At 41.9% G+C, this 72,089-nt stretch overlaps 1 protein-coding gene and 1 long non-coding RNA gene across 4 annotated transcripts; one reads left to right on the top strand and one right to left on the bottom strand.

The window, feature by feature from the left end:
- Positions 1–13,536: 13,536 nt before the first annotated feature.
- On the bottom strand, positions 13,537–22,102 carry LOC134520375 (uncharacterized). Its single transcript, XR_010072431.1, has 2 exons — positions 21,989–22,102; positions 13,537–21,373 (listed from the first exon to the last, which is right to left on the bottom strand). It is a non-coding gene; the product is annotated as an uncharacterized LOC134520375 (long non-coding RNA).
- A 17,534-nt stretch (positions 22,103–39,636) lies between these two features.
- On the top strand, positions 39,637–47,178 carry SLITRK2 (SLIT and NTRK like family member 2). 3 transcript variants are annotated; one of them, XM_063345618.1, is made up of 2 exons: positions 39,637–39,772; positions 42,248–47,178. In XM_063345618.1, the coding sequence occupies exon 2, from the start codon at positions 42,291–42,293 to the stop codon at positions 44,856–44,858; it is 2,568 nt and encodes an 855-aa protein (XP_063201688.1). In that variant the 5' UTR covers positions 39,637–39,772; positions 42,248–42,290; the 3' UTR covers positions 44,859–47,178. The 3 variants fall into 3 exon arrangements, with proteins under 3 accessions (XP_063201688.1, XP_063201687.1, XP_063201686.1); XM_063345617.1 differs by lacking the exon at positions 39,637–39,772 and adding an exon at positions 40,893–41,266; XM_063345616.1 differs by lacking the exon at positions 39,637–39,772 and adding an exon at positions 41,486–41,801.
- The last annotated feature ends 24,911 nt before the right edge of the window (positions 47,179–72,089 follow it).

Consider the following 72,089-nt stretch of genomic DNA (forward strand, 5'->3'; position numbering starts at 1 on the left):
ACCAGTCATACAATTAACACATCAATAGTGGATGGCTTTTCCAAGACTCATTTATCAAGGAATAAAGATAGTTGTGGGTACAAGGAGCCTCATGCACACCTTTTCCATCACATACAATTTGACTACAAGCCAACCACTTTATTCTATAAATATGACAGCCGAAGTGAGCCTTCTGTGCACTCTCCCTGCTGAACAGCCTGGCTGCACGGCAGTGATCTCCACTTGAGCTGGGACACCTCTCAAGGGAGCTCCTCGAGGCAGAGAGACCTTTCACCAACGGCAGGTCTTTGGTAAGCGACCGATATCGCGCATCACCTTGTAGTATGGTAACTTTGATTTGTGTCTTGGTAACTTTGACTCTGCCTTGTAGTTTTGACTCATTGTTCAAATGATTATGCAGTATAGTAATAGAGTGAACCTTGCCTTTGTTAAGTCAAATTTTTTCATCATATTTCAATAAACCCATTTCTGCTAATACCTTTGACAGTGGTTCTTTAAGCGTTCTAAATCACCCATTCATGACAGGGACCATTGGAACCTTATTTCATCAATTTCGGGCTGTTGAGACCTTAGTTCAACAAACTGCCTGCTGAGGGAAGCCCACCTCCTGAACCATTTGCCTCTCTTGAATCCTCTGAGCTTTTCTGCTGAGAGCATGTGCTTAAATATCTTACTGAATCATGGACTCTGGGCCATGGGTTGGGTTTTTTTTAAACAGTATTTATGGTGTTAACTTCCACTGCTTAATCACCAAGCTAATTAAGTGTTTTATGAGTAGATTAGACTTGCTCTAGAAAAGAATAGACCACAAATGCATATGCTAAGTAGCAGTAGTGATATCATACTTGATTAGATGTTAGTTTGGTGAATACTAAGTGGGAGTGAAAAGCAGCAGCTGTCTCCTGGGAGAGGACTTCTGCTTCACATGACAAATCAATATTTCTACATCAATCCTCCCCATCATCAGGGAGAAGGGTGTGACCCATCACTTCAACACAAACATCCTCCTGTTAATTTTATTTTAGAGCTGAAGTCCTGAGGGACAAAATAAATGGTGTGGTGGAAACGGTGCAAGTATTGTGACATCTTCCCTCATTACAAATTAGGTAGTGAGGTACTTCAACATGGAAAGTGGACTTTGTGCCTTCTGCAAAGTCATAATCTCACTCTTAATGCTTTGGTAGTCTAATTAATGTAAATACACAGGTCTGAATAATTGCTTTGGGGTCATCTTAATTAGAACTTCCATCTTTTAATTGGCAGAGAGATTAATTAAGATACACCCTCAACCGTCCACTAAATCCCATCCCGTATATTTTATGAAGAATTATTCCATCTCTACTCAAGTGCAGGCCAAGAATACTAATCCTACTTCTCTCTTCCACTCTGCCAGCAGTAATGCTACAAAGAAAACCTTCCTTGCTCATATATACTAAACCACATCGGAACGCTGGCATCTGTCTCCCTGCATTTCCCGTGTATGGATGAGCTATGGAAGACGCGGTTGTCAACATTATAACTCCTTCCCTGGAAGTCCAGAGGAAAAGAAAGGGCAGGGCAGAGCAGAGGGAGCGCTGCCCCAAGCTGGAAGGACGAAAACAGAGACCAGCCCTCTCAGAGGAGCACTGGACATGTCCAAGCCTTGTCAGCTGCTTGACAGCCTGACGAAAAGGAGCTGCAAGCCTGTACCCATGGTAGGATGCCTGGAAATTCCTGGGGTGGGGAAGGATGAGGAAAGACCTTAAAAAATGGGTAGTGTGAGAGTTTTTAATGCACAGCTTTCTTTTATACAGGACACATGAACTCTCGTGAATTTCACAATCTCAGCACTATAAACTAGGTTAAGTACATCTGCACTGAGTTTTCAGGGGAAATTAAGTGAGAACTGGAAAAAAATGTGAAAGGTGGCATTTCCAGCCAAGTGCCTGTGACAGGTGCAAAAATTTCTGCAGCTATTTACAGCCAAATCTTGGTGCTGCTGTTCAGTTTCTCTTCTCATCTCACCAGATGGGGGTCCAATGGACCTCTTAGGACAAACTAAAGCCAGGTTGCTTTTGAGCATGCCTGGCACTTGGTCAGTCTGAGAATAGGCACGCCTCTGCAAAAATTAAGATTCCTTGATGAAAAATGAAATCTTAACTACCAACCTATGGCAAATCAATTCCTTCTGTGCTACCAATCATGCAAAGAGCACTCAGGATCGTTTGGTGTCAGGGTGATTAAATTTAGTTGAAGTGCTTGTGGAGTAAAGAGACTAGTTAGCAGATTTATTGCCAAATCAGATACTTCTTGATTAAACACTTGAACAAAAAGTCAACATTTCCTCCTTCAAAGAGGGATTCTGTCTTGTCCATTCGATGTTAGTGAAAAGCATGCCTGGGGGTGCTCAGTTATACTTTAACAAATGGTGTCTGTTGAAATCCCATTCACACAGGAGGCGGACATGGGGTTGTGATCCCACCAGAACTCCACTGCCCTAGAGAAAGCTAGGAAAGCAGGGGAGTTGAGATTACCACTAGAAGTCATTGTTTCTTTCAGCGTTTTCCTCATAGGAGGAGAATATATAAATAGCTGTCCCATGGACTGGTACAATCTGTTGGGAGGGCAGCAGTGATATAAATATGTTCCTCCTGTTTCTGTTTCACCAAAAAGAACCCATTTCTACCACAGCTGCATATAAAAATTGAGGTAAGTTAGAAAGCAGGATTGAGGGGATTTTTGTGCAACAGACAGAGACTTCTGTGTAACAGCTCAGAAACTGTTAAGTGTGGATAGCCTTTGTTTCTAATAAAACCACCCATGCCATTCCATGAACAGAAACACCTCTTTCTAGGGCTTCCTTCAAACATAGATTTAGAAATAAAAACCATACTACACTACCAGATAAAACTTAGAAAATATGTTGCTTCAACCTGTGGTGCTTCAACCCAGGTGGCCAAGAAGGCCAACAGCATCCTGGCTTGTATCAGGAACAGCGTGGCCAGCAGGAGCAGGGAAGTGATCGTGCCTCTGTACTCGGCACTGGTGAGGCCTCACCTCGAGTGCTGTGTCCAGTTCTGGGCCCCTCTGTACAAGAGGGACATTGAAGTGCTGGAGCGTGTCCAGAGGAGAGCTACCAGGCTGGTGAGGGGTCTGGAGACCAGGTCATATGAGGAGAGACTGAGGGAGCTGGGCATGTTTAGCTTGGAGAAGAGGAGGCTGAGGGGAGACCTCATTGCCCTCTACAACTGCCTGAAAGGAGGTTGTGGAGAGGTGGGTGTTGGCCTCTTCTCCCAGGTGAATAATGACAGGACCAGAGGAAATGGTCTGAAGCTGCAGCAGGGGAGGTGTAGGTTAGATATTAGGAAGAATAACTTTACTGAAGGAGTGGTCAGGCACTGGACCAGCCTGCCCAGGGAGGGGGTTGAGTCACCATCCCTAGAGGTGTTTAAGAAACGTCTAGATGTGGCACTTCAGGGCATGCTCTAGTGACAGAGATTGCAGGTTGTTTGTTTGCGGCGGTTTGTGGGGTTTGGTTTTTTTTTTGTTTGGTGGTTTGTTTTTTTTTTGGTGTGTGTATGGTTGGACTCAATGATCTCAAAGGTCCTTTCCAACTGTGAAGATTCTATGATTCTGTGAGTCTGTGAATCCGGGCACACTGTATAATTAGCATTGTATAGCACAGAAATACTGTACAAACAAAACCCCCTATATTAATAAAAATATATTTGCCTTCAAAATTATTTCAGTGATCCAGTGAAGCCACAAGCCTTCATTACTGTACTGAAGTCAGATCAGAATGTGCAGAACTTTTATTAATTTTTCATTAAAACCAAAACAAAACATACATTATCTCACACTCTGTTAATCAAAAGTTATAAGGGGGTTCAATGCGAGGCATATGACCCAGCTGGCTTTTCCATTTTTTTCATAATGAAATGCTGCTGAATGTTTAGATGTTAGCAAATAAAAATAACTGTGGGATGAAACTGAATGTCTGTGAAGAAAATCCCGCCAGTTGAAGGAAATGGTCAGTCTGCCAAACATGCATGCATGTAATGGTCAAAAAGGCTGGACCCCCCCTCAGTTCCGCGGTTTGGGGGTCTAACTTTCAACAGATTTGCCAACAGTGGCTTAGGGCAGCTCTGTAATAACTCCAGCTTTGTGTTAAAACTGTAGAGCATAACCACCATCAGTGATGAAATGTTCTAGAATAACCCGCCAGCGCATTTCCTGCCCAAAACAAAGCCACACATAGGAGTGTCTCTAGACCATTAACAACAGAGGCAAAGGATATTGTTATTGTGGAAGCAATGTGCTTGTGTTCCTGTATGTGCATGAGAGAGAGGGAGCCCACACCTCTACTTGTCTGTAGTGCGGGCTTGAGAAAAGCTGGAGAAAGAGAAAAGGCACGTGAGAAGACTTTTCAGCCTGGCAGACCAGCACATAGAGGCAGAAGCTGTGAGCAAAGACACAGCTGCTTCTTGTTTGATTCCTCCAGCATTTCAGTGTTCTCTGAAAAAAAAAAAATAAAATCAGAGGTCTGCTTCAAAGAGCCACTGCCCTTCATCACATATTTCTTCTAAGCAGAACACCCTGCAAAATCCTGAATGTGTGGCTGAATGCTCAGGTCAAAGGAGCAATTGTTGCTTCCAAGTTGTCTTGTCATCTAAGTGACGTTACTGAGACCAAGGCCTCTGAAGGATCCTGGCATCAGGGGACCTCCCGCAGGTCCTGTGAAGAAATCAAAGTAAGTCATCTTCCAACGAGGAGTATAATCATATCTCCCTTTCTGAAATGAAGACCTCCCTCCTGAGCTCCTGGCTGCTCAGAATAATTCCAGCGTTGTTGTAACACATTCATTTGCCCTCAGGTGAAAGAAGATGCCTCCGCCGGAACATTTCCAGCCAGGGACATTAAATACAAGCGGATGGGGGTTGTGAGTGCAAACCACGCGTTAGAAACCTTCTCATCTAAAACCTTCCCACTCCTCTGGGCATAAATATCCCTTCTCCGACAGGGTCCTCAAAGCACTAAATCCTGCGGGGCTGCGTCAGAACATCACAGCGATGAGCTACAGCCAAGTGTGTGACACACACAGGGCCGATCCGGCGTGGGGCTGTGGAATTGCTCTGCTGCAACCCAGCTGTCCTGAAATGATATAACACGTAATAAAACCAAGACAGGTACTGAAGAAAAGTTACCCCTAGGAAATATATATGGGACTTTTTTTTTTTTTTGGAACTTCTTTACTTCCTTACCAAATGGAAAATATGCTGAAACTAGAAGAGAAATAAGTAGCAATTTCAAAAATTACCGTTTTTCCAATTAAAGACAGTTATTGACAATCTCTAATTTTGAATGGATCTATACTTTTATGTCGTCTTTTGTGTATCTTGCAGGACCTGGATAAATGACAGATATGTGACAATGGAATATAAAGTGGACATCTTCATATAGATTACTTTCCTTGATGTCTCATAAATCATAGACTTTGTGGTGGATGAGTCATCTCCTGCCCAGTCTTCATTAAAAATAATCCTGGCTATTATTCTGCTGTCTTGCCTGAGAGAGGAGCAGAGCAAGGCTGGAGATAGTCTGAGACTCACAGTCCGAGCCTTGCCTTTGGTACCAGGCAGGAGGCAACACAACTGGCACTTTTGTGGGTATGGCCCTGCTCAGTGATGACTTCTGAACTATTTGCCAAGGAATTTGGGAAAACCGAATGAAAGTCTCTCCGTCCATGCCAGCCAGGACAGGAGAGGAGGCTGGAGTGCCTGCTTCCCTACCCCCAGGGGCTCCAGCAATGATGTCCACCTCTCCAGGACCATACAGGAGCTGCTTAGCGCCTCGCGAGCATACACAGCCCAGCTCTAGACATCCTGTTCAGATGGTTAAGAAGCTGCAGTGAATTAACCACAAAAGTTGGTTCGTGCACGGTTTGGGGAGGTCTCCAGTTCTGAGCCCACCCACCTCTTTTATTTTTTTCAGTTTTTGCTAAGCTTATAATGGTGTTTTGAAGTAGAAATTCAGATTCTCCTTCTACCAGGACTGCATTTCTTTATTTTGGTCAAACCTGAAGCGAACTGAAAGCTGATTATTTCCTGCTTCAAGCGCAATAGAGTGTTTATTGGAATGGTCCCTATAATCCTATCAGAAGTGTTATAGGACCTCAGTAATAAATGAGCTTCCAATTAATTAAATGCAGCTCTCCATATAGACAGATCACTCCAGAAACTGTTTCTTTTTTCTTCCTCCTGCACCAACATCAGTTGTTACAAAGCAGGAAGAAGGTACTCACTAGAGGTTAACGCAAAACATCATGATCGCAGAATGTTTCACTCAAGGTGAATTAGTGAATTAATGTTAAAAGCTAAATAGAAATATGATTAGTTCCACTGTTAAAATGTAATTTATTTGGGTACAGTTTTTGCACATGCATATTTTTTTTTATTTAAGCATTCTAAAATTGGTAATGTAAAATTGGAACTTCCATCGTTTTTAATAGGATTTTTAATAGCATTTCTCTCTAATTGCGTTTAAATTACATTTTAGGGAATTAACATTCATTCTTGGTTACGACAATGTGAAATACAACAACAGTTATTTGTCTGTCATAAGGGAAAAGAGGATGATTTTTTGTTTTGCAAATGCTAGTAGTGGGATGAAAGGGCTAGTTTCAAACCGTCTAGGTATTCCAAGCCGCTTCACTGCAGGTGTTTTGGTATCAGGAGAGCTGCTCTGAAAAAAATCAAAGTGGACTCTTTGTCCACTTTGTCCAAAATGTCTCTGCTTTACTTGGCTAAATACTCTATGTATTTGCAAGGCACAAAAATTAGGCTGCAGGACACTCCAAGGAAAACGGGCCTAAGTGCATTCATTCAGCTGCAGTGCCAAGGAGCTGCTAAGGAGTGAGCTTAAAGCAAATGAGCTGCTCCGTGACGATGCCCCTTTGGTGTCTCTGTGGTACGTACACTGTGGGGAAGGTGGGAAAGAGAAATGACCTCTTTGGACCGACGCTGGGACACTGGCTGCAGAGTATGCTCTGCATATATGCTACCCCCTATACCAGGAAAGGCACTTTATTATAATATATATGCGTGGGCGATAATAGGTAGAAAGAGTGGACTCGGGCAGACGTTTCTGAATCATCTATGCTGCACGTCTCTCACTTTCTAGGAAATGGTGGCTTATGTATCTATATGCAGTGTAGAAGCTTGATAGCATCAGCTGAGTTCCTGATGATGCTCAAGCACCCTAGGAATGGTGAAAGGAAAGAAACAAATGTTCCTTTGCTACCAAAGAACGTTTGGTACAGAACACTCAAAGCCAAAAGGAAGGGGGGGGGGGGAGGGGGGCAGGTGTGTGTTTTTTAAACCTGAGCTACAAGATTGAAGAAACTGTTGGTGTTACACCCCCTGCTTCAGGCCATACCGAGCCTCAACAACAACTTGGATTCATAAGGTAGGAAAAAGTTCAAATGCTCGTTGCAAGAGATTGTGCTGGAAATAAGGAATAAAATTTATGTAAGTTTCCAGGGATTTACAAACAAGGCAGAGCAAAAAAGGCATTCCTACCACACAAACTGAAAACGTGTCTCCCCAACAGACTGACGCTAGTGAAAGCCGTCACTAGCTGATTTCTGAGGTCCCACCAGCGCACAGCCAGATCGCAAAGTTGCCTTTTAGAATAACACCCGTTCCAAGAGCGTCAAGGAAGCAACACTGCACGACCAGGGAAACAAAAATCCATTCCTTTTGTCTTCGTGCTGCAGGCTTTCCTGAGCCAGTGAAGTGCTGACGGAATTGCAGCCTGTGATCTTCGAGCTATGAAAAGGGAGGAGGGTGGACAGAAAGGCCGACAGCGTGGCAGGAGAAGAAAACACTCCCTCAGGCTGCTCTGCTCTCCCCGATGGCCGGCGGAGCCAGAGGGCTGCAAGAGGTAGGTACTTCTCATCCTCGCCCAAGGGAAGTGTGATGGCGAACAGATCCAGCGTTCTGGGTGGAACAGCTAAACCCCATGGTCTGATGCAGCAGCATCCGCCTTTTATCCTCACAGTAATCTGGGTGCGCGTGTGACTTTAAAGCTGAAGTTCCTGCATGGAAAGTCATTGTTAAAACATTTTCATCCTGGACCTGTGTCGGTGCCTGCTTTGCCATGGAAAACTACAAAGGCCGAGCGGGTCTGCTTAAAAACTTTGGTCTGTCTACCTTTGTCTCCATTCAGAGCAAACCCACCCTTGAGCTCCAGTCTCAGCAGCTGGTAGATTTTTTTGTTCTTTCCAGAAAGTGTCAGTTCCTCCACCTGGAACACTACCTTGATTTGAAGCTTATCCTTGGTAAAAAAATCACTCTTATTGAAATCTCTCACCAGGGCACCGACTTGCCTCATCAAATGTTCTTTATGAGTATTCTTTATGATTTTTCTTTCCCTATAATTTATACTGGAGGATGTAATTCAGAACAAAAATTAATAACAGCAGCCCCTGAAGACATTGTGGTCAAACCGATCCAGATTTTTGTTAATGGCCCTTGCATCTGACTTACCATTGTGCCTGAGTGGCTTCCCGTCCTTTATGTGTGCAGTCTCTGCTGCTTGTACAGCTGGGAAACCTCATATTTGTTTAGAGTGGCAGAGCTGGAAGAACAAATCTCTTGGTCAAATTTACAGAGAACAAAACTTTGTAGCGAACCTAAAAACTGGATTTAAAATGTAATCCGGGGTTTTAAGTATATATTCTGTCTACAGTTTGGTAGAAGTGGCAGTTGTTGATTGCCTGAACTTTTACTAATGTTGGAGTAACATGGGAAAAATTACTAGATTGCTTTCTGAGATGAAAACTGAGTCATTTGTGGGCATGTTCATATTCTTACTACATTTGCTTTCCGTAACCATGCCAGGTAAAAATAGGAAGGCATAAATATTTATGCAGAATAGAGCTTAGGGAGGCACAGCCAGAGCATTACACGGGCATTTGGATCTACCCGGGTTTGAGGCATTCTCATCCCATAAGGCCGATGCTCATGAGTCACAAGAGGAGATTTAGCCTCAGCAGTTTTGCCGGTCCTCATTACCCAGGTGGTTCTTCAATTCAAAAAACACGGTTAGCAGGAATGATTATACCATTGCCACAGAAGTTATTAGCCATACACAGATATAAGTCAAGCACATAAAATAGAAAGCCCTTTTTTAAAAGATGTTAGAGGGCAACTAAGTTTTGGGGATTTTGTTGGATTTTTTTTTTTTTTTTTAAATAAAGGGGCAATTGAAATGGCTGGTGCTTTTAGAGGTTATGGCTCAGTTGCGATGCAGTCGTATCAGCCAGGCCATAATGTACAATGACATTTGGGTTAGAGAAGAACTGGTACTGCAGTAATTGTTCATCCATACAGATTTTCATTGAATAAGTTCGATTTTAGTGTCTATGTATATTTGCCACAACTATTTTGATTTTAAATGTTCTGTCCAGAAGACTGCAAATGCTGATGATATTTAATACGGCATTTTAAAGACAAAAGGCACCCACGGTAGGGAGAAGTGATGGGTTAGGAGAATGACACCAGAGTGACACCAATTAGTTAAAGGTTATGAAGTAAGAGCTACTTCGTAATGGACATGTGTAGAACAACAAGGATACTTGTTACCTTCTGAATTACCAGGTTCATAGATTATACAGCTAGCTTATAAAGTCTGATGTAAAAGGCATAAATGAGAGGGGTTTGCTGAGTTGATTTTTGTTTGAATTACAGTATGTCTTCTAAGAAAAAAATCCCAACTTTATTCTCACGTTGCCCTGAAGCCCTTAAGAAATTCAGAAAAGGCTGCCAATAATATGAAATGTGAAAGATAGTATCTCTTTCCCTCTTTTTCTCTCTCCTCCCGCCCCCTCAATTTAGATATACCGAAGAGACACCATGTCAGAGGGAGTCTGCAATTCTCTCACGGGTATCAAAGTGGAGCTACCCCAGCTGAGAATTTGTAAACTAGCGGTAAGCAAGATTCAGCTGGGAAGAAAACATCCTCTGTAACATCATCAAATGGTAAAAGCTGTGGGCTCTGGATTTTACTAGCCTTTGAATCTCCTGCTTTTAATCCTGTTGAGGGAAAGGCTTCCCATATTTGTGAACCCACAGGCATGTCCTTTTGAACTGTAAAGACTGTAGAAGACTTTCATATTGTATGAGTTTTGTGTCACTTAAATTCACTACCATAAATGTGCGGGGACAGCATACTTGGGAGTAGAGATAAAACTGACTGAAAGGGACCAGCTAGGTAATAACTGTGTGGGGCTCCAAACCTCCAGAGCGGGAAGTAATGAGAAGTATATTACAATGGACTGTAATTTTTTTTTAATCACTTTCACTAAGTCCCCCGTGCAAAGTAGGTTATTATCCCTTCAAAAAGAAGTGTTAAAGAAGAGTCCAGAAAGACCCTCCTGCCAAGTTGTGAGGTCCAGCCTGGACCCCCTTGCTTTCTAAGCTCCTTCTCAGAGGCATCTGGGTGCGGCTGGATCCACTCTTAGATTCTGACTGTAAAGAAGAGTTTGGACCTGAGGTTCTGTCACAGAGTCGGTTTAATACAGCTCGAGCTGGGTGCCTCCGAGAAGAGGGACCCCCCTTGGTTATTTTCCTGTGCTTTTTTAAAAGCTTACAATCTATAAAACAAGTTGTTCATGCCCCTGTTCATGCGACAAGTGTGTGTCTTGTGTCCAATCAAATTGTTCAACAGCTTTGTGTCCTCTTTGATCACTGGAGTTTTGGTGCAGGCGCCTTTAACTTCTTACACATTTTCACGATCTCTTTGGCCCATCCACACCTGGATCCCATCTGTCTTCTGCTGAGTCCAGGTAGAATGGTCCCTTTCTTCATTTCCAAGAATTATAGTTCCCTTTCCTTTGATCATAATGATCACTCTAATTCATATTGCTCAAGCATATTATCTTCATTAATATTACTTATACAATTTCGTTATGTTAGTTAAATTACAATGTATCAAAGTCACACAAGGCTACCAGCCATTCTTTGTGGATTAAGGAGGAGTTCAGCCTAAATTCACTGATGTTGCTAGGTTACAACTTTCTGCCTAAGGAAGGCTTCACCGATTTAGTTACTTTTGCTAAGCAAAACTTCAGTTTCCAACACAGGGGTAGCAAGAAGAGATACTGTAACTTAGTAGACTGAATGGGTACAGCAGGAAAAACCAGACACGTCTCAAAGCTGCTCTTCAGGTCTTAATGAATGTGAATAGAGATTTTGGTGATTTGGCAGAGTTGAGTCCTGAAGGTCAGTATACAAACTACTAGGTAATCTTTTTGTTTCAATTCTTTTGGATATTTTGTAGATCTGATGTTGTACTGAAGCTAGAAGAAGGTGAAATTTTCAAAAACAAACAGCATACAATTTAAAGCCATGGAACAACAATTGGCTCTTTCCTAGGTCCACTCAGTTGTGTTAGCTCTAGTGCTGACTTCCTTACTTCTAAACCATTTCAATGACTCTGTGAAGATCCAACTTGTACTGCAATAAAGCTACGTTAATCGAAGTTCTTTTTCATTACTAGAAACTAACCCTGGGAATTACTAGAAATAACTATAACATTGCATTTAATTTTGTGGTGTGAAATTCACTGCATGTATTTGAATAACTAGTGTGTTGATTACCTATATTAAAGCACAGATTACTGAGAAAGCAAATATAAGAGCTACTTCATTATTTTCTTAAGCCTCGGTAATGCAAAGTCAACAGTGAGTGCAAATAAGTGCTAGTAAAAGCATAGGTGTCCTTCTTATCAAGAGACTGAAACCTCCAAGACTGGCATCAAAGCAGTCCCTGCTTGGTGGCTTCTCAATGTCAACGATTCAGCCCGTTGAACGTAAAATACAGAGTAAATGGGATCGAAAACAACTGGGCACTGAAAGTACACGACAGGCAAAGGCGAGGGTGTCCATGACCCAGATGAAGACGTATATGCAGGACAGCGTGGCCCACAGTATTTCTCTACTGGTCTTTGCAGTTGTCATGGTTCTATATGTTTCATTGATTAGAATAAAAGGACAAAAACCCCTAAGGTTTGTGATCATGAGTTTTAAAATGTTTCAGACCTGAAACACTTTCCTTTGAAGGGGCACACTGCCCAACACTTCCGTTTTTGTCATACTTCACCCAGTGTTATTTGGACATGATAAAATCACTTTATATTCTCAAAATATTTTTCAGAGAACCAGCTTGAAACTGCGAGATGATGATCAGATATTTTTTTCCTCTAGCATGTGGCAATTATGATGAATCAGAATTTATTCTGTGTTCCATCGATCACCATAGTAACCTGTACTCTCTGTATTTAATAGGCAACAAAAAGTTATTTACTTGACAGGGATGGAGTTCTGGGAAGCATTGGTTTACGAAGGTTGGCAAAACATTTTAACGGGACTGTTTGCTTCTCAGGTTGTTACGTGTACCAGTAATTTGATCTTCATCTGTCATGCGGACTCCACAAGAAGAAACTGATTGTAGTCAAAATCTATTCATTATGATCACAGCTATTTTCTGCTCTTATCGGTTGTTACACAAAGCAAGACAGTGCCCTATTCAGTCCAGATTGTTTATGTATATTGGTTTGTGTTCTCAGGGACCAAAGGGATTCCTAAACTGCAAACAAGAGATAGCAATTGCTTAGTGTTATTTAATGAAATCATTGCTGTTTAGTATTACACCTCTTAAGGCGTATTTTTTTCAAGTCCAAACTGTGAGATTGCCCATCAGATTTTAATAGTTCCTTTGGTGGTGCAAACAGATTTATTTTATTTTATGAAATGACTTACTTTCAAGTGTGTTAATTGATCTTTCTGACTGGTTACTCTTAGCAGGGATCAATCCATTGATCTGCCTCATAAAAGTGGCCCCACAAAAGGCGGGGACCGCGCAGGCGCAGTAACTGGTCTCCAGTGTGGGGCTGAGGAGGCTGCGGGGAGCCAAAGAGCCCCTTGCTCTGTGGGACTCAGACACCAAATCTACCTTCGTATTGAACTTTCCCTTCAGCAAACTTCAGCCTTAGAGGGCAAGCTGTAGGGAAACGGGGGTGACCGCCCATGCAGTTTTTCTTTATGAAGGGAGTTTTATGAACATCCCATGATATGACATACTCTCAGAAATGTTTATAAAGCAATCCATCAGGAAAAGATGTGGTCACTACATTTCTGACCTCCTCTAGCAGCAGTGAATGTTTCATTATTGAACTTCATAATTATATATCTATAAACAACTTAATTTTTTTCTACCTTTACAACTTAGCCTAAACCATAATGAGAAGCACACATTACTGAGGTAGTCTCCAGTCCCTCAAGCATTTGTGTATTCTACCTATCTTTCGTTAAACATTTTATTACGCTGCAATGAACCATATTTTACAATGCATACAAATTTAAAGCTTGAATTTCACCAGTTCTATAGGGAATGTTTTACCCAGAAGGGGGAATTTATTTCTTCTAACTCAGGAAGCATTTTGTTGTTAAACTCTGAGATGTGAAAATGTACCAAAAAATAATGGAAAACACATCTATTAACTCAGAACTTTTATTTTATTCTATTCAAAACACAGGGCTAGTATTTAACATAATTATTTTATACACTTAAATATACATCATCTTCTGTAGAAGCAGATGCAATCAATACTAAGCATCAAACAGCATGTGTTTATTGATTGTACAAAAAAAACCCTTTCACCCTCATGTTATCAAATAGGTTTTCTAACCTCTATTCTTAGGAATGTAATTTGGAGGATGTGCATATGTATGTGTAAAACAAACCATTATTATCACTTCAGCTGTGTGTGTTGGCACTGCAGGATACCGGTTTTGCTGAAGTAATAATTTGGCCATATCAAGGGATGGAAATCAGACCGTCAAAGCACTATTCACAAGGAATTGCTGAGTAAGTGCATCGTGTTTTTTCTTTCCTGCTAAGAGATTAAACATCATACCTGGATATTATCTCATAAATACCACACACAGAGTACTTATGAGATAGGTCAGGAAAGACTGGTAGCACAAGCAAAAATTAGAAGCATTAGGAGTTAGAAAATGCTACCTGTGGTAGATACATTTTCTAGCATAATGAGTTTACTGGGAATGCAGTGGTTTTGCTCTACAAAACAGTTAATCAAAATAATAGCAATGCTTTTTCATTCTAAAACCTGCAGAAGACAGGGACCTGAGGATGGAGTGCTCAATGGTTTAACTCTAGAGACCAGGTTCAGATTTTTCAGTGGCTTTATAGCAAGCTAATACTGCGTTATCTCCACCCTAAATGTTCAAAGACAGAGAAATCTCATTTCCAAATTTATTTAAAGCACATCTACATAGGCAAGTGCACAAAGAGACAGGCTTTCCCTACGCACACTCTGAAATGGCCAGCACAAACTGGTTCTGAACAGGAACCGTATAACTGTGCCTAAGGTACTAAGCCCCACTGAGCTTTCCTAACAGTCAGGATCAGTCCAAGTGCTTTGCCAAGCACAGGATCACAAGATTCATGCCTAACTCAGGGCACAGACAGGTAAAATTCGCATTTGCTCTTGCAGCTTTATCTGCAATATAGGTATACAAACATCTACCTCTCACAAAGGTGTGGTACGTTTCAATAATGTAGTATTGGATGTATTGGATACAGTAAGAAGATCTTGGGTGGGAAACTGCCTAAAGGCAAAGTATTAAATCATTAATGCCCACGGTTTATGCTTTCACATTCTGATGATCAATGTATGCTTGTACCCTTTTTCCAGAAAATAAAACAATCATTTCTGAGGTAATGGTGAACAGCTTGTAAAGAATTTATATATATAAGTTGTACATAATTTATGCATTGAAGACTTTGTATAGATATTTCATTTCCTTTGCAAATGTCATTAGTAGAGAGATATCACATACAATTCACCTTTTGTTAATTTACACATACCAAATAGAAGACTTTATCTCAAGAAAAGAAATATAATTGCAGAATGGATCTGCTTGCACAAATGCATGGAAGATTTCAAATAAAGCAAGTAGGCAATAATGATTTTTGATATAGCCACCCCTAAAAATCCAGGCTTTATAGAGTCAATACTGTCTTGATTTAGGTTCTAACCCAACCCAAAAGTCTCAGATTCAGCTCCGTCCACTTATTATTGATTTGTCTGGCATGCTGGGTTGTTGTGTTTTTTTTTTTTTTTCCAGAAATGCTTTTCTGTTCTCAAATTTTAGCTAGCTCTCCCAAAAGAATGTCTAATACAGTCACAAAGAGCAATTATATTCCTTACAACTAAGCTATTGACTATCGTAACAAAAAGGAAAGGCAGAAGTCATGTCAGCTTAGCTTCTGACGGAACCTTACAGTGCTCTTTCATTCAAAAACACTTATGTAATCAACAAGCAACGAGTTGCAAAATATCAGCAGCCCTTAATTTTCTACCAGGTATGATAAAAACTTTACAAAGCCATGCTATTTTTAAGGAATAAAACCCCTTACAACTATTGCTAAGACATTGGTTCTTTGCTATTTTACTATAATACCTCTTCTTTTTTTCTTTTCTCTCCTGCTACCTGACATCTAAATGCCTATAATTTTAGACATCAGGACCACATATCGGCAAAAAAAATCCACAGGCAGAGCGGTGAAAGATATTATTTTTGCCATTTGTAGACAGTAGTTTCACCTGATGTGCATCTTCAGCACCTCCTTCATCTTTTCATGGGGAGAGAGGCAAGATGAAGGAGCACAAAGAGACAGCACAGCTTTGCTTCTTTAATAAGCCTTTCTTTTTGTTTTGCTTTGCTTAAATTTTGCTTTGATTAACAATTTTGCTTTGATTAAATTTGTTCAGTAAAATTGAAATTCTTTGGGTAGGGGTAAAAAAGCCCTGTTGATGAATCATAGAGGAAATTAAGAGGGAATTAAAGCCATGCTTAGAGGAAATTAAGCAAGCCATAACATTTTCAATAAAAGTAGAATGTAGGAAATAGAGACATAAGTGGTTAGCTGAGGTACAAATGTACGTGTAGGTAGGAGGAAAGGAACGGGTAAATTTGTTGGGGAGTAAATCCGTTTAGGTCATTGTAGGTGTTCATTCAATGTGGCCATGAACCAGTAAAGCACTTGAGCGTATGTTTGGTTTTAACGTGTGGGGCGCTCTCAAAATCTGAGCTCTGCTCACTTGCTAAGGCTCAGGTTTAAGTGATTTCATCGTAGCCAGGATCCTCTCTTGAATTGTATCGCCCCGCTCCAAAGCTCATAAACCGACTGAAAGATCCAATGGCTTTGGAATGGGTCTCTACGTGCAGAGTCCTTGTTCCGGACGCAGGAAAGTACACGCTCTGCTTTCCATTACAGCATGTGCTTCGAAATGGAAACATTTTCCACCTGGAAATGTATGCAGAGCAGCTCTTCCTTGCAGGCTGGGAGCACAAGCAGGGCTCTCCAAAGTGTCTCTGTGAAGACACTTTGTGTTGCAGTCATTAACTGCTGATAACAAGAAATGGATTCTTTGATTGTTCTTCCTGCCCCAAGTTTTGGTGGGATTTCTGGCCAGGGCAGAGGACTGACTTTGGGAGAAGTCTGCCTAAGTCTGTGGTTCTGAACCACTAATTTGGGCTGATTAGCTTGTGAAAAGACCACAAGTTTATATCTTACATATTTTTCCCCACCTTCTCATCCCTAGGAGTCCATTCAGCTTCCTCTCTAAGTTCCAATCTTCTGTTTTCTAGGGCAGAAAGAAATATCATTTTGGCTTTTCAGAAAGGAGCAAGGTAGAAAAGATAAATAGATATATAATACGTATCAGTGTCACCAGGTAGCATAATATTTATTTTTCTTGACTATTTCCTGAGAAATGGGAATAGAAGAACCACAGCTTTCATTGAACAATAAAGTTAATTTCTAGTTCGCAAGATTTCACAAAAAAAGCATTAAAACATGATCCTTGCAATGCCACCACAAATATCACTTGGACTTCTTGAATCTTCCTTGCTTCTGAGCTTGCTCTCTGAGGATACAATTCACTCATACGAGCAATTTGCAGAATAGAGGGACCTGTTTATCTAATATGCCACAGATTTTTCTCCTAGGAAGGCATGATGATGCAGAAGAGCAAGCATCTATATTTTTATATGACCAAAATGTTCACAAGATATTTTTTTAATTGCTGCATTTTATGAATAAGCTACTAGTTAAAAGGCTTCCTTGGAACAATTCAGAAGTTGAAATGGAAAACTGTGTGTCTTTTTCAGAATCTTTATGTTTCATTTATTGTCGACCCTCAGTCAGCAAGATGAGGCGGCTGATAATTATTCAGGGTTGCCAATTAACCTACTTAGCAGGTCACATAGGTAACTGGCATAGATTGTGTCAAACCTCATTATTGGGATAATAATTCAATCATCCAGTGCATTGACTGAAAGCCAGAGAATCTGGAGAATAAATTAAACAGGAAAATAAAATCAGTACCTAGACAGACGTTATATTTAAATACGTGAAAACAGTTTGCCACACAAAATTATAAGCATACTACTCAGTAGTAGAAACCCGGTGAAGCCTGTGGCGGGGGCTGGTGGTATTGACGGTGGGGGTTTTGCAATCATAATATCCAGCACGAGTATAAAAAAAAATGTCGTACCTCACCTTGCTTTTATGAATGAAAGATAATTTTAGTCATGAAGAAGTCATGAGCGTGTGTGTTATCCTTTAGCCTTCGGACAGGCATGCAATGCAAGGGTGCTCAACGCGGCGTCACAGACCAGAACTTCCCAGACTCGCCTGCTTTGTGCTCCACCTGTAACAATCCTGGCCTCTCCTTTCCCACGCATCCCTGCCTTGTTCAATTCTTCGTGCCTGGCTTTAGAGCAAATACAAAGGAATGCCAAGCAAGAAGGTCACATAATGGATAAAATAACATTGCTGGATCTTTCAAGATGGACAGGAGAGAAGAAAAATTACAGTAAGTGCAATTGTCAAAGTCATAGAGTCAGTGAAAAAGCTGCGCTTTCTCTGTACGGTAATGCTCTACATTTACAAGGTGACTGAGGAAATAGGAGGTAGAGTCTGTCTGGAAGAAGAAAAACATTTTCTGGGCAGATGAATATGAGGAGGAACAATAACCTCTTTTAAAAAGGGGTTGAGTATGAAATACATATTTATATTTGCCTTAAAGAGAGGCACAAACGTTACCAGAAATCATCAGAGTTTTAATATTCAAAGCATAGACTGGCGAAAAAATAACACTACTAGTGACAGGACCTAGTTGGTCCTGAAGGCGTGAGGAGTTGCACAGCGCAGACAAAAGTACGTGCCCGACTCAGGAAAAGACCAAAATATGGTGAACATGTCCTTGTCTTCATAGTCTGTATCGGTGGTTTATTGTCTACAAGAACAAGAGGCCTATAAAAGAAGCCATCACTCCTCCGAGTAGTGGATCATTCAGTTTGAACATATCTCATAGGTCTTATGGGCAAGAATTACAGCGTACGGAGCCCTGCTCCAGGATTTGTAATTTACTCACTCAGTAGGAAAAAAAAGTGACTACCATATCAGCTCATGATGGGCCTGTAAAATAAAAACAGCCAGCATGTGAAAACAGACGGCATGCCAGGAATGAATGCCGAGGTCTTAATTAGCTTTGGGGTTTTTTTTGTAACAACGAGCAAGAATACATGCTTAAGTTACTAGAAGTGACCTAGACCGATCACTTCTGTTGTCAAGTGTATTATTTTGAATCATAAATTGTCTTGCTACTGAAACAGCATATGCTATAGCAGAAAGGCTGAGCTATTCCAATTCTGGAACTACGGAAACAACATGCAGCTCTTAAGTGTCTGTTTTAACTGTGCCCATGAATATAAATGCTATAGTAGTCAATAACTTCTTAATTTTTTTTTTTTTTAAAGACTAAAGCAGTATAACACTATTCGTGGATGCTACCCGCTAGTTCAGGAGTACCAGATAACAGAAACTGCTGGGGAAAAAAAAAACGCTTTTCACATAATTAGGAGAAACCTTAACATTGATAAGTTAAACTTTCTCATTAAAACTTTCCCTGATAAAAATGCAACAAGCTTAGAGGTAATAAGTTCTTTTTTTTTTTTTTTTTTTTAACATAAAGCAAGAGCTCAGAAGTACTGGATAAATTCAGCGTAAGGGCCTCTCAGGAGGGGTCAGCTCAGGTAAATGAAGTTACTCTTTGCTAGAAGATTGGAGGCTAGACTCCAGCTGCCAGCAGTTACTAATAAGGAAGGGGGGGATGTCTGGAGTTACGGAGTTTGTCTTCCCAAGTAACCATTATGTGTATGGAGCCCTGCTTTCCTGGAGGTGGCTGAACACCTGCCTGCTGATGGGAAGTGGTGAATGAATTCCTTGTTTTGCTTTGCTTGCGCACGTGGCTTTTGCTCTACCTATTAAACTGTCTTTAGCTCAACCCACATGTTTTCTCACTTTTCTGATTCTCTCCCCCATCCCACTGGGGGTGGGAGTGAGCGAGTGGCTGTGGGGTGCTTAGTTGCTGTCTGAGGTTAAACCATGACAATATATTATGTACTACAGTTATAAATGGCTAATTAAATTACATAGGCTACAGTCACAGTAGAGAGTGACAATAGATGAAATTATGAAACTCCATTAGAATACTGAATATTTCACTATCTAGCTATCTAGATAAATCTGATTTTAGAAATGCTTTGATAAGGCAAAAGCATTATCGACTCACTTCCAGGACGGTCTAGAGAGCCGTCATTTCAGAGGTTAGCTTAAGGCAACAATATAGGCGAGGCAGCATGATTTCCATACTGTGAAGTCAGGACATATTCTGAGTGGGGTTTCAAGCCTGGATGGAGATAAGCCCAAGAGCAAGCAACAATATGGATCTACAGACATATACGCTGCTGTAGCTGTGAGGGACTGTTGCACAGACTGAACATACGCTAATTGCATCTTCATCCAAGATAGGTTGTTCTGCATGAGATCTGCTCTGAGTGATCTCTGGGAAAAGGATCGGTTAGAAACTTTTTGCTCCCCTTTCATTCATTACGTTTTCCATTTTTTAAAAAACATTATATTTTCCATTTTTCTCTCATTTATTATTCAGAGTCTGTAATTGTCATGAACAGTAACCCCATTATATTGTTGTCATAGCATCATTTTACAGCTCTTCATTTTAAAAAAGTGCTTTCCGATGACACCGTTATTTCTTCAGTTGACAACAATCACCTCTGTGTTTGTTAGCTGCAAATTTAACGAGAAGTACTAGCTGATATTAAGTACCGTAATACAATGTGATAGTGTTTTGGACAGATCCGGACCAGCTAAAACTTTATTCACACACACACACCCCCAGTAGTGTCCAGGCTTGAATATTCCTGTTCAGTGCTAATATTTTTCATTCCTCTCCTAACACTGACTTAGCACCTATTCCCCTATACAGGTGATGCTAATTGCAGCTTGCATGCTTGCAGCAAATTGAACCATATCCCCCCTGGGACAGTCTGGGGTAGGGAATGCCGCCTTCTCCCTCTGCCAAAAATTTATGCCTGCTCACAGCTGTTAATTTCCACTGAAAGGAAAAAAGCACGCAGGTTTTAATCTGAAGAGGTTGAGACGTGGGAAGAAGGCAGGCTCCGAGCCTTCCCAGGGTTATAGCAACTCCCCCACAAGGAAGGCAGTGCAATGCTTTCCAGGGTCTCCCCCGCTAGCCCCCAAACAGGGCTAAACACGCTGCAGCACGGCCCCTTTGTCCTGCTCCCCCTCCCGGCTCTCGCCCTCGCCTCCCTCCTCGCAGAGTGCTGTCTCCTGGGGGAGGTTAGTTACAACCTATTGGGACCTTATCTGAGCATCCACCTAAACGCCGGAGCTGACAGAGCAAAGGGTAGACTGCATTTTTCCCCCCATCACAATCGCCAGTTTTTCTGGACTGCAGAAGTGGTTTTAAATCACTGCAAGCTGTGAAGAGCCCAGACCACTCTATCTCACTCTCTAGGCGAGCATTTTATCACTAGGTTGTATTTTTTACAAATAGATACTATATATTATACTCAACAGAGAGCACAGTAATCCCACTTCAAGCCCCGGTGAGAAGAGCAGTGTTGGAAACTTGGTGTAGGACACAAATTAGTCCCATATAACTTCCCATGCAGAAGGTTTCACTGGCTGCCTGCATCTGCGCTGGGCAATTCTGGCTCAGGAAGCGACAAGTCTTTTGGTTTAGGACTGCAGAATATGGATGATTTTTGTTTGCCGCTGTGGCTTTCCCACTGCTCACAGAAGAAAGCATTTATTTTTCAGTAAATGCACGGCTGAACTAATAGATTGTCAGGGATTCATTGCAGAAGGACAGCTTACTGTTCAAGATAACTCTAAAGATTCGCAAGTGTAAGAGTCTGCAACAAAATGTAAAACATTTTAAATGTAATGCAGTGATTAACCATGGGCCTTCCCTAATAATCATCGTTTAGCGAACATATAAATAGAATAAAAGCAATATTGAAGCAAATAAATGACCTCTGACACAAAAAATGGCTTGCATTTCGTATTACTTTACTTAACTGCCCCCTCCTTCCCCCACCAAACAGAAGCGTTATTGACAAAATGTGCTCTGGTAATTTAGTCTGTAGACTTAAAGAATGTGCAGCTCTGGGAAAAACTGAATTATGGGTTCTATTTGTGAGATGAGGAATGGCATGTAATAACTTAATGAACTGGAAGTTTATTAGTTGTAAAAGAGAGAACTAATGGAATGCGTTGTCTATCGGTCTTTTTTTAACTTGAAAATGTTCAGGTGGGTAACTGTCACATCCATTATGCATTTATTATCTTATTAATACAAATATGTGCCAGAATCTCAACAAGCTGCAAAAACATACCTCAGCTTCTAATTTAATGTGTATTTTATTAGTCAGTTTTGGAGGCTCTATTCTAGACCCAAGTCATTAGAATTTCTACTCAGGTATTTGGCCAGCAAAAAATTCACTTCGACACAGGAGCTACCAACTTACATCATCCAAGGTTACAGCCCTCTGCTCCCTGTACAGACTGCATTCATCAGAGCTGTGGAGTGACATAAACGCAGACACGATCGTGATGACGGCCTCAGTTCAATAGCTATTTATTGCTCCGCAGACACATGAATACAAAAGGACAGTAAGATAACACTTTTAACAAGAAACATGTAGAGAAACCAGACTAACATAAAATGTAAGCGTCAAATCCTTGGCTGTTAAATAAGTTTTCTCCACTGTGTAAAGTATAGGGATTTATGCTTTATACCCAGCTTTATACTCAGCTACACTTTCACATGGACTCATTTATTTTGCACAATTGAATGATTTGCCCCAAAATATTTTGGATCATGGCATGCACGTGTGAATACGTAGAATAGCGACAACAATAAAGCAGTCTACAATCTGTTAGGATGCTTCTCCCAGTTTTAGCTGATGTTATGTCTTAAAACCACAATGTAACAAATAGAATTTAGCCCTAAATAATACATGAAACATATGTGCAAGTAACAAAAAATGACAGAGTAGAAAATTCAAAGTTCAAGTCAATGCATGTGAAGGTATAAGTAGAACAAAGCAGTCAGGTCCTACTCTATCAGCCCCAATATTTCATGTGCCGCATATATCCTTAGATAATTTTAATTTTAACCCTGCAATGGATTGACCTGTTTGCTTTGATTTTCTATTCCAGAGATAAAAATAAGCAAGGAAAGAAAACCTGCATTCGTTTATGCATCTATTAGTCTCCTGTGGGTGGGCCTTTTTACTGTTATTGTTGGTTTGTTTTTTTTTTCAGGTGGCCAGTCTAGCAGCAGATGTCTTACATATACTTAGCTGTTAAGAGCAGTCATAGCCATTCCACTTACTCAGGCCTAAACTGACATATTAGACCAATTCGACACATTTGTTCTCTTTATCAATTTACATCTCATCTCAGAGGTCCAGGACAACAGGCTTTTGAACCATTTGTGCTGAGCACAATCGAGGGGCCAGTAATCCAATTATTTGCTTTTCTTGCTGAGGAGAAGAGAAGAGAGGGCGAGCCATCTTTCCCTCGCTCCAGCGAGCAGGCTGCAGGCCTGCCTCGGCTTTAAGCTTCCCGGGTACAACATACCCCAAGGGCAGCAGAAGGCCACTTAAACACAGCTTGGAGGGCACGAGTGGAACACGGCCGTGGCACGTTGGCTTGCTGCCCGGGAATAAATTCCAACCATTAGCATCAAACGCTCATCCTGAAGCTCTCATACCGAAATTAAATGCAATCTATCAAATGAATAAACACTAATAAATTAAAGCAGCACAAATAAAGAAAAATAAATAAATAAATAAATCGCAGTAATTTATACCGTGGATCATCTGTTCTGGATTGGTTTTTCCAGACCGCACACCGCAGGTTATCTTTCAGCCTGTTTTGTTTTTTTTTTCCCACTATTGTATTTTTGCACACGCCAAATGGCCCTCGATGCACAAATTGAGTTTGTTCATGGTCTACTCTACATGTTAACAAAAATATAGCTTTAAATGGTGCTTGCTTTTCACGTGCAAATAATTGTGTTTACTCCTGCTAGTCAGCAGAATCTGACCTCATTGGTAAACAGGCTGAGTCGATGTGAATTGTATCTAAACAAGAATTCAGACAACAACAATTAAGCATGTAAAACGTAGCTTTAGATACCTCGGGTAGAACTGCACGTTCTGGTTTAGGCAGCCGAGGATAATTTCAGCAGGCTTCAGAATTCGGATAGCTGTGAAGTTAAAATTAATCAGCCCTTTTAAAGTGCTCACAGGAAAAGCAGATTGTATTCTGGGACAGGTTTTAAAAGGGGAATTTTCAGTAAGCAGAATTTAATTACCTAACTGGAATTTTGCCATGATGCCCTGGCTAAACCTTCATTTTTTGTGAAGAAATAAAAAAAAAAAAACTCAAGGAAACTATTATGCTCTATGTGAACCATACCTACCACAGCTACAAATTCAGCCTGTGCTGGGATGGGACAGTATTACGAAGGAGAGCAAAGGGAAACATCTCACCTACTGAATATTAGTCTCATTTCCTGAAACAAGTTGACTCTTCCCAGGAACTGTTTTCCCAAAACTTCCTTAGGGTATGAAATAATTGGCTATTAACCAGTGTCTTCTTGACCCAAAGAATGGAGCAGAAAACATGGAAGACTTGACTGGATTACGAGGCAAGATAAAAAAGAAATTAGAGCCGATATGTACTGACCGAGCCTGCGGCTCTCTTGATTTTGCTAGTTGAGACTCGGAGGGTTTTACCTGCATTTTTACTGGGGTAAAAGACCTGGGGAAAAGAGCAGGAAGAAAATGGGGGAAGGGAAAACAGAATGGCACGACTGTCTCCCTTTTCAGATATTTTTTTTTTTTCCTGCCTGTTTGCCCTGCATTTAGCGTGGGGCTGTGAAAAAAGAAAGGCTGCCAGCTCCACAGCATCACACTGCAGCGCAGTGGACAGCCTGTCTCGCCTCAAGGCAAAAGAGAAGTTATGAAAAAGATGTCTGCACACTAAGAAAGAAAAAAAAAAGGCAAAATCTTACTTATCACCACTCCTGAATGCAGTCTTCTGAACAAATGATGGCTTCCTTTTTTTTTTCCCTGGTAAATGTGATCACCTGTAACCTACCCAAACCTCTGCAGGTCCCTTGTGGGCTGCCCCGGAGCCCCGAGCGCTGGCAGCCAGCATGTCGGGCGAAGCTGCTGCAGGGCAGGCTCCAAATGCCACACGAGGAAGGGCTGAGGATGCTGGCACTTGTGGAGGCAGTTCCCATGCCCTGGAACGACGAAAACAAGTAGTTAGTATGCACCATCCAGCGCCAGGGGCTGCGCCCGCTGCTAATGAGTGCTACGCGGAGGGCTCAGGTCATGGTCTTGTTAAACACTGTGTACACGGCACACCTGGAAAACACCACCACAAGGCAGCTCGGCTCACACAGCCACCTGAACGCAGCACGTTGTAACTGAGGTGCCGCGCAGGGGTCTCTGAGCCGTCGGTGAGATATCTGCCCCTCAATGTCAAGTGGTTTGTTAGGACTGGAAAGCGCTGTGCAAGTTAAAAAAAAACGTCTTTATGGGGCTGGTAGGTCTCCATTGCACCTGCCCTACTCGGGCAAGAGTCTCCTGGGCAGGATGTAAGGCCTTAGTGCTGGTTCATAGTGGTCCATAATGGTTCCCAGTAAGTGCCTGTACACTACGGCACACAGTGTGGGGACAAACAGGAGGTGTTAGAGGTCCTGGGCTGGGCTGGGATGTCACTGGGATCACAGCGATGCAGTGCACTAGCTCTGGGGGGAAGGAAGGGACAATCAGCTGCCATGGAGAGCTGCCATGGATGGATCCAGCTCTTCAGGAAGGACGGGTCGGGACAGCGAGGAGGGAGAGCTGCCCTTGATGTGAAAGAGTAGCTGGGGTGCCTGGGGCTGTGCCTTGGGACAGATGAGCCAGCTGACAGCTTATGGGTCAGGACTAGAGGCCACCTGATCAAGAAGTAGATGAGGCAAGCAACTGGAAGAAGCTTCATGCTTGCAGGTCATCAAGGGTCAGAGCGCTGAAGCTACATCGAGTATTGCTAATGAGGTAGCAGAACACACACACACCACAAAATGGTCTTCGTAGATCCTAGCTTGGCTCTCTCCACCTTAAAAGGTGGCTCATCCTCTGTGTAAGCATGCTGCTGCCTTTCAGAGGACGGTGCGCGCTACCTGTACAGCACAGACCTCCTCAGCAGTCTCCAAGAGGCTTTCTTTGTTGTTTTTACATCCTGCCAGGATGTTCTGCAGCAGAAAGCAACAGTTTCTGGCCTCTCCGGCCTTATCCTGCTGATCACAGTTTGATGCCCTGAATGTGTAAGGCATGCACACAGGACGCAGCGGCTGCAAATTCTGGGAAAGAGTGTTTCTTCACATGGGCAAAAAGGAGGCTGTATTCGTAGGAGGTATGTGTGCATACACCTGCTTTAAATAAAGCTCCCCCATGTTTCCAGGTTAGATTGCACTCTATTTCAAAAGCCTTCACCTGCCATATATCCCGAAGTGTCTGAATAAAAAGGGGATTGGAAAAACTTTGCTGACTATTATAAAAGGAAAAATTACATAGGTGTTTCAGCAGCTTTTACATAAGTTCTCACCCTTATTGAGTGAAGGAGGCCTTCAGGATAGAGATAAGTGGTACTCAGCTGTAAGGCAACAAATTTTCACTGGTGATGAAAGACGAGGCTGAAGCTTAATGGAAAAGAGCAGTATTCCCAGCACTGTTCCCCCATTCCTACCTCTGTGGCAGGAATTTCTCTGGTTTTCTTACAGCCAGAGTCCTCTATATCACAGAGGACAGCAGGCAGAGCCAGTTTTGCCTCAGTATAGGAAAGTCTTTACGTGACATTATGGTGATACGCAAATTCCCTCAGCATCTCTGAAAAGATCACGCAGCGATCACAAAGTCCTGTGGTATGTTCTAGGGACGTGGGACCATTTCTAGAGAATTTGAGGGAGGAATTTTAATATATTTGGAATAGCTCGCAAGGATGCAATTTAGCTGCAGGAGTCTTCCCTCCTCTGCTCTATATAGCCTATAACTTCGAACAGAAATTAGGACCCTTAATTTTCTTTAAACTGTATGGCAAACTGTTCAGATTCCGTGAATGCCTCAGGACCTTGCCTCACTACACTCTTACACACACCTACATAATACCAACGCTTGGCTTATACCCTATTGCAGTACCTCTCGATTACACGATGAATTCTCTCATGCTGCAAATTTATCTTTATTGAGCTTACTTTTGATTTCGGGCATTAACTCTGATCAGCACTGAGGCAGAAACAGTCTACCCAATTAGCAGGTGGCAGCCCCAGAAGCTCAGGACGCAGTACCTCTGTTACTCTGCCTTCCAGGAGCTTCGACCTCCACAAACACACTTGCTGAACCCGGTCCTGGTATTTTGGCTGCCTACCTCAGCTCATCTGCTTGGATGGCATTTTGCCTATTAGCAAGGTAATAAACTACTTTCAGGAGATGCCAGAAAAGGATGGGTTTACATCTGTAACTCGCTAAGCTCTGGTAAAATAGCTTTCTTCTGACACTGAGCGATTACATAAAGAATCTTGACTTTTCTCTGTATAAAAGTGACTTATTATCAGACAGTCCCTTGTATTGAATCCAAACAATTTGTTTTCCAACACCAGCAAAACCAAGTACATATTACAAAGGAGATTGGTTTTGTGCTCTTTGGAGGCTGTTTTGATATTGATGTTGTCAAGGAATCTCCGTTTCGCTCAGTAGTTACGCTTAGGGCAATGACTATCTTACTCGGCGTTTTCCCATGTCTAGAGCAAGGGGCGTCTGAGCCATAGTCAACGTTCCTGGGCACTGCGCTGGTACCAACCGTAGTACCGCATTAACTGTCAAATAAGCCCGGCACTTTGTTTTGTTGGCAGTTCCAAAGCCACAGGGGGAATCCATGACTCGGCTCCCTTTAAAAGCCACTAGTTAATTGTGAACATCCCCCCCTCACGCCTTTGTACCCCCAGTGATTCTGCTTGTATCTGTTCGTGTCAACTGATGCCTATTTGCTCTGACATGGCAGAACCCCACAGCTATGCAAACAAGAATGACAAGAATTGAGAGTGCGCTGTAAATTGGCTGAAATCAATAACTTTCTCGATGCTCCTGGATGCCTGAGGATGTGTCAAATGAGGCTCTGTTGAAGAACTCTTAGATGACATCAGGTGTGAAATGCCTGAGTGTGAAGGAAACGCTGCAGCAGAATCACGCATTGACCCTGTTTGCAAGCTCTTCGTAGCGACTTAGCATTGGACTCTAAGGATCCAACGCAAAGCTGATCAAAACACAGTATAGGAGACTGAAGTCTTAGATGCTCAGAAGAGCCTTCCAGTCTGCCTCTTTGGCACACCAAATCTGTGCTTGCAAAACATAGGCTAGAATGGAAAAGTTAAACTATCAGCTCTAGTAGAGGTCAAGATAATTTCTGAAGCTAAGCCTGATTGACTGTATGACATTAATTCAGTATCTCCAGAAGATTATTAGCTCTGGAGGACCACCTAAGGGTGGTCACGTAAATAGAGCACTAGAATATCAAGAAAAATGCAGGGATGTGCTCTTACATCAGCTTCTGCTCACTTGCCTTTGCCCAGCTGGGAATAACCACACTGTGGCTTCAAGGGTCCTGAATAGGAGAGCACATGGGGCTTGGTCGTGGCAGAAGACTGGGTCACATTACCACTAGGAGGAGTAGAACAAAAGAAGCATTGATATCTCCTGGTTTTCAACAGCCCAATATGTATACAGAAGAGAGAACAATTCTGTGACTGCCCTTCTGCCATATGCTGCAGAGATCCTCCACCTATTCCAAGAAACAAAGCAAAGTGGAGCACGCACTGGCTCATAAGCACCATGGAGATATCACCTCACCTCAGCATCGCAGCGCTGTTTTACACTGACATGTCTCCCAGTTCCGGCATTTGATTATTTCTGATAACCCCTGGGATGTCCAAACCGGGCTCTTAAAATGGAGTTCACCCCATTTCTCCTTTGCACTCCCACAGCAGTCCCTCCTCTGTGTCTCTTCCAGTTTGACTGCTTTCTTTTGGTAACATGATTGATGGGAAGTCTATCTTGTCAGTCTCTGTTCAGTCCTGTTCTTGCCAGGCTTTTTACATTCAGTACAACAGATCTAAAACCTAGAGCTGAGATGAGAAGAAAGAGATCATAGGAACAACAAAAAAAAAAAAGGATCAAGAAGAAAATCCTGCAATCCATCGAGAACACTGCTCTTTCATGACTGAAGTGTGTTGTATAGCAATAGTAAAGAAGCCACAGAAAACTGCTTTAATCTAACATGGAGCAAGGAACTTAATTAGAATGAGAAGAGCCATATTATTGCTGAAATTACAGTGCCTTTCTTGAACTTCTTCAAGCCACCTCATGCCCAGACTATTGCTAAGGTTTAGAGAACCGAATACACAGTACTCTTTAAAGGGATGTGGGGGAAAGGGCTGGAAGTGAACCTAACACAAGGAAACCTGGAATGGGGAGGAGGACTACGAATGCAACTTTCCTCATCTGCAAAATCAATTCAAGTAAAATTGAATAAAAGAACAAGATGACGTCTCCCTCCTACATTGCATTCCATTCTTCATGTATACCGACAGAAAAAGGGTAAGCATGAGAAATAGCTCTATTTTCAGCCACACAAAGATGAAAGAAGTTTGGGGATATATGCAAAAGAAGTTATAAGGCTGACTCCAGCCAACAGTTTTCTACTGCCTCAAACCTTGCATGGTCTCCTGCAAGGGGACTGGCTCTGCTGGCAGCGATAAATGGGTTGGAGAGCCCTCTTTGGGGGCACAGGAGTGATTTTTCTACTGGCATATGGGCAGGTTGCCTAACTATTGTTCCTATATCGATACAAGAAGCATGTTTTCATGCAGACAAAGGCAACCTTCCAAACAGAGTTGAAAAGAAGATTATTTACCTTTCTGAACCAACAGTAGGTTTCACAGCAGGTACGTAACGGGACCCTGAAAAAAAACTTCGCTGATGAAACCCCCACCTCCACCAAAGAATTTTTGAAGGGTCATGCCTCAAACTATTCCTTCCTTTATTTTCCAAACATGATGTAGCCAACTGAAAATCAAATTCTCATTTAGTGCCTAAGCAGTGAATAATATTAATGCTCAGTTAAACATAAATAAAGATTAACTGCCTGGCTCATATTAATATATAGGAAGAACTGACACATAAATTTTAACACAATGCACCAGCACTTTCTTCATTTTAGTTTAAAATAAGAATTAGTAAAATCCGTCTATCAAAAAGGTTTTTAATAAACTCAAAAGTACATGGTATTTTTCCTATAAAGGGTAAAGTGTACATGAATACACCAACAGAGATGAAGGTAATTAAGAAGGCTCTTAAAAAATCGGAAAAAAGATAGGAAAACAACTTCAGTTAATTTTTCTTTTCAGGATCTAATTAACCTTAAAAGCTGTGAGTCTCCAGCCTTTCCCATGCATTTCAATGCAACGGAGAATGTCGCTTGCTACAAACTACAGGTCTGATTTAATGGAGTTTTGATTGAGGATAAAGACAGAAGAGTCAGTCAGTCTGTGGTACCCTCTGTTCACACTGAAAAGTGTCCAATTCCAAAGGCAAACGCACTCGGCTCAGTCATCCCAATTAAAGTGTCGGCTGCTATTCAGCATAAGCAAAGATAGCACAAAGAATCCAAAAGAATCAGCCATTACGGCATATTTACGGAGGCAGCACAGAAATTAATGTTGGCTAGGGACGGCAAAGGAAAAACACACATTATTTGAACAAACACATGTACATACATATATGTATATATTTACATATGCAGAGCTCCCCCACACATATAACACATAATAAAATTATACAAAAAGGATAAAAACCCCCTTTGCTCTTTAGGTCATTCTCTTGAATCTTTTGCCCGTATGAAAATAAGCAGAACTGCAGCTAAAGCTGCGGTATTTGGCTGCTGAAACAGTATCTTCTTGCTGGAAGTAAAAAGTGTTAAAAATAAATACATTTTCAAAGACCATTTTTTTCATGGGTGTCTATAACAGCTCATCTAATATGCACAGCACACAGAAACCCTGACCTTATGCTGATGTCAGCCTGGAGTAACCTCTCATGCCTCTAAAGGAATTTCTGTGCTGAGATCAGGATCCAGCCCGATGCCGAGCGGGTCATACCCTGCAGCGGTGCCAGGCACAGATCTCCCACTGACATCTCTGGAGGTTCTGCATCACTGCTAGTGGCAGTCCGTTAAATTCAGGTCAAGTCACCTGAAATGCTCCAGCTTCCTTGTTTCCCAAATGCCTACCAGTTACTATATTTTTATCAGAAAGAATGAGAGAGACAGAGAGAGTTCCCTGCCAAAGGTTATCTCCAAGTTCATACTGTGTGTCCTTACGCTGCCACATCCAATATATCGTTAACGCCATCTGTTCCAAGCAGGCTTCCCTGGGACTGGTTTTGTGGGGCCAGGACGAATTTGTGCAGGCTGCTGCAGTATGGAGGACAAGCTGGGCTGGCACCACAGCTCTTTATGGACATGGCCAGCCTTCAAATGTTTGCGAAATGATCTTTCGAAGTTCAGCTTTCAACAGCTACTGTTGTTTTCAAGAGCAAAAGAGACAGAGGCGATCGGCGTCTGCTCAGCAAGAACAAAGCTCACCCAGCGGGCACCTCTCCGAACTCCTCTGTGCTGGCTCGAAATGCCACAGAGAAGGCGAGGTACGCTCTGCTCCTCTCAGCCTCCCTGAACAGCACCAGTACTGGTGCTGGGGCCCTGAAGGAACCATCCCAGGGCTTCTGGACTAGCAGGATGTCCATGCACACACGGTCTGCCCACCCATGGGGATCAAAATTACTGTAATGCTGTGGCCTCCCAGTAGTGGGGGTGAAGGTCATTTCTGACTCCTCTTATTCGAGAGGAAATTGACTCCCAAAAGCTAACACAATACATTGATAAGGTCCTTCTTAAGCCCCCAAAGATCCATCTCCTATGCAACAGCTGGCATGGGATCACAATACAAGGGAATAAAATGGTACACAGCCCATGCTCTTGTGCTTGGGACAGTCATGGACTTTGCAGCCTTTTAACTCTTTGTAACGCCAGATGACCCAGGCCAGCAGCAGCAGGATGCCACCCTGAAGCATAATTATTTTATAGCTTCTATTTATTTTTCGGAATATCAAAATTTATGACAATCACTAAAGCAGATTGATTAAAACCTAAGCATCAACACACCACGATAGAGAAGCTGTTTTGCTGTCATCACAAGGAAGCATCTATTTGCAAAGTACACGGCAATATCAAAGAGCTCTCTATTGATTAAACTTTGAAAATAAAATTGCACCACTTATCATATGCTGTTTGCAAAAATGCCAGTCATTATAATACTCACATAAGCATACTGTGTCTTCCCCCCGAACTCGTTAAATTTATTACCGAGACTCTATCCTGAGCTGCCTACATGTGGAAAAAATATCATTCAGATAACACATTAACATTCATAACCAGTATTTAAAGCTGTGCATGGTGCCATCTAAAAAGATAAGGGTCTTGTCAGCGTTTCCAGTATAAGCCTCATTTCAGGGGATGGGGGAAGGAAGTGGCAACACCCTCTTTCAGCTATTTTAAATGACACCAGCAAGAAGCCTGACATACAAGTTGTCAATCTAATTGCGTCTATCTTTCAGAGATAGGTACATCTTTCACCTCCACGTTCAGTTTCAAAAATAGTGAAATTCTTAGCACATCATTGTAAACTACCTGGCAAGTGCTATCATTCTGCTTCTGCATACAGCATCGCATCCCCCACAATTATAATTCTAGGTCTAAACCTTAAAATTACAAAAGCTTTTAAGGTATAGATCAAAACCGATATGACCACTTTCTCACAGGTATACTCGCACTCTACCGAATAAAGAAACAGATAAGCAAAACACCAGGTAACAATACAACAATGATGGCTTGGTCCATGACTCATGTTATTAGATGTTCCGGCAGTACAAAACACTAATAATACTGAATACAAAAGCTAACGATAAAAAGGGCAAAAAATAACAACGAAAAATGCTTTTTGGGGGAGAAATTTGTGGGTGCAATGCATCTGCTTTTGAGCGCAATTCCGCTGCAGATACAGTGCAAGTTGTGATCTGCAAAATAAGACCCATAGGCTGTTGACGTTCAAGTGTTCTGTCAAAAGAGCAGGTATTTGTATCAGGAAAAAACCAATATTAGCAACAGTAAACAAGCAGTTGTCATAAGGAAAGAGAGGCTTCAGAAAACCTCAACGGCTCTAAAAAAGGAAGTATTGCAATGCTTATACTGGAGATGATCAGGACCACTGACGAGTTCATAGCCAAATAGCTGCAAAGGAATGATCTCATCCCTATATAATTCTAAGTGCACCGGTATCACCAGCTAGAAATAATGAAGCCAAACACTTGTATCTGCAAAAGCAACAGCAAGATTTCTAGTTAGAAAGCTCAAATGCTAACCAGCATAGTGGTTGCAAAGCAAAAATACTCCGGAGCAAATAAGCACGCAAATAACTGGTTTTGCCCACGGTTTTCAAGATTTCAAGCCAGAGTTGATTACCAAAGCTGACTAAGCTGTCCTCTGCTCCTATCAGCTTCACTTGATGCTCAGTCATGAAGCGGACATTAAAATCTCCTGCTGTGCAAAGGATTTTATTGATCTACAGGAAAAAGACTGCTAGATGGTAAAAAAAAGATGCCATAAAAACAATGGGCAGTTATTCATAAATCATACGCTTTGTAATGGAAAGAAATACTACAAGCGTTACGGGCTACATAGACACACTTTCGATCAAGGCCAAATGCCCACTCCCTCTCGCCAAAGCTGTTCCATTCCGCATGGAATCTAACAGACTAGAAAGACACCACACAAGAAACAAGGTCCCCCATGTGTGGCCGTTAGGACACATACCCACCCACTGACTGCTCAACAGATTCAGATGTCCCCTGGCATCCCCTGGCATTTAGGCTAGAAAGGAGATCACTAAGTATCTTCAGCATCCTGGGCCATAATGATTTCAATACAAAGCAGAAGTATTACCATAACTTCTTCCCTTCCTGTTGCCCTTTCAGTTAATGCGCCACGTTGGGCGCATCCCTGCTTTGCTTTGAAATGAGTCTATCAAGACAGAAATGGCTCTGAGGATGCCCAGGAAAACAGGGCCCAGGCAAACTGTAACGTTAAAAACTGAGATATAAAGTGATTTTAAGCACCATCAGAATTTGATCACTGTCAACAGGGGAGGAGATTCCAAGTATGCCTGTTTTCTACCCGACCACCTGAATCTCACCATAAAATGCCATATTAGATACTCGAGATTTGTGTGTGTTTGTGTGTAGCTCCCCAGAGTAGAAGTCAGCTGAAATCCTGGCCCCATGAAGTCAAAGAGCAATTTGTCAGCGGCTGAAGTCTAGGTCAGGATTTTATGTATGTTTGTATTGTGCTTTGTGCAATAACAACTCAGGGAGCTACTTCAGATGCCAAATAAATTTTAAGGTTTCCCCGGAGTTTGGAATTCTTTATTCTAAGTGATTCTCCCCAACATATTAATGCAAGCACCATTCTCATAAGTTCTAATTGTCTCATCAATTTCTTTTCATGCCATTTGGAGTTATACATCACGCTTCAAAGTCACTATTTGTAACCGACCGGCCTCCACAAAGAGAAATATTATAGGGTATTTTTCAGGTAAATGATTACTGCTCAGAGACAGCAAAGTTTCTGGCTAAAGCGATGTGGGAAAGACTGCAGGAAAGCAGGGAGTATTTTTCTTTAGTCAAAAAAAAAGAAGTCCTTATTTCTCAGAGACTTAACTTTTCTATCCTTGGAAAACCAGAACAGAAACCGTTTCTTCCTAAAAGCTACATCACTGTTCTTTTTTTTTTTTTTTTTTTCCCCCCTGATTTATTACATCCCCTTTGCAGAGATAAACTGCTTGCTTTTTCAGTGTAATTTCTTCTTTCCTGTCGACTCAAGGCGGCTTCTTGGCCCGCGCTGTGTTGAGTGACAAGCCATAAACTACCTTCACCTCTGACACCAGAAACCACCATCTCAGTCCCGCAACCTCTTTTGCACCTGCGTAACTTTACACGGTGAAGTACTCACATTGAGCCCATGCAGAAAAAAGACCTTGAAACAGCCCTACAAACAACGGTGCGCGTCTGATCTGCAATGAAAACGTTTTCAAACCATAGGGCTGTTCCAATGCGTTATTACTTGATATCGCAGGAGCCTGCAAACAACAAGTCAAATGCTTACGAGCACATCCACCTCCCTGCTCCCGACGGGCAGTTGGGTGAGCGGCCAAAACACAAATTTTCAATTTTGAGGCAAAGTCTGACGCGGATTTTTCTGATAGATAACAGTGGATGAGGCCAGGCTGCAATCTTTGCGCTGGCTGGGGCAATTCTCAGTCACTTACTTTCGCTGAAGAAGTGGGAAACTAAAATCCCTAATGGCCACCACCTTTCATCAAATCTGGTTCGAAATATTTGCGAAGGGAGGGGTCCTCGGCTGACAGCCAGACATATACACATACATAGAGCACAGTTACGTTTCTCTTAGAAACCAGGTGAAAAACGCCAATAACTGCCCAAATTTTTCTTCAGTCAGAAACTGTTCGCAAACATCTCATGGAATTAACTTAACGGAAGGAATTTTTGGGAACTCACGGACTCTGAAAAAATACTGATTTTTTTTCTGCTCATCTCATTTTTTTTCTGGAGCAAAATCAGAAATATGTGACCTCTGTGCATAATGACAACTCAATGACACAGCTCTCATTCCGAATGTGGAATATGAAATGCTCACTGTGAACTGCTCAAAAATAATCCTCAGGCCATGATTATTCATAGAAATTATTTGGTGAGTAATTTCAATTAAATAAATTCAAGGAATCAAGAAAAAGAGGCTAAACTAATAGAATGCTTTATTTATGATGAATAATTCATTTGGAGGAACTTTCCCCCCCACGCCATTGCAGAAAGCCAGCTCAAGGCGTAGGGCACTGGAGTTCCACTTAGGCCCTGTTTTGAGGTCTTAATTGGGGGCTTTCATGATGAATCACTCCGGGCTGGCCCTCTGCCCAGGACTGAATTTCACCCATTGCTCCTGCTTCTCACATATTGCTAGATATGTCATTAGCACAGTGGGATTTGGATTCTTTCAACTTTACTGCCATAAAAATAATGATATGGAGAGATTTCATTATGTTTCTTTTACCACTAATAAATAAAGGGAAGAAACCTCTCGCATCAACCCACCAGACTTTCAACAGTGAACATTTATCATACCCATACCTCAACTGCATTATGCAAATCTGAGCCCCATTACTAAGGCATGTCCACTCGGTAAAGCAAGAAGACCTGATAATTTCAACAAGACCCTCTGAAGGACTGAAAACACTTGTGTGCACTTGCGCTTGCACGATGGGACACTTCCAGTTAAAAGATTCACAATACGTAACACGCAGATTATGACTCCGAGGAAATTTGAAAAATTGCACTTATAAATGGTAGCGGTAAATATTCCTGTAGGCATTCACTCATTTGAAACGAAAGGAACAGTAAATCCTTTGCTGTTTTAAGGATGGAAAAAAATTTTTTTTTTTTGTTCTTGATGCTCGGCTATGTCATCACAGAGTATCTATCATCAGGAAGATGCATCTCGCTGTTCCTATCACAGAAAAAGACCCATTGACATGATGAAATAAAGCACTTCCAAAAATATTTAACCCACTCAATAAGACCTAAGTGCATTCTTTTAAGTCAAACATTTGTTCAAAGATCTGATCCAAATTCCACTGAAATCCATAGAAGTCCTTCCACTGACACCAAAGGGCTTTGGATCAGACACAATACTTTGCTGAAGAGGATGAACACGTCCATAAATATCAACTGTCTTACAGTACTTTGCTGGATCCTATGCTGAAAGGTGTGTGTGTGTGTACACAAGGGGAGGGGAGATTTGTTTTTCCATGCAAAAAAGAAAAAACAAGTGGCTAAAGCTAAAATAAAGTGCATTGTTAATCACCTAATGGTAAGTCTGTCATTATCCCCAGCGCACTTGCTACCGGGGATGCTTTCAGGCTGACAGCTTCTATATCTCATTTCCTGCTGGAACCAATATTACTGGTATTATAACTCACAAAATTCACTTCTTATTTTTAAGAGAGTTGGGATTCCATGGTAATGATACAAAAAATCAGAAACTGATAGTTTTACTGTTGTGTTTTGCACCACCTGTGTACAATCGTGCTGTGCTGTTACAAAACAGATTTCCCCAGATACACTGAAAGAAATCATGGCGAAGTCTCTCTGCAAGAAATTATCTTGAAATTAGATAATGGGTCTCAGCAACATGTACCCTTGGCCAGGATCTGAGTGCATGCAGGAAGCAGCCACTGAGGGAAGAATTACAAAGCAGGTTGACTTTAAGTCGTAGCTCATTGAATTCTTCTATGTATACAGTAGGTAATCATGAAGTGTCAGTAAACAACATTCTGAAGTAGCCCATGGCTCTCCAGATGCTTGAATGGTTGGGGGAAACGGAGCTAAAACATGCATCTGGAAACCAAGGAAATTCATTATTGGTAATAGCAAAGGCCATTCCTGACCGCCTGCAAACAGCAGGTCAGTAGGTACCACGCGTTCAGAAGCCCCTGTCACTCAGCAGTGCCCCTCTGCCCACGGACTGGCGCACCCACCAGCTCTCCTTCCATGGAGACTTCGTCACAAACATCCCTCCTCTGCCTCTCTCGGGCATGCATCGCACCAGCTCGCTGTTGCTGGGCAGCACGGGCGAGCGGGGATGGACGCCAGGGCCACGGAGAGCAGAGCCTGCCAGTTCCTTCCCCCCGGTCTTTCACGATCACCCTCCGTCACTCATCCCTTGCCCATCGCTTGCCCAAAGAAAGAAAATAAAAGCCAGAGCCTTCTCTTTCACCGTCTCCTTTACAGCATACTTTCCAGTGCTGCTGGATGAGATAAAACCTTGGATTACAAGTAACAATTATTTTGCATACTGCTCACTGCTAAATCTGGAAACTGTTTATTTCCTTAATAATTACTTTTAAGTGAGGCACAAAAATATCCCACTTACAGTACAGGAAAGAGTCCAAAAACATACATACTCACGGAGGGAGAATTTCTACGGCTACAAATAGGCACACAAAGGCATGCAGAGAAATATTCCCTTGGAAAGCAAGAACGTAGGGAACTTGTTGAATAGTAACAATGATTATCTCCGAACCCCAGAAGCTGACATGGAGTAGGCATCTCGTATTATGCAGTTCAGGATCCCAGAACGAGGAACACATGGGATCACTAAATACCTACGTTTATAAATTCCCATCGTTTCACCACATCAGTCATCATGTTTTGTTCACAAAAATCAATATTGGCATCTATTTATACAACACAAATAAATCCCTCTTTACCCACCACCAGCACCCAGGCTACCTTGACAGTTTCTAATTATCAGTAAAACTTAAATCTTGCCCTCCATCCAATTCACGGAGATTTTTGCTTAGTTTCTTGCTGCATTCTTTTCTTTATTCCATGAGACTTGGTGGATATGTTCTTCATTTATATAAATTGATAAGTAAAGGTGCATAAGTAGCGTTCAGATTCTATCTGAAGACACAATGTGGAGAGAGAAAATCATCTCCGCATTTCCAGACTTATTCTGCTCCTTGATATTTACTGTCACAGAAGGCCAACAGCATGGTGTGCACTAGGCAGGAAGGGTAATGATCTGTGCCAAATTTTATGTGCTTATGCTTCATGCCATGGTCTGACTTTTATTTTTCCCTGCCAGCAGATAGCTCAAGTGGTGGCTTTAGGACCATGCAGGAACCAAGAGCTGCTCTGGTGTGTGCACCAGCATAGGGCGAACACAGACTGAAGTTGGTGAAGTATTTAGTTCATACTTGCTCTGCAGCGGTCTGGGAGTGCCCCCATGGGAAACAGGTATGGGATAATTAAGGGCACTTAAGCTAGCAGACAAGGATATTACAAGGACAAAAATCTCAAACTGAAGGTAGCCAGGTGCAGAGTTGCAGAGAAAGCACAATTTTTTACCTGTGGGAGATGAAAGCTGCTGGAACAATTTATCAAACATTATGGCAGATTTTCATCGTAGGCAACTGCTAAAACATGTCTGGATACGTTATTATTTTTTCATTTTTTTGTTTTGTTTTGTTTGTTGTTTTTTTTTTCCTAGGAAGTATGATCTAGTTTAAACAGGAATTAATTCCAATTTAGCTGATGGCCTGGGTTATGCAAGATCCAAAAGCCACAATGGTGCCAGTAAGCCTTATAATCTAGGTTGACATTAAGTTTATGAATCTGTACTCAGTCTTCATAACTTTGCTCCAAAAAGGAGGATGAGGGAACACAGCAAAGTATTTGGGAAAAAAAAAAAGAAACCTTCACAATGCTTACAAATCAGGTGTAACACTGAGCTTTCCCAAACCCTCGCAGGCTGCTGTATCAACCTGCCTCCTGCCCTTCCATTCCTGGAGGCTCCCAGATAGTCACAGCCTGAAAATGTTCCCGCATTCAACATGCAGAATCAAAAGGCAGTAAAACAGGTGGCGAAAAAATAGCTCTTCTTTTATACTTTGTGTTTTTAATTGAAGGGATTATAAAACACTTCGGGCATGCTGAGAAATCATGACTTTATTCCTAAATAAAAAGCTGTAGCTTTTTTTTTTTTTTAAATCCTTGTTCCTCCGCCTCCAACAGTGGTTATTATATGCGTGCATTTGCAGTGTAATAGAATCAGTATCATCTCTGTGTCGTATTACTGTTGCAATCCCCTAACATGCTGTTCCTTCCATCCCACATGAATCTGGTAATTACTGCTGAGGCGTGCCATGCGTACACCTCCCCTTCCCGGGCAGCGTCAGCAGTTACCACAAACACATTTCCTACGTTCTAGTAAACACGGGCCAAGCGGGACAGTGTGTGCTGCCCCATGAGCCAATTCCAGGACATGATCCTTGCTCACCAGCAACCAAACACATCACTGAAACTCACGGACACGAAACAAACGTACGCTGTGAGATGAGAGGAAGATGCACTGGACTTACTTCTGCCTTCAGCTTGGGCTGTGCGTTGGAGGGAGCCCTGTGAGCGCTGGCTCCGCTGCGCAGGCTGCTCAGGTGAGATGCGCTAAAGGTAGGTTTTGTAGCAACGTGTGCGCGCCTCCGTCTGTGTGTCAGTGTGGGCAGGTGCGTGTGAATATCCTCCCTTCAGAAAAGCAAAACAAAAAAATCAACCTAGGTCTACTTTTACCTTCTCTTTTTAGGCTTATGCCCCTAGACTGTGTTAGAAAGGTCTGAAAGTAAGATTTGGTATTTCTGTAGCTAGCTCAGTTTTGCTCCCCCAAAACCATATGCTAATATTTAAAGCAGAAAACAAGCAAAAAACCTTGTAGAAAAAAATCTGTCTGTTGGTGTATTGGTGTTGTAAAACCCCAGACCTGCTACATACATCTTGCCTGATCTTAACAGTCTCTGCTCCTGAATTCAGCTGCATAAAGAGAGTTAGAAATGGAGCAGCTCTGAGTGCATTTCAGAATCCCAATCTTGATGAAATTCATGCAGCACCACACCAAAAGCATGTTCCAGTGTGGGATGCTCCTGCTTTTTCCACAACCTCTTCAAATTTTAGGTAGGGAAGTTGCAGCTGCTCCAATCCCAAATGCAAACTCCAGCACTATTGCTACCTGGCAGCGCTGCAAAGGCATCTGCGCTGGCTGCTGTAGCATGCTACCTTTTCCGATCTCAAAACCCTGTAAGAACAGAAAATAGATTCCTGCTGCTCCTAAAATGGGGGCTCTGATACTTAATGGCTAAAGAATAGCACAAGATGACAGTACCACTTTTGCCAAGTCCAGCGCTCTTTTGGCAGCAAACCTCTACACTCTAAAGACTAAGTGGAGTGTTTATAGTTCCCTATAAAAAACTGGTAATAATGCACCCTGCCATATTAGCACTTTAAAAATTCATTGTGGAGTGTCTTTTTATTTTCCCACTGTGAACCCAAAGTTTTACCTTATAGATAAAGATCAAGAGCAGCAATCCTTTCCCATCAAACAGATCTGTGCCCAGGGCATGGTGCTTAAGCGAGGTCACAATAACCCACATCCAACATTTTGTTCTTTCTAAATGCAGCCAAAGGCTATACCGTAACACAGCAATTTGGCAGCGGGGCCAGTCTAGCCAGTGTGAACGATCAGGTTAGATGTGGTCTTAGCTGCTCAGCACTCGGGTGGGCTTTCGGGAGCGTGGAGGGAGGGATGCAGGCACACGACTGCCGTTACCCGCCAGCCCAGTTTGGTGGAAGGGGATGAACTTCCCCAAACGTGTAGAAAACGCCAACGCGCTGGAGAGAGCTCGGCACGACAGTGTGGGGAAAGGAGTTGCTGCAGCCGGCATGGGGGATAGATGCTGATGCCAGATCCGGGTTTTGCAGCACCCCTGCTCCGAGAGCCAGATTGTGCGTGTGCGGTGCGTGTGTGGTGTGCGGTGCGTGCGTGTATGTGGGGTGCGTGCGGTGTGTGTGTGCGCTTGCCGGATGGCTTCTGCCGAAGAAGCTGCTTGACTTGCTCTCGGTTTTGAGGGCACGGATTTAGGGACTCGGGGCTAAAAAAAAATCCTCCGGACCCAGGTAAATCCGCTTGTTACCTTATTCCACTCCCCGGCTCCGGGTCCCCGCGCTGTCCTGGGCGCGGCGCGGCCGCAGGTGCTGTCAGAGCGCTCCGGCGATGCGCAGCCGAGCCGGGAGCGGAGCCGGCTGCCGGAGCCACCGGGAGCCGGGGGGACGGAGCCGGGTGGGGGGAGACAGAAGGGGTGAGGGGGGCTGGGAAAAACGTGTCCCCCCCGCCCCCGGCGTGACGTCAGCGCGGCTCCGTGCGGGGCAGCCGGCAAAAGCCCCGCGCCGCGCCGCGCCCCGCGCAGAGCCGGAGCTGCCCGCGCTCCCGCAGCGGCGCCGCCGCCGCTCCTCGCCCCCCCCCCGCCCGGCCCAACTTCCCCGCCGAGCCGCGGCCGGGACGGGACGGGACGGGACGGGACGGCGGCTCCTCGCCGGGCTCCTCCTGAGGCGTGAGGCGGGCGATGCCTCTCGCCGCCGGGCGCCGGGACGCGGCGGCGGCGCTCGGCGGCGGCCCCTGCCCCTGCTGCCCCCTCGGGCGCCCCGAGAGCAGGTAGGAGCCGAGGAGCGCCGGGCGAGGGGAGCGCGGTGCGGAGGCGCCCTGTTGCCGGGAGGGGGGCAGGGAGGGTTTGCCGTCATTTATTCTCCACCACCCGGGTTTAAATGCGGACGGGGAGCGGGAGCCGGGAGCGGGGGCTGCCCCGGGCCGGGCGGGGAGGGACCGCTCTGCCGGCGGCCGCCGAGGGGTCGGGCGGGGGCAGGCGCTGGGGACCCCGGTTTTCCGAGAGCTCCCCGACGGGGCTTCCCCCCACAGCAGCTCCGCAGGCGCTTTCCGAGAGGAACAGGAGGAGGGGGGGATTTCAGAGGAGTTTCGCAAAGGGCTGCCTTGCCGCCCCCCAGCCCCCAACCTTGCAACCTGCTTTGCCCTCCCCTTGCAGCCTCCGCTCCTGGCCGTTTTCACTGGGGACTTCTTCTTTCTCTCCTTACCTGTCTCAAAAGGTTTGACTGTAGGTACTGAAGCGGGGATCGACGGCGCATAAAGATGCTGAAGGGTGTTTGGTTGCTCAGTTTGTTAACAGTGGCTGGGATCTCGCAGACAGAGAGTCGCAAACCTGCCAAAGACATTTGCAGCAAGAGCCGCTGCCCTTGTGAGGAGAAGGAGAACGTGCTGAACATTAATTGTGAAAACAAAGGATTTACAACTGTCAGCCTCCTCCTGCCGCCACCGTCCAAGATCTACCAGCTGTTCCTCAACGGGAACGCGCTGACCCGCCTGTTCCCCAATGAGTTCGTCAACTACTCCAATGCCGTGACCCTCCATTTGGGCAACAACGACATGCAGGAGATCCGCACAGGGGCCTTCAGCGGCCTCCGCACCCTCAAGAGGCTGCACCTCAATAACAACAAGCTGGAAGTGCTGAAGGAGGACACGTTCCTGGGCTTGGAGAGTCTGGAGTACTTGCAGGCCGATTATAACTACATCAGTGCCATTGAGGCGGGGGCCTTCAGCAAGCTAAACAAGCTCAAAGTGCTGATTCTCAATGACAACCTCCTGCTGTCCCTGCCCAGCAATGTCTTCCGCTTTGTGCTGCTCACTCACCTGGACCTGCGGGGCAACCGGCTGAAGATGATGCCTTTTGCTGGTGTTCTGGAGCACATCGGAGGCATCATGGAGATCCAGCTGGAGGAGAACCCTTGGAACTGCACCTGCGACTTACTGCCACTCAAGGCCTGGCTAGACACCATCACCGTGTTCGTGGGTGAGATAGTCTGCGAAACCCCCTTCAGGCTTCATGGGAAAGATGTGACCCAGCTCACCAGGCAAGATCTTTGCCCCAGGAAAAGCTCCAGTGATTCAAACCAGAGGGAAAAACACCCTGTCCTCTCAGACCCACACATCTCGAGGCTATCGCCCACAGCCAACTCTGCCATCAATCCTACCAGAGCGCCAAAAGCCAGCCGGCCACCCAAAACCAGGAACCGCCCCACACCCCGTGTCACTGTGTCGAAAGACAGACAAATATTCGGACCTATCATGGTTTACCAGACAAAGTCTCCTGTGCCCATCACCTGCCCAGCTGGCTGCATCTGTACTTCACAGAGCTCAGACAACGGCTTAAACGTGAACTGCCAAGAGAAAAAGATAAGTAACATCTCCGATCTCCACCCTAGGCCAACCAGTCCAAAGAAACTTTATCTTACCAGTAACTATCTGCAAGTCATTTATAGAACTGATCTCGTAGAGTACAGCTCTCTGGATTTGTTACACCTAGGAAATAACAGAATTGCAGTGATACAAGAAGGTGCCTTTAAAAACCTCACAAGTTTACGTAGACTTTATCTTAATGGCAACTACCTTGAGATTCTGTACCCATCTATGTTCGACGGGCTGCACAGCCTGCAGTATCTCTACCTAGAGTACAATGTCATTAAGGAGATCCTGCCACGCACCTTTGATACTCTGAGTAATCTTCATCTGTTATTTCTTAATAACAACCTGCTCAGATCCTTGCCTGACAACGTCTTTGGCGGCACTTCCCTCACCAGACTCAACCTTAGAAACAACCATTTCTCACACCTGCCTGTGAGAGGAGTCTTGGACCAGCTCTCGGCGCTAATTCAGATAGACCTCCAGGAGAACCCTTGGGACTGCACATGTGACATCCTGGGGCTGAGGAACTGGATAGAGCAAGTCACTAACCAGAACAACCAGCAGTCAAATCCCCCTGTAGTTATCAATGAAGTCATATGCGAGTCTCCCACCAAGCACTCCGGAGAGCATCTGAAATTCCTGAGCAAAGAAGCCATCTGCCCAGAGAACCCCAACTTGTCAGATTCTTCTCTCCTCTCCATGAATACAGATACGCCCCATCTCCTTGGTGTCTCGCCCAGCTCCTACCCAGAAATACACACTGAAGTTCCGCTGTCTGTCTTAATTTTAGGCTTGCTGGTTGTGTTTATTTTGTCAGTCTGTTTTGGGGCAGGCCTGTTTGTCTTTGTCCTTAAGCGCCGGAAGGGGGTGCAAAGCATGCCCAGCAGCGCAAACAACTTAGATATAAGTTCATTTCAGCTCCAGTATGGGTCTTACAACTCCGAGACCCACGATAAAACTGAAGGACATGTTTATAACTACATTCCCCCTCCTGTTGGACAGATGTGCCAAAACCCCATCTACATGCAAAAGGAAGGGGATCCAGTTGCCTATTACAGGAATCTCCATGAGTTTAGCTATAGCAATCTTGACCACAAAAAGGAAGACCCCACCAGTCTCGCATTTACAATCAGTGCAGCTGAATTACTGGAAAAGCAATCCTCGCCGAGGGAACCAGAGCTTCTGTATCAAAATATTGCAGAAAGGGTCAAGGAACTCCCCGCCGGAGGATTAGTTCATTATAACTTTTGCACCTTACCCAAAAGGCAGTTTGCCCCTTCATATGAATCAAGACGCCAAAACCAGGACAGGATAAATAAAACTGTTTTATATGGAACTCCCAGAAAATATTTTGCAGAACAGTCTAAACCCGAGCATCCTTTACTCCAAGGAAAGCTACAAACAGAACCAGACTACCTCGAAGTTCTGGAAAAACAAACTGCAATCAGTCAGCTGTGAGGGGGGAGGTGGGAGACAAAATTTTTAAATGAGCTCAGCATCACGTTTGATTGAGTCTGAACTCAGTGCTGATGTCATTTGTCGCATTCCCAACATTTCCACTTTTTAAATTAGAGAGGGAGTGAGAGAGAAATGGAACCCTTACAGCATAGCAGGGAGATGGTGTTGCTTTTGCAACGTTCCCTTTAAGTTATTTCTGTCTCTCTCTCCTTTTGACCCTTCTGTAGGAACTGTCACTGCAAATGTATGTTTCTGTAATAGATCTTGCATAATTCTTCTCTAATTGAAGGAAATGAGGAAGGGGGTCTTTTGAGTTTTCTGTTGTTTTTTTTTTTTCTTTTCATGTCAAAGTGGAAACTTATTGTATTATGTAGAAGATCTCCAAAGATCTTTTTTTCCTGGACTATGACTTTCTTTTGTAAATAATAATATACAGTACTGCTGTTTCAATTACCAAGTATAGCCACTGGGCGTCACTTTTTTGTGTTAAAGTGCCTTTGCACTTTAAGTACATTATTACTTAATTGTTGCTCTTAGCTTTGATAAATTGAACCTATTTTAATGTGTTGTATTTTTGAAATTAAAAAAAAAATTGTAAAATAGATCTGTATGTCAGCTGCATTAAATCAGAAGGTTTGATTTCTAGGAAAGGTGCCCTTCTTTAAATGAATCTAGTTCTAGGACCTTACAGACTCAAATGTAAATTATTGGGGTATTTTTTCCCTCTAGGTTTGTTTAGAGTGATTCACTGAGAGGATTTAGCAATGGACTAGAGGTTATCAAATGCCTCAGCTGGGAGTAACAGCTCATTAATAAAAGACGTTTAACATAATATCACAGTGAACTGAACAATTAATGTCCTCCTTAATATGTGGCGTTGCAGCTCTAACACAGTAATGTTCAGTGGTTTAAGATTATTTTCATACTTAAGAGAACATTACTCATAATATTTTATGCATCAAATTAGGTATTTTTATACATTTTGTGACAGAGTTTATATTTGTAACTTTTTTGGACTGCAATTAACATGTCCTTTTCCTGCCAGATACATTTTTTTTAAATTTTTTTTTAATAAGCAGGGACACCAGCAGGGGTCATCCCACACCTCATTAAATTTATTAACATACAGGCAAATGAACCAATGCCAAAAGTAAAATTTGAACCTGGGTCTCCGGAGCCCTCCAACTCGAGGTAGCAGAAATCAGTATGTGCGTCACACTAACTTTCAGGAGCCTGAACTACGTCAAGTTTTCAGTCTCTAAAGCAAAAGCAATACTGCAATAATTCTAATCTACCAGAGAAAAGTACTATTAAGTTCCTTATCTTAAATTTTATAAAACGTTTCAAGTTAACTTGAAAACATTCTCAACATTGGTTTTCTTAAGCCCCGCAGTGAACAAACGCAGTAAGTCGTCTCCTTTCCCCTTAACTCAGGCCTGTTTTACTTCAAGCTTTGCGTTATCACCTTCGATTTACAGTTCCTTCCTGGAGAATATTGAAACCATTTTTATTAACAAGTACACAGTCAAACTTTATTAAGCCTTATTAGCTTCTAAATAATTTTTAGATGCAAACATTATTGTGCCATTTAAACAAACAGCCCTTATTTACAACAAAAACAGTTTTGTTTTGTCTATTGTAAATCCTTATGCAACTGGGATGGTGATCTGCATATAAAGTAGGCCAGGCTTTTCAATTCCTTATTAAAGCAATTGATGGAGTCTGAAAGAAGCACACTGTTTCCTTTTCATAAATAGGTTACTGCACATAATAATCCTTTATTATCATGCGGAGATTGAAGTGGCCTCTGCTGACTGATTTTTAGAGCTTTACTATAGTTAATAATACAGTATCTACAACTTTGAGAAATTTTCAGCAATAGCATTTGAGCTATAAATAACTACAATCAATGTTGTTCTAATCAGGACTTTGCCAAAAGGAAGTTGCTTTATATTTAAGAGCTAAAGAGGCTTTGCGTGTATATTGCCAGCTATCTGAGTCATTCAGTAAACTGTCTGCTAATGATTTATGTGACATCTGAGTACATTAATATGCTAACATGTCAATTCTTTATGTTTAGAGTCCATAGCATCTATGGCTGTTCATTAGATCAGGTTTAAAACTGAAGTGCTACAATGAACTGCTGAAGAATCAGTCTTCAAAATGGTCTCACTTCAAGAAGGAGGCGAAATGGTATCGCATTAGTTGAACTTGGAACGTTTGACTGGAATAGCATCCATCTCTGAGTGAGGTACTTGTGCGAAAGCTTCCAGTAGTGATTGTCTTATTATGGCTCCTTTCCCCGGGTAATTAAAAGCATCTATTACTGAAACCTTAAGAAAAGTATAAGTATTATTTTACAGTAAAGTTATTAACTCTTTCCAGGTATGATTTTAGTATTGCCTGCAAAGCAAGTACCATGTTTTATCTGGCACTCTTGCAGCTAGGATATTATTATTTATGATTCTCTAGTGAACCAGAACCAATTACAGGGTTTTTGCTCAGAAAAATGCTGATTTTTCCTACAAAAATGTTTTCAATTTTCTAGTGTTTGCAAACAAGAGGTAGAGAAATGATTCTTTTAGTAATTTTATCTTGCTTATTTTTACTGTTTCAGTCTCAGACTGTCTTAACGTGTTTGCTTTGGTAGCACAGCCATATTTTACAGAGGTTGCTGTTGCTTTACATTTCCTTAGCTTTCCTAGTGGAATTTATTTAGTGACTAGATTTTATTTTGCCTCACCAGTACCAACTTAAAAAATCGTTATTGCTGTAGATCTTTTAAGTTTGTTTTTAAATCCTTCAGCTGACATCTATTAAGAAAGTCTTTTCATAGTGTGTCTAGGTGAGAGAGAAGGAGATTTTTTTCAGTTACACTTAAAGAGATTTGTTTAACAGGGAAAGTGTGTCGGCAGCTGCTGTGTGGAAGGTCTCTACAATTCTTTAGCTGTGCAGTTCTGGAAGCTGCTGCTTGTTAGGGGAGAGCTGCTTGCCGGAGTTATGGCTTGATAATGAGTCCGAAAAAATTTTCCTTCATAGTTTGAAAAGTCGAACGGGGAAAATTACGTAACCAGGTTAACAAAGTATTTTTTTTTCCTCAGGAAAACGGGATGCAAATAGTTTTCTTTCTTCACAAGTTTCCTTTTGTGAAAGTGGACATAATGACCTTTACAGAAACAGCAGCGGTGCAGACTGAAGCGCTGTTAAAACTATGCAGTTATCTCCAGTGAAAATGAGGGGCAGTACACTTCCAATGCATGAATACATTTCTGAAGAGATCTTTCTCTGTAAGCATGAAGTTTAGCAACGATCTTAGAAACTGGATTTCAATAAGTCACTTCAATGGCAAAATGGGGAGAGATGCTAACCTTACACTAGTGTGCCCAGATTGCCCTACGGTTCCTAGACAGACATCTGGGACGATGCTGTGGCTTTGCTAGCAACAGAACACACCCAGAAGATGACAGGTTAATTGCCTTCCCCTTTTTTTCCCCACAAAGTGCCACTTTTTGCGAAAGGGTCCGTACTTTCTATCTCTCTGGGTTCTCAGCTCTGCTGCAGAGCCACTCCAAATGCCCATTGGTAGCCCTCCTTTCTGCAGCCTCTCTCTTCCATCAGATTTCATCCTTTTGGGTTCCAGCATTTGCTCAGTTCCTACCTCACCTCCATTATCTGCTTCTCAAGCCCTCACCAAGTAACGTCCCAACCTTTCCCCTCATATCTGTCCCCCTAGGCTCTCCTTTTCTTCTCTCGCTATCTCTAGAGGACCGATTTCAGCCTAGAAGGGAGGTGATGTCCCTGCTCCACTGACAGCTCAGCCCTTACCTCCTCCTGTGACATTGCTGGGTAGCCCCATGTGAAATGAGGCAACCGATCCCAGTGGTGAATACGCTGGAGAATACGTCTGCATAGCTCTTCCCCCTTCCACTCGTGGAGTGGAGGAGAGGAGGATCAAACAGCGTTTCAGCTTCCACGCAGGATTTCCCGTGTGCCAGCCCTGGCTATGCAAGCAGCATTTCTGAGTAAGAACAAATGGATGAGCTGTGTGAAGCTACTGGTATCGCATCCCACTCTGCTGTAATTTCAGTGAGCTGCCTGCAGCGTGGGCTGATCTTGCCAAAATTAGCCACTAAAATTTAAGACTCAAACTGGTTGTGTAGGGGTCTCTGGAGTAAACAGCAAAAATCAGGCAGTTCAAAGGTGATTTATTCCCTCCCAAACTATGTGGCACCAATTGGGCTACAGATATGCCTGCTTTTTTCCAGTAACTGTAGAGAAGCTAGATGATGAGCACTGATTAGAGAGCTAATTCCCACGCAGCTGCAGTCAGCCCAGCCTGATCATTTTCTAGCGTACCCACATGCGACATACCTGGTCTGCTGAGTGTCCACCCGTCTCTCCCCCAAGAAATTTCCGTTCTGTCCATGACAGAAATGTTCCTTGTGGATATACAGTAGGGTTGAGTTTGGTTTTCTTTTTCTTCCCATCAACACTTGAGTTTGTAAAATAAAAATCAAACTTTTGAAAGTTAGAAGCTGTAATTAGTAGTGTCAAAATAAGGATACCAACAAGTTAAATTGCGTAAATAAAAGTCTTAAAGAATACTGATCTTTATAGGAGTACAAATGCCATAATTTTAAACTGCTCATGAGTGAAATGAGATACTGGAAATGTTAATGAAACGTCTTAGGCTTTTACAGGCTAATCACTGATACAGTTTATGATTTTTCATATTACTGTTTTTGCAGACAATAAATGTCATTTAACAGAGAGAGAAGAAAAAAAACCCTATTCCCCAAAGTCCCTCCCCCAACCGTACAACTCCAAACCAACAGATAAATTAACTTATGCAGATGATGTGACATTTCTTGTATTTTTCCCTTCACTTTTTCAAAGTGTTTTGTCAGAGAAGTACAAAAGTTATTCTTTTGTAAGAGGATCATTAAGTCTGTTTGGATTATTGATCTCATAGCTTTTCTGGGCACAAGGCCAATCATTTTGACTAAGGTTTTTAATCCTAGCTAATGAGGGAGGTGGATTAATGAGAAGGTTTTTGTTGTTTTTTTGTTATTGGAGGGTTGGTTGGATTTTTTGAACCAGTAGATTGACATGTTTATGAATACAGATGAATAGATCATTTTGAGTGAAAGAAATGTTGGAGCTGCAATCGGAGATGCAGTCATTCTAAAGACCGAATAGACTCAAGAGTATGAGTGAAGTCTGAAAAACAAGACATCATAAAACTGGTTTTCTTCCTGAGATGATAAACACAGAGGGCTCTCGTCTGAGTACAGCAGCGGCTTTTGTAACGTGCTGTTAAACATTTGGAGGGATGAAATTAGAGGCCAGATGCACCTCCATTACCTTTAAGGATGTTCAGGTAACTGAAGTGTTCAGAATTTGGTTCTCATCTCTAATTGTTACCCTATTTGTGCATGCATCTAAATTACCACTGCTAATGGTAATTTACCCCGTGCTTGAAAAAGTAATCAAGATGAAGTTTGGAAGAGCAGAGTTCGTTGCAGTATTTCCAAATCTTTTTTATCTCTATTTTTAAAAATACAATGAATTTACCATTTGTGTAAGTAACGCCATAGTCTTTCAACTTCTAAGGCCCTTTGTAAAAACCAACTTTCCAGCAAACTCTTCAGATCAATATATGCGGCTAGTTGCAAAACAAAAGCAATGCAAAACATTGTTGCTGATCTTAAAAAGGAAGGTGGCACTACCATTCAGAAAGCGAGATAACGTAAACCCATATTGGCAGTATAACAGAAATAACACCAAAATCACCAAATGCCTGCAATATGTCATCAGGATTCTTTATGGTGACAGAACAAGTACAGAGCTGCGTCTTAGCAACACAGATTCCTTGCATCTCCTTTCCTCGCCCTGCTCGTGCATTGCTCCCCAAAGCCTGAAGTGTTAGGCACCAGTTATCTGCTGCGTAGGAGGCAGTACAGCCATTTTAAGAATGCTGTCTGCATTGGAAAAGGCACAGCTAATGTATATAGACCTGTTGCAGTTATCTCCTCTTGAGATAAGACCCATTTCCATACAAAAGCCTGGAAAAAAAATCCCCTCGAGATCACCGATAATATGACAGAGTCTATTTTAAGACGTCTTGATTTTTGTTCTGAGAGCCTCTCGTCTGAGAGGCAGAGGAATTGGAGTTGAGGCAGTTTTTTCCCATGCTATGAACTTTTTTCCTTCTCCCCAGGGATTTGTTACTGATTTGGTACATGCCAGTATTTTAGCTGGACAGCTAAAATGAACAGAAAAATCTGAGAGAACTGTGAAAATGTAATGACTACGCTATGACTACATGTAATTCTCTTGTAATCACAAAAGAACAAACACAATTCTGAAGCAAAGCTGTCACAGAGGCTTTTAAAGGTTTCGGGGTACCGTCACATCTGAGCCATTCAGGTGTAGATGCAGAGTACCTTTGCTAGCTTTACACCTGAGCCGCTCCAGTGGAGTCGCCTGGCAGTGGCACCCGGGACAAGAATCTCACCAGGGCAGCCACTGAACTTACGAAGCGTGAGTGGCAGAGGAGAGAGAAAAGGGGTTATTTCCTCTTACCAGCACTTAAAATGCCATGTGGGAGTTTTCCAGACTGAATGCTTACTCAACATAAATCCGAAGTGAGCATACTCCCAGGTTTATACCCGCGTCACTAAGTATCAGATTTTCAGTAATGTCCGAGTACTCCATGATGTGACCTTCTGGCTTAAAGTGTGGCCAAAATCTTAACAGCTGTCACCTCTCCTACTCCTAGGAGTAGGAGTATTGCTTGGTTTTGCTTGGAATCCCAAGGTTATGATATCTTTGCTAAATTTTAATTCTTGGTTATTCCTGACTGTACTCTTGCTATGGAGGGCAAATGGAATATGTTCAGCTAAGTCTTTGTTTTTCCTTCATCTTCTTTCACGAGGAGCCAAGTTCCTCAAGCACCAGGGCAGCTGAGGCTTGAAACGCTCAGAGTTTGAGAAACTCAGTGATCCACTCAAGTGAGTGAAGCTTTACTGCTCCCATCACGCCTGCCGCATTCTGCTGAGCTGTTGCTTCTATTCATATGTATTCCAACTTGCAACACATACACACTAATAAGTATCTGTGGAAAACCTTACAATATTCAGCTTACGAGCTTACTTACAACAGGAAAAAGAGAGGGGGTTAGAGGTTGGGAAAAGCCTTCCAAATTTTCTGTTTTGTTTTTTTTTTCCCCTGAAGGTTTCAGAGGGGCTTATTATGATTATTAGTGAATCAGAAGGAACCCTAACAACACTTGTGTGGGGTTTTTTTATCTTTTTATGCAAGACAGTGAGAAAAAAAAAAAAAAGGGAGGGGTGGAAGACAGATTATAATTGTCTTAACTGTCAAGATGTTAAAATTAGACTACCAGAAAGCTAAGGACTTTAGTGCTCCTAATTCAAAGAGCTTGCACAAATGTCTAGTTTTTGTAGAAGGCAAGCGGTACACGGACAGCTTTCCTAATGGCTAAGGGAACTGGACAGGAAATTTTCTTGGACAGCTGAGAAATCCCAGCCTTAAAGTTATACTAGATTTACTGCAATTCAGACATAAGCATGGCTCATGTGAAAAGACAATGATAGTGGGAAAAATGCTTAATGCTACAGTTCACACTTTAATTAGCGGTGTAGTTTTTTAGCTTGTGTTTTCTGAGACCATGTTTTCCATCCCATCTAACTCATAAGCTACTTACCAGAACTGAGTGGATAATTCGTATTTATTAGTGTGGCCTTCTTTTCCATAACGCAATGTTTACAAATTTGTTTGCTAGTGGCTTATGTTTTCCATGGCTTCTCATTCTCCAAATAATGCGTGGGAATAATTCCTAGCTGTAGAGTCCTAATGGATAATTCATAGTGAATGTCTAAAATTGAACTACCAAGGACTTTGTTTATATTATTGTATTTAATTATTTTTTTTTCTCTCGATAGGGAGGCAGTGGGCCTAGTTAAGAGCTCATTTGCTGGGAACTGAGAAATTAGTGTTCTCTTTTCAGTTCTGCCAGCGACCTTGCACAAGGCATACCTGTGTCCCCATGCTTTAATTTCCACATCATTAAATGAGGAGGATGATACTTTCTGCCTTAGTCTAGTGAGATTTACTGACGAGAAATGCTAGGTATAATTGTTTTTCAAAGCCAGTACTTATGGCTTTATAGCCTCATCCAAATACAGCAGTAGTCTACTGCTTCTTTCCCTGGCATATGTTATTCTGATCTAAGAAAGCGGTGTGTACATTTCAGATTTAGTTTGGTTTTATGTTTTTAAACCTTGTACAGGGAAAAAATACTATCTCCTTGTAAAAGGAGATGACATACACGGAATGAAAAAGAAAAAAGCTACCGTTTGTTTTAAACTGTTGAAAATGCAGAGCATCCCATCTCCTAAATTTTCTCTCTCTGGCTGAGTTGAATCACCTTGTCTGTTTCTGCCCTATAGAATCCTTTCAACAGTAGTTCTTAGCATGCTTGTTATTTTTTATTCACCCTTTTTCTGCATTAAGTCAGTTTGGCTGTTGCAGACAGATTTTATGCTGGCAAGTGAGCCAAAAGAGGCTCTGAGTGGCAGACAGCTGCTGAAATAAGAACCTGGCACTCTGGGGAGAGAAAGAAATTCATTCAACTTTCCTTTTCTATCTCTTCCCTGTACTCTCTAGCCTTTCTTTTTTTCTACTCTGTAGTTACTGTGATAATTCTCTTGCCCAGATAATGGAGATCGTGGGCATATTTTTCCATATTACAGCCCAGCTGCATACTGTAAAATCCAACTATTTGTGTCGGAAAGCCCACCATTTTCCACAGACAGTCTTCCAGAACGTACGTGGACAAGCCGTGCCTAGGAATCTGAGCATGCTTCCATGCAACAGGGAGCTGGTTTGTAAATGTAGGACTACACGCTACAAGAATCTGTGGCAGCACATCCATTCAATGCAACGGAGCCACAATTTCACCTCCACTTTTAAATCAGCTTTTGATTAACTGACTAAAATCGATTCCCTGGGGAGGTATGTTATTCTGGTTTAGGTTGAAATTTTGTGCCCATCTAAATTTTGAGACTGCTAAAACGGATGCTCTCACTTTCTTTGCTGATTCATAAAATGGACCACATGAACAATTGTTCCTGATTTCTGGACTGTAAATGACACGGGCTCTTTTTGGCTGGATGTGTTAAGTGCTCTAATCCCATGCACAATTTTATATTTCTAGATAATTGGCAGTTGTTTAGAGGCTATTTATCTAGAACATAAGATACATGGTACACCACAATATTTTTCTAGCAGTGCAGTGTCAACCACCTGTCCTGGACCAGCAGAAGTACATCAAAAGCAGTTCAAATAGCCCTTCAAAAGATTTGTTCTCTTTAAGTTCTGGGAAAAATGGAGGTCATGGAATGTAAACATTCCATGATCCTTTTAACGTGTTCACCTTAAAGATTTTAAGTGTTAACTTTTCTATCCTAAGAATAACAGAGATTATTATTATTTAAATAAGGGTATCCAGATCCTCGGCTGCTGTAAATAGTGGTTAGCTCCATAAACATCCCTGTAATGGTTTATAGTAGCTGAGGATGCAGCCACTTTGTTTCGAAGACCTCTTAACCTAAGCAATCGACATTAACACCGATAGTGGATCAACACTATAAGCAACGCAGTATGTTGTTCACTTTAATTTCACTGCTTTAGAACCAATACGATTTGCTGTTGGCTTGGAATTTTTAGTCACAATTATAAAAAAAGGTATCTTTGAAAGTCCACCACCTAGATCGTTTTGGGATGCAAATGAATAATTTCTGCAATAAAACTCTTTGGTTGGTACATTTATACATTTGGTGCTTTACAAACCGTTTTAGTTCTCAAGTCTTACAGTTAGCAATACAAAGTAGTGAGACAGAAAGGCGTATTTTTGTGTTCTCCATTTGGGACTCCTTACTTATTCTGAAAGATCAAAACTACTTAACAACACTTACATACCCATTCTGCCACCCTCCGAGTTTGAATGTGAGTCTGTAATCAATGGCAACTGCACTGTAACAGCAAATTTCCTTTCAAAGAAAACTAGCTGTAGAGTCTTGGGACGTGCACAAAGTCACATTTGGAAAGTCATGTTTTCCCAAGAATGGCCACAGCTGTTTCTTCTTCTTTGTGAGCAATACATTGTCTTCATCTAAAATACATAACCTTATTGTCATGCAAATATTTATGCCACATTAGAATCAGGCTTGCTCTTTTCACAATAGATAAGCTTCCTGTATTATTACAGATAACGAAAATCCAATTTCTGAAAATGTTCTGTTATTGTTTCTTTTTTCCTCTGCTTTTTATTAGTGAAGAACTTGTAATTATTTGGTCTTATTCAGACTTTCCAGAGGAAGAACTGAAGTCATATTTCCCACACATTGGGATTCTGATCATTGAAATGCACTTCTTTCTCTTCTTTCTATTGCCTTTAAATAAAGGAATGTACTAGGGAAAAAGACTCAGCTCAGTCTGGAATGATACAAGTGCAAGTCAGGAATAATTGAAAATAGTTTTGATCACCCTTTGAAATCCTAGATTAAGCAGTTTTGCTAACACTCAAAGAAATTCACTGGAACCTTTTGATTTATTGCACAATAGGTAGAAAGCTTCTTTTCTTCTTCTTCAGGCTCTCACCCTGCCAATGGATATTTGTTCTGTAAGTAGCACTGACACGAAAAGTCTGAAGTTGTCCACTTTTCTCCCTTTGACCAACATTCCCTTGGTAAACAGAGTACCATGAGGAAGCGGTGTTAATCCTCTAAGTTTAGCTTTGTAAAAAAGCCACGCTGAAAGCTGTGAAAGCTTTGAGCAAAATTAACAAAACTTCGCAAGCTTTGCCAAGCATCTTTCCACAACACTTGCCATTATATGAGATTCCAATTTAATAATACCCATAACGGTTTCTTCCAAATTAATAAAATATGAATGCGGAAATAACAGGGTACCCTTAGCTCGAGTAACTCCATTTAGCAACATGGACTGCAATGTTGATTGCAATGCTGGTTCTCTGATCTGTTGAATTTTGCTTGTTAATTGAATTAATTGAATTGATAAATTGCATTTTGCTGCCTCTGGGCAGAGCAGTCAGGCTGGGTAAGGGCCAGGCTGCTTCTGCAAAGGGGAAGGAAGGGACAGAAGTGGAACCGCAACAGGGACACAAAAGCACAGCCCCGAAGAAAAGGTCAAGGCCACCAAGAAGGAGAGTACTGCTCTCCCAGGAGGGACCCTCACTCACACATAGAGACAGGCTCCTCCAGCATGACATGCCATCCCAGATTCCTCAGCCAGGCATTGGTGGGCTTTGGCATAACCAAACCAGACAGCAGGCACCTGGCCTTTTTCCTTCCTCGAGAACCGCTCGCCAGGCATACACATTCAGCCAGTTGCACTGGGTTGACATCTACCCATCCAAAGCTGTCTACATTCCCCTAAACTTGGCTAATTTGGTAAGAAATCCAACAGGCTGGTGGAAATCCCAGGGCTAAGGAATTCAGACTGGAGTCCTCTGTGTTTCAGCTGACTGGAAAAGTGCGAACAGCGCACACAGCTGTCCTCGAGAGAGCCCCAGGAGTCTGCCCCAACCCTCCTAATCTCATTGCACTGAATAAGCAGTCACTAGTATTAAAGATAAAATTTAAGTAAGGTGTCTCAACAAGGGCACAGAGGAAGATAAATATTAAAATGGTTATATAAGAGGAAGTACTTGGTGTTGGAGGCCAAACAGAATCCAGTGGTGGAGCTGCTAAGATACAAACTGGCACCCGAGTACAGTCCCTTGAATGGTACGTGTTGCTGCTCTGTCTGTGACAACAGATAACGTCGACAGCAGAAAAGCACAGATCAGAGGTTTCCCACAGTTTCCAAAGGTTTTGGGTTTTTTTCATCATTACTCATGCTGAGTTTGTTCTCCCAAATTTACCCATTAAAATCATAGAATGGTTTGGGTTGGAAGGGGCCTTAAAGATCATCTAGTTCCAACCCCTCTGCCCTGGGCAGGGACACCTCCCACTAAACCAGGTTGCTCAAAGCTCCATCCAGCCTGGCCTTGAACACTTCCAGGGACGGGGCATCCACAGCTTCTCTAGGCATCCTGTTCCAGTGTCTCACCACCCTGACAGTAAAGAATTTCTTCCTAATATCTAATTTACATCTACACTCTTTCTGTTTAAAACCGTTACCCCTTGTCCTATCGCTACACTCCCTGATAAAGAGTCCCTCCCCATCTTTCCTGTAGGCCCCCTTTAAATACTGGAAGGCCACTAGAAGGTCTCCCCAGACCCTTCTTTTCTCCAGGCTGAACAACCCCAACTCTCTCAGCCTGTCTTCATAGCATAGGTGCTCCAGCCCTCTGATTTTCTTCGTGACTCTCCTCTGGACTTGCTCCAACGGGTCCATGTCTTTCCTGTGCTCAGGGCCCCAGAGCTGGACACAGTACTCCAGGTGGGGTCTCACCAAAGCAGAGTAGAGGGGCAGAATCACCTCCCTCAACCTGCTGGCCACGCTTCTTTTGATGCAGCCCAGGACACAGTTGGCTTTCTGGGCTGTGAGCACACATTGCTGGCTCATGTTGAGCTTTTCATCAACCAACACCCCAAAATCCTTCTCCTCAGGACTGCTCTCAATCCGTTCTCCACCTAGCCTGCCTGTATTTGTGCTTGTGATTGCCCTGATCCAGGTGCAGGACCTTGTACTTGGCCTTGTTGAACCCCATGAGATTCACACAGGCCCACCTCTCAAGCCTGTCCAGCCTCTGGATGGCATTCCTTCCCTTCAGCGTGTTGACTGCTCCACACAGTCACACTGTGCACAGGGTACATATAAACACAGGAGGCAAAATCTGTCACTGCCTTCTTTTTAAGGGACCTGACTGGCCAAACAAACAAGACTACCACTTTGCCACAGCAATTGAATTGAAGATACCAGGAGAAGGCATGGGGTGAAGTTCTATTGGATGAACAGACATTATGTTGAATGCGGTCCCCAACCCCTGTGGAGGAAAACATGTTGCCAATACCATGCTATCAATCAACTGTTTCCCATGGGACGGCAAACACTGGGCACGACTGCTTTAAATAATTCAACTCTCTGTTAATAGGCCGATAGGTTTTGTCTCCTCTATGATGAACAACACCATGTTCAGAAATGATTCTGTTTTTGAATGGGTGAGGGGAGGTAGAAAAGATAGGGAATGCCACAGAACGAGCCTTGCATTTCTAGATTCAGATAAATTTTCATCTGTCCCAAATATATGAACAGGACCATCCTGAACAGGAGACTTAGGAAGACAGGACTCCCTGATGACCTCAAAAGTGAAAGAACAGATGAGCCCTGTCTTTTTTATTAACTGACCCTGGCTCCAAGTGCTTTCTGATAGCACGGATGACAGAAGAACACTGGACTCTCTCTGCCCTCGGAATAAAGTGGGTCAAACAGCACCATCAATTTTTAAGCAAAGCTGCTCCCTTGGAATCAGTGCTTGACTTGTTCTTAAAAATTGTGCACTGATCTACCCTTTTAATGTAGAGAAATGATGTACGGCCGTACTGTACTCTTTAGTTCGGTGCAGCAAGAGATTTAGACTCCAGTGATAATAGGAGTCCTTTGACAGATGAACTATAAGCATTAGTGCCTCCACAGATGGTTCTCTCTAATAAATGTTGCTTTTTTTGCTGTTTGATTTTGTCATTCATGTGGGATCCATGTCATTTAATGGTAGCTACCTAAGCACGAGGTATCTTGTCTAGTTTAATCATCTGTGTTCTTTTTATAGATAACAGAAGAAATCAGCCCCACCACAAGTTGATTCATCTCACCCACCTCAGCAAATTGTCATTGTCTGCACACTATTTATGCCTTTATGAGTTAGTTAGACTAGTCTTCTCCCCAAGTTAAATTAAGAGCTGAAAGTCCTATTGAACAAGAAAAAGATGAAACCTCCAAAGCAGTTTTTATTTTCAAGTCACATCCACAGGGATCTTCAAACTTCTTGTAGAAACAAATGAATTGTCCATGCTTTAAAGGCAAGGTGAAACTCTTGTCAAGGGAAAAAAAAGAATCAAGGCAAAGAAGAAATAAATGTTCTCCTGTATAAAACAAATTTTATGAGAAGGGCATATAGTTAGTGGTATGCAGCCCCCTATACCTCTTTCCTTCATGCCCACAACCACAAATTCTCAGGGCTCCCTAAGCCTTTAATCTCCTCCACTCACCTCCCTTCTTGAAGATACCTGGCTCAGATAACGCTGTACCAAATCTTCTGTGCCTATGCTCAAATCCTCCTGTGAAAACCACCTTTTTAGCAACACTTACCTAATCCTCGAATCCCACATAGATACCTGAGATATGGGTCCTCATCTCCCTCCTAACCAACCTAGTTTCAGGCAATAGGGCTTTTTCAGAGAGGTGACTTGAGATTTGTAGTCATTTTAAAACACAGGTGCCCTAACCACAAATGATATTTGGTAGCAGATAAATCCTCCAGTGGCACCACATGTCGCAACAGCAGGAAAATTACATCCTCTCCAGCTATTAAAGGCCACATTTGGATATATTTACAGAAAGAGAAAGATCCGGAAGTTTTAAGAGTAGCAAAGACACTGCTGCATCTCATGTATTCCACTAGATTTAAGAGAAGTACGCAAGAGAGAAAGTCATTTGGAAGATGCCTAGGAGTTACTACCACGAGGGGGCTGTGAGTAGTTTTGTACTGAATAGTGACCAAGCAAGAGATTCCCCCAAGTGCTGCGAATCTTCATGTTGATCACTCTGAGGCAGCGCCAGCCACATACAGTTGCTGTGAGCATCTAGCAAAGTATTTAAAATTATTCTGTTTACCCAACCATGGCTTTATGATCTGCTGTCTATCATAACAGTTGCTGCTTATAGAGAGTGACCTCACTTGCTATTTATTACTCACTGAGACAAATCACTCCATCTTTTTCCCACGTCCATTTGTAAATGAAAAAGCTCGGGAGGAAAAGGTAGCATTTTCAAAGGCTTACTGGTGTCTAAGTGTTGGGCCGAACCACAGATTACCTCTTGAACAGCCAGTCATAAAAGAAATACCAAGTATTTTTAAGCAGCTAATGCTCATTCATTTCTCAAGCTCTGAGCAGTTCCAGAAGATGCCTAAATGCCCACTTTCGTCTAGCAGTGCAAACATGAAGAAATACTGTTACCCAGACAGGTCATGTGAGGTTATAAAATTTGGTCATTTATCTCTTTTTTCAGCTGCTGGTATTTTGTCACCAGCCACATTTGTCCAGATAAAGAGTGCCCCAGTCAAATAAGGAACACCCAGTTCCAGAAGGACACACCATCCTCATCCCCTGAGGCCTCTGTCCCAGCTCCCAAGGTGAATCCCAAGTCAAAGTAGCTGCTGCAGCCTTTCCAAGGTGCTCATGTAAGGAAAAAGGTGCCCCTGCAGCCATCCCAGTTTGTACGGTATGACTTCTAGTCATCCCTTTTGCAGAAGTCAAGGAAAGATAAATGATCAAGTAGCTGGAGATGTCTAGACTCCCCTCCCCAAACAGGCTCGCCTCCATCCACCTCTTGTGAGCCATACTGACAAAACGCATAATACAATGCATAAAACAAAGACTTTCCTGACTGGGCTTTTTAACATCTTACTCACAGATTCAACACCATTAATCTTTGCTTGGAAAGCCACACATATTACTTTCTATAGCAAGTAAATAATCATTCTTTTTTATTACTTGTTCTCTGTAATAATAAAGATGCATATTTTACTCTTCTGTTTTGTACTAAGGAGACAGAAAGACAATGCAGGCTGTAATCTTGCTTTAGGTGAGCCCCTCTTCTCTCCCAGTTTATACATATCCACACTTCTCTCCTTTATAAAATAAATACAACAGCAATAACTATCTTTCTTATTCATCTACGTTGGCTCCACTAAAAAAAATATTCAGATATCAACTGATCAAATAGGGCAATTCATCCATGCAATAATTGCATTATTGTGGGCTTATTCAGAAGAACTATAAGGAAGATAAGGATGTCCCCATGGGAAATTCAAACACACGTAGAATGTAAATTTGGTAAGTGCACAAAAATGCATGTCATTCGTTTCCTTCTATAGCAAGAATCTCAAACTGAGAAATCAAGTAACCTAAAACAGTTCTTTAAAAGTCATATAGATGAGTCATATTAATTACAGAATTACTCCTGTCTTTGCAAGAAGGTATTTTTTTCACAAGTCGTTAGATTCCGTCAGCTAGTATTTTGAGTTCTATTGAAGTGTAAAATATGTATTGTTATTGTTGCACATTGTTATTTGGTACCCTTCACTTTCCATTCTAAGGCATGCTAAGTATAAAAGAAAATTCAGGCTGTAGGGACAACTCTTCTAAAAATATCAGCCCATTATCTACTTTTTTTTTTTCTTTCTTATTGAGAAAGGATGAAATACACCCATCAAAGATATTACAAGCCACTTGCACCCTTCTGACGCAATCCTGTATCACTGAAGTCCATGTAAATTCAGTAGGAGCAGGATTAAAGACTTTACTGGAACAGCAGCGGTGTATTATAGGAAGCTTTCATATAATTGAAAATCCTCCCAGCAACAAAGTGATTTGTAAGGAGACACTGAGTTTGTGGCTGAAAAGAGAATTTTAAACTACGCAGCATGCGCCCAGCCACTAGTTTCTGGCCCAGCATCTTTGCAATGGAGGAAGCCTGCTCAGCAGTGTTGTATTTCTCAGCCTGGGAATAACTCTGCCTTACCTCTCCCTTCTTGCTATGAACAGCTTCACAGTGAGATCACGTCACTCCTGCAAAAACTAGCAATCCTTACGTGTCCTAGATATGACATGTTAGAGCAGCAGACCTTCCTCTGCTGCTCAGCAAATCTCTGCCGCTGAAAGATTTTGCTGTTCAGTTCACGAACCTAAAGACAGTTGAGTTCACAACTGCTTTATAAGAAGGTCCTTAAATCTTACAGCTAGATTAAATGAATACACGTACGTTTGAGGAGACACATGCACATTTCCTATGTTTCCAAAGAAAAAAATGTACTTCCTAAGAGCCTATTTTAACAGCAATGTTATAAGTGGAAATTCTGCCATTGGACACAGGAGGATGGACATCATGCCCAGCACACAGAGGCCCAGAGAGTTCCACGGGACTTTAATGCACGCGTTACACAGACTGGAATGGCAGCCCTCAGTGCCTCTGTCCTTCTGCCCCCTTTCAAGCAGAGGAATCACTCTCTCTCTTCTGCTAGGGGTTTGGGACCAAGCAAGAGCTTTACCTATATATAACTAGTGACTCTTTCTTTAATAACCTGTTGCCATCAAATGCTCATATCCATTGATTATCCCATAAGATGATCAACGTAAAAGCCACCGTACCTTTTATTGCAAAGGAAATTGCTCAAATGACGTATAGCTGCTTCTCTATCAGTAAAGACTATACTGCACAACGAAGCTTGAACGATTTCCCTCTGAAATGGAAGCCAGAACATCCCATTTTATGCCACGTCCAGTCAAGTATCTGCATTTTGGTCGTTATAGCACCACCTTCATATCTTGTATCTGTATTTTTGGGAAATATACAAAACCTTTTTGGCACTGACTGACTTTATTGTTGCAAAATAGATATACGAAGATTGCCACTCAGCAAGTCCATTCGGTTATTTCCCATTTATTTAGTCTTCTTTTAAAGCCTTTACTCTTCTTACAAGATTTTGATTAGACTAGGAGGTTTAAAAAGTACTGGTGAATCAATTACTCGTATTAAACAAATGATAAGGAAAACAATATCAACATGCCTCTGAGATAATTATCTCTGATCTCAATGCAATTATTTTTATTTTTTAATAATACTCACAGATTGAAGCTGTCTGAACACTGAAAAACAGTTAATTCTGCTTTTTATAATTTTTCTAGTCAGGGTAAGACTACCTAATACACAAATACATATATTTCAAGCAAATATGACAGAATGAGGGCATTATGGTTGTGATATTCTATGTGTATTTGGAACTGTGGGTAAATTTAGTAGGGCTGCTGCAGTTGCTTGAAATACAGACGGTCAATGCCGTCCTCTGAATAAAAGAGGAAAGACCAGGAACCACTTGTTAGTTAAAACCCGCCTGGACGCGTTCCTGTGTAACCTGCTCTGGGTGACCCTGCTCTGGCAGGGGGGTTGGACTAGATGATCTCCAGAGGTCCCTTCCAACCCTATGATTCTGTGATTCTGTGATTCTAAAGATAAAACCGGGAGAGAGAGAACCTCCGGAAACTGGATGTTCAATTCAAAATCCCAATCAGCTGCAGTGAAAACCCAGCCTTCGCACTGCCGTGCCTTCACAGCGTTGGTGCCGCGTACCGCCTGGTGCCTCATACAGAACAGTGGTTTCTAAGGCGCGACTGGACCCACTCTTTAATATACTCTATGAACTCCTTACACATGATATGTTAAGTGAAACTTAACGCCAGTCTCCTGCGCCCTTGAAGCAATATGAAAGTTTCTGCTTGTCTGTACTCTAGGGGCTTTATCCAGCTTTCCTGAGCACCTGCACGCTGATTTGAATGGACTTGGGACCTGGCTGCTGTCTCTGAACCGCTTTGCTCAAAAGAGAGATTGGAAGTGCAGAGCCGAGTCGCTGTGCCTGACAAAAGCCTCTCTAATGTCACATCTCCTGCCTAGCACAGGACTAACCAGGCTGCTGCATGTGTCAGGATCAGCAATGGTTGTAAGAGCTGCAATCCTGTGTCCTACGACGGGTTACAGAGGTTAGCTTATGCGGATCGGACTCTTTTTATATCTGTTTCCCAATAGGATAAGTTTGAAAGCAATTAGTTCTTTTAATTAAGAACCTAATTATTATGATGTATTTGATAAAGCCTAGTCTATGTCCTTAAAGGGGCAGCAGTTATTTAATTAATCTGCCTGGACAACAGGATGGCAGGTATATTCAGGGTCATCAGAATGGCAGCAGCGTTGGGTTGTCTTAGTCCAAAGACACAACGAAAGCAAATAATCCCGGGAATATGACTGGGGTAAGCAGATCTCCTTCCTCTCCTAGGGCCCTCTGGGTTTTTCTAAGGCCAAAAGTTTGTCTGCTTTTTCCATATATCTTAAAGATGTAAAGAAGATATATTTTTTTCTTACAAAGCTTGAGTCTTTGTAGGTACACGAAAGAAGACTGTAACTTCTCATTAATATAGGGGATTATAATAAAGCAAGCTAACTGTAAGTTTCCTATGACTGACTTTGATTATACTTATCATATCAGGAACTGTTCTACAGAGAAGTTAGCTTTTTGAAACAAATGTACAACATCTCCAGAATAAAAGGAGAATCAGGCTTACGGGTTGTTTTTAAAGCGTATTTTAAAATCAGGCAGACCTGACCAAATGTCAAGAACCAATTTGTTCATGTGAGATTTGCCACAGGTAGGCTCTAAAAGTCAGTGAGAGCTTAGTTTCTATTTCACAAGTCCTGATCATATCAGTTAGCTTCATGCGGTTAGATTAACTTCCACACTGAACTTTCCAGAGACAGAGGGAAGAAAAAGATAAGGGAGAAAAAAGTGAAGAGAAGCATAAAAGAAAGGCAAAGGAAATAAAACGAAGATGGAGATGGGATATAAGACCCGTGAAGAATACAGAATTGCTAGGATTAAAAAAAAAAGGGGGGGGGGGGCGGATATGCCAAGAGATGGGAGGGGAAAACAACTGTTCCGGATTAATAAGAAAAGAAAATGAGACTTTACTGAGACTGACAGAGGGAGGACAAAGCACGGAGTATTTCATCGTCTTTAGCTGAGGGGATAAGACAAACACCAATGCAGTATTTTGCCCTCAGAGCTGAGAAGTGCTTATTTCCATTCCCAGTGTTTTCCAATATCCTTTACTCATTCATGGAGGTTTTGATCTTTCAGCTCCTGTAATGTCCTGTGGAAAATACTGTTACAAATGTAGTAGGGTCTACTCTCTGCTTAGTTGTATTTACTTTCTTGAGGAAATTAATAAAAAAATTGTCACAAGGTCAAAGGGAAATTCTATGTTCAAGCTAGCTTGGATCAGATCATTAATGCTAAAATTATGAAGATCCCTATGGAGCTATGCTAATTTACACCAGCGGGGAATTTGGACTGTGTCCATTCAAGTACAGCCTAAAGCAGATACCTAATAAAACTATTAAAATTAAAAGTGACATAATTTCATTGAAGTGAGCATATTGTACTGTACTGAGGCCAATGGAGTGCAGCTATATTAACCAGGTCCTATATTGCTTTGCACTAATTATTAACTTCGGTATACTTTTCTTTTTAGAGCAGATTTCAAAAACGCTTGCATCTTTCATTTAAGAGCGCACAGCAAATTTCCTGTAGTTTAACAATATTCTTCTCCAGTCTCTTTTTTATTTTTGTAGCATTTATCTTTGATGTATGAGACACCTTTTAATTCCCGTTGCCCAGACCCTAGTTCCATTAAAAGAGCTCATGTCTAAATACTGCCCCATGTATAAATGGTTTAATTCTCAGCTAGCACAGGCAAAGGGCAAGAATATAAGAACACTGCACTAGCTTGATCCTCTGGTTCGTTTAGCCTTATAATCCTGTATCTTCCTCTAAAAGCGGCCAGCACAACTTTTACAATTTGTGGCATAATCTGTTCTCACCACTAAATATTTCCTTACCAGGATAAGCATGGAAATGAAACACCCAGTTTATTACCTCTTTCAAAAATACTTTTGAACATTCTTCTTATTGTTATCCTTGTTATTAATTGACTAGACTCCTTATGAAAGTCATTAAATTTTTGGTCTGAATGGTTAGGGTTTTTTTGCAAATAAATGTGTGGGGTTTGTTCAGAGTTATCAAAATTACCCATTGCTGAGGGAACGTTTCCCAATCAGGTCTAATTATAATATTTTACATGTTCTTCCCCATCCTATTCCCTATGCTTCTTAATGTCTTTTTCGACTTCTGGCCACAGCTAAAGTCTTCATTAAGCTGTCTGTAACAACATCCAGATCTCTTTCCTGAACTGAATAATTAATTCCAAATCCTTTCCACTTTCATAGATGGTTTAATACTTTGTATGTATCTATGGTGAGTCTCTTTTGCTGTCATGATCCGGGTGAACTCATCCATCAGCATACAGTATGGACTAAGACCACGGGGTGGCTAAGTCTGGAAGCGCTTCACCACATAATTGATGTTTAAAGTGGAAAAAACAGTACGACCATCTTCTTTCCATTCCCACACACCGTAAATCAGTCTTCCTTAGTGATGACTAACCAATATGCCCGTACCTTCTGCAAATGTTGCTGCCTTCCTATTCATCATCTTTTTCTGGAATTAATAAATATATTAAGCAATGTTGCCCCTAATACAGAAAGTTAAATTATTGGTTTTATATTTTACTTTTCAGGAAGAAACTCTTAATTTCCTGTCTCTTCACATATGGAGACCCAAGCTCAATGTTTACATAATCTAGAAGCCACCTTCTCAAAATAGGAATGCTATGAAAGTCAAGAAAAATATGTTCTAGAATTTTTATATACATTTTTTTCTCAATTCTCATAAAATATGAATCAGGATAATGAGGAATTTATGAATTCATTTTTTTCCCCTAGTAAGCGAATATGTTCCTGTAAAGAATAAATTTAGACTAAGGTATTATAAAATGCACTGAAATGCAGCACAGAACAATGCAAATGCTTTCAGAAATAGAAAACAGTGGGTTACAGCGCAGTATCAAGGTGGTGAGAACTCACTGTTTCATTGTGCTCTGAACTTGTTTTAACTCTCCACTGGTTTTACTTTTTTCCATCTTTAGAAAAGAAAAAAAGGATTAAATTGTCATTACAGGTAATAGAGAGGGAATCTGATCTTCAGACATGAGCTTTAATAATTTAGGCTCCTTTTAGCCATCATAGCCTGAAGCTAAAAAAGCAGATCAGAGAATTTCCCATAGAAAAATGGTACTTCTTCAGCACCTCTTCACCGCTCCTTTCATTCCTAGAAGCCCATTCACTTGACTTGTATCTGGAAAAGATTCTAGCACTTTGGCGCATGCCGGGGGAAAAAGGGAGACTCAACTCATCCATAGCTCACACCATACACATTCATAGGCCCTGCCAGCATTGCAGAACATAATCAGGTAGTTGTTCTTTACCTTTAGAGCTTCTGAGATCCCTTGCCCAACATTCCTACAAGGAGAAGACAACATAGATACTGCAAAAGAAGAGAGGGAATCTCAGGCTGCACCAAACAGGTCAACAGTACTAAAAAGTTTTTGTAAATTGTGTTTAAAATCCATTGAGAAGTCTGAACACCTTCACAATATTTCAAAACTCCAGCATCTCAGTAAGCATGCATATGGAAACTGTAAGACTTTCTACAGCTTCTGTGTGCAACTCCCACAGATGAGACGGCATTTGGAACAGGAAGAACAATGTTATAGTAAAATATTAATCAACAGAAATATAAGATTTTCCTTACCATACTTGACAAACCACAAAATCAAATGGATTTAGCTTACAGATATATCAACGATTTACATCGTTTGAGAAAGATTTATTAGCTGGTTTCCATGAAAAAAGTAAAGAACGTATCTGTAAATAAGTGTAAGGAAATGTTTAATCCAGGTGTCTACAGGGCATGACAAGGCTTCCCTGGGAATGATTCACAGGTTTCCTTATTAACTGTGTATATTGGTAATTACAGGACTAAGTAAAAATGCAGGGAGAACATTCACAAATAATGCATGATTGCCTGCTATTTACAGCTTGTTGAGTCCATGAGATGTGAATAATTAGCACAGCTCTGGGAACAATAAAAAAACGTTAATTTTTTAATATTAAGCCACACTTTCCATTGACCAAATGCCAAGGGCTAGACTGTGCCCCAGTCCTTTCACTAGAAGCCTCCTCAAATCCTGCAGGTCAGAGCCATGCTTGAGAAGCAGCCACCAGGGACTCCACAGGCCGCTCACAAAGCTACTATGCAGAGTTATTGATGGGGGCACCACCAGGCTTTGCTAGAATGACAGGTAATTTACAGCGGAACCTGAATTTTTTAGAATTTTTTTAAAATGACCCTTCACGGTGTGCAGTTAAAAACGCCCTTATTCTTCCCTGACCTCCACGTAGTTGTAACTCTGGTTCACGCACAGCCTGAGGAAAACGCACAGCGGTGGTGGTGGTGGCAGACAAAAGAATCCATATATAGGCTATAACTTTCCTTAATTTGTAGTAAGAGGATAATTCAACTAAGTGTTATATAAGTTGACAAAGCAGACTTATGGCACATTTGTAAAGTGAAATGTCTTTGCTGATGAATTAGACTCCCTAAAGACCGCTAGTAACCCCACTTGGGTACACCTGGTTTTGTTGAGGCGTAAGATGCGCTTCAGTCTGCAAAATCCAGAGTGATGGATAGGAACACTGCAAACTCAAACCACCTGTAAGTAAATTAAGCCGTCCTTCAGAGATAAGTGACCATTCACAGTGTACTCTTTTTCCTGTTTTCACTGAATTGTTTGCCACTATCCATTATCAAGCATCTACTGGTCTTTAAAGCTGAAAATTTTAAAATGCTCTGCCTACTTGCTGCAAACACCCAGCTACAGAACTGCTTTCAAGTAAGCGCTACTAACTTTTATATAAAAGATATGTAAATACAGGGAGGGAGGGAGTGAAATAGCAATTTTTGCCCTAGATTCTGAGCTGCCCAGTGGATGTGCTTCGCATTTAGCAAGCTTTCCTTCTGCTGGTAACGCTGGGTCCTCACACGTGTTCCACAGCCTCTGTTTTGCTATGCACAATGCTAATTGCAAACGTAAAGTTTGGTAGGTGGGAAAAAGACATTTGTTTTGGTTTAGTAGCCAGAAAACCATGTTTATTTTGCATATTGAAACTAAGCTGCACTAAATCACTAAAATAAAAAAGAAAACGTGGTGCAAATGAGACGTGTGACTAAAGATCAGATTTACAGCTAAGCCACAGAAAATACAGTTGGTTAACATTCAACTTGAACTATCACTAAAAAAAAAAAAAGAAAGAAAGATAGAGGTACAGATGTACCCCACTAAATGTTGCCTTGCTTCTGTGGTGAGATCCTTTGGACAGACAGATGATAAAACTTATAAAAAGTAAACCACCATTAACTGTCACCATCTGTTAATACATATTTCTATCTATTTACAGCCAATGAATAACTGCATTATTCAGTTACTTTCTCTTTATGCTAGCTGGTGTGTTAAAAAGAGAAATTTGTTAAAAAGAAGCACTTAAGCTGACACTAGTTCAAACAAACCTCAACCAACTCACTGCTAGTTGACATTAGCTATCCGACCACTTCAGATCTGGGGAACTCAGAAGGGATATTCCCATTCCTCCTGGATGGCACGATTACAGACGGAATCCTCTTATTAAGTAGAATTAAAGGGATTCATAGAGGAGAAAGACACTGGTAAGCATGAAGATTATAGATCTCTACAATATGTGCTTCAAAGTAATAAGCATCACGGGTTGAATACATAAAATGGCCTTTTCTAGTAGAACAATTGCAATTTCCTTGCATCCTTTCCCTCAAATGGCTAAGAACACATGTCTAAAGGATCATATGAACAACAAGTCAGCAGCATTGTGATGCTTCCTCAGAATATTTTCTCAACCTCCAAAAATTTTTATCTCAGAGCTTTCTTAAGCCACGAATACAGAAAGGTGGTGACTTCCAGAACTAGGTCTGATAAGAAATGCAGTAATTTAACAGAGGGTCATTAACGTAAATGTAATGGCAGTGGAGTATGTCACCGAGTCGGTTGTAGAAAATAGAAACAAAAATCACTGACTCCAATAGGCTGTGCCAGAATGCTACAGGCAGTAATACCAACTGAAACACTGAGGTCAACAGAGATGAGCAAAGGGAACCACAGACTAATACGCAATGTTATTTAAGCACAACAGAAAAGTCAACGTCAATGCCGCAAAAATGGCATAACTCAGGTTGGAAACAGCAGCTGAGTATCTTGGGGGAACTGACATGGGGCAAAAAGCCATGATGTTTACTCTAAAGAAATATTAATAACTACTCACCTTACCTATTAATGACAGTGTCCAAAGTGTGTAAACTAATATGTATTCAAACACCACTGCAAAGGGCCAAAGGTGCTGCATCTTCCCATCAGTTTTATAACCTTTGCTCATTTGAACAAGACCTGCCAATCGTCATGCATCCCAGCTCTGTCACTGAATTGATGTGTATGTCTTTAGGAAAAGACCTTACTGCAGAATTTTTCATTTTCACATCTTAACTTTTTCTCTATTAATTAGACCATGATAAACAAACACAAATTTCAGAGAGCAGAATCCATCGAAGACCCTCTGTCAGTTTTCAGAGCTTCCAATTTCACACCATCTATAAGGAACATGATTTCTGTTTTCATTGTTGTCTCTGGAAACAAGGATCAGCTCCTCTCAATTGCTGTCAGCTGGACTCAGTGTTGTCTGAACATTCACACCAGTGAATTCTAACAGTTTTTCTTTCCTGTGCTTACACAGGAATGCCTTTCCAGGGAATGGTTTCATTTTAATTTGCTTTCTAAGTGAAAGGTTTAAATCTCCTCTCTACACTGTTGTTGAATATCTAATCAGGTAGAGAATTCAAGCCTGAGTATGATTCTACTTAGAAACCAAGTTTGAAAAAAACATTACAGGGCATTTGGATTTTCAACTCAGACAGACAGATTGTTGTTATTTGCATATGATCCTATTTCAGATTTTTATTTTACACAGAGAAGTAATTCAGCCAAAAGGGGAAGAAAAAGCCGAAGAACCTCCTACTCCATGCCACTGACCAGAACTAATCTCTTCACTCTTTCTACTCAAGTTTGCACTTAAGCTTAAATTAAAGTACAAACATTTCAAGCACTTCAGGAAACTTATCAGGTGCTACTGTGCTGAAACCAGCTATAATGCCCAGCTCCTCTGGTCTCTACTTCTTTGGTTTTTATAGTCTGTGTGGAGCCATCTGGTTTACGCATAAAGTGTATCAGATTGCTTCTTATTTGGAGAAGTTCCTTTCTATTCCACGTTCCTACAGGCCTACATAGTATCAATATTATAACATTAAAAATTGCTAAAAAGTCATTTTGCTTAAAAAAAAGAAGTTCCACTGCAATGCACAAAGTGTGTTTGCTGCTGCGAACAGATTTGCTAGGCAGGGCAGTGGGAACAGTTAGAAGTGAAGACTCCCAACAGTGGGCAAGAGCCATAACTGAGTTATATCTAGTTTGTGCTATTTTCATTTTAATATTATTAACATAGAAAGTATCATGCACAGCAGGACATACAATTTGAACGGGAAGGAAATGGGTTATTAATATAATATGAAAAGCTTGACAATAAAGCATAGTCTTTGTTCTACACTTTGAAAAGCAATTTCAGAACAGCATTTGTATGTGGCATGTACCGAAAGGAACAGATAATTTTATTTTTGGCTTAGATTTGCTTTTAAAGCTCAGTATTTTCATCACAATAGATCTTTCTTTGATGCTTTTTGTGCTGAACTTTTTTTCCCCCTTTTTAAAATAAAATCCCTGTATTAGCTTTTGGTTTAGCTCTGTTTTCTCTTTCTGTTCCATTCGTTTAATTTGCTTGGAAACACAGCCTTTTGGTTTAGCCCCTGAACGAGTGGTATCGTTGCAGATATAAGTTAATTCTTGGTAGGTTTCTAGCTAGGTGAGTTTTAAATATGAAGTACCTTGTCCAATATGGTACAATACAGCAACACTTTTGTAGGCTGTTTCCAACCTGTTGCAACAGAGTCTCTGAAGTCTAGGAGTATGTACTCTAGACTCAAGATAATTTTTGATTTTGCAGCCCAGAGATTTGTGCTTACAACAAAATGAGGCAGAAATTCAGTTTTTCCTCTTGGCTCATTCTGGTGTCTATGCATTCAGGAATAAGAACAACATTTGGAAGCTCCTAACTCTTTCCACTGACTTTTTATGGAATATAGAAGTCAAATTTTTACTCAACTTTTACATCCATTTTTACACTCTTGTCCTCAATCAACTTTTTTTAATAGATCTAATACAAATCAGCAGAGAAAAACTGACTTCTCTGGAAGCAACAGCAAAGGAACCTCAAAATGTACTATTGGGATAGACTGTGAGGCAAAGAGGAGCTCATGGATTC

The sequence above is a fragment of the Chroicocephalus ridibundus genome, chromosome 9 (genome assembly GCF_963924245.1).
Source record: "Chroicocephalus ridibundus chromosome 9, bChrRid1.1, whole genome shotgun sequence".
Lineage (NCBI taxonomy): Eukaryota > Metazoa > Chordata > Aves > Charadriiformes > Laridae > Chroicocephalus > Chroicocephalus ridibundus.

Excerpts from the sequence above, each read along its gene's own strand:
- SLITRK2 (XM_063345618.1), top strand. The coding sequence starts at position 42,291 with ATGCTGAAGGGTGTTTGGTTGCTCAGTTTGTTAACAGTGGCTGGGATC.